At 51.4% G+C, this 68671-nt stretch overlaps 3 protein-coding genes across 3 annotated transcripts; 1 reads left to right on the plus strand and 2 right to left on the minus strand.

The window, feature by feature from the left end:
• IL24 (interleukin 24) lies at nt 7020-10976 on the plus strand. Its single transcript, XM_018060104.1, has 5 exons — nt 7020-7220; nt 8310-8372; nt 9197-9355; nt 9916-9987; nt 10881-10976. The coding sequence occupies exons 1-5, from the start codon at nt 7050-7052 to the stop codon at nt 10962-10964; spliced, it is 549 nt and encodes a 182-aa protein (XP_017915593.1). The 5' UTR covers nt 7020-7049; the 3' UTR covers nt 10965-10976.
• On the minus strand, nt 10491-31951 carry FCMR (Fc fragment of IgM receptor). Its single transcript, XM_018060103.1, has 8 exons — nt 31695-31951; nt 24417-24752; nt 23530-23661; nt 22334-22556; nt 18043-18179; nt 17563-17721; nt 16784-16842; nt 10491-12991 (listed from the first exon to the last, which is right to left on the minus strand). The coding sequence occupies exons 1-8, from the start codon at nt 31729-31731 to the stop codon at nt 12815-12817; spliced, it is 1260 nt and encodes a 419-aa protein (XP_017915592.1). The 5' UTR covers nt 31732-31951; the 3' UTR covers nt 10491-12814.
• On the minus strand, nt 41255-59236 carry PIGR (polymeric immunoglobulin receptor). The gene is made up of 11 exons (XM_005690418.3): nt 59095-59236; nt 52007-52100; nt 50585-50929; nt 49185-49838; nt 47695-48027; nt 46428-46751; nt 45027-45192; nt 44527-44648; nt 43760-43891; nt 43579-43637; nt 41255-42548 (listed from the first exon to the last, which is right to left on the minus strand). The coding sequence occupies exons 2-11, from the start codon at nt 52047-52049 to the stop codon at nt 42450-42452; spliced, it is 2277 nt and encodes a 758-aa protein (XP_005690475.2). The 5' UTR covers nt 52050-52100; nt 59095-59236; the 3' UTR covers nt 41255-42449.

Raw genomic sequence — 68671 nt, forward strand, 5'->3', positions numbered from 1 at the left:
GTCTATAGCTCTTGGGGCTCAGTAGCACCTTAGGTTCCCTTACATATCCTGCAACTATATTTAAACTGCTCTTTCCCACGGATTTCCATTAATCATCAAGCAAAACAGCAATCAAGGATCCTTGTTCTTCCAGCAACTTCTAGAACCTTCTTCTCTTTGGTTCCCTATAGCAGTTATATGGCCATAGAATTAGTGGAGGTCACAGAGGTCTCCAGAAGATGTCCTCCTTTATTTTTGCTGGCAAATTCCTACTCAGGCTTCAAGCCTCAGATCAAATGTCATCTCCACTAGGAAGCTTCTCAACCCTTCCAGCAACATCCAAGATACATCTTGTTAAGACCTCATCTTGATGTTTTCATTGGCTCCATCCTTCTGTTCCTGGTGTCAACACATTCCCATGACTTGGTGTTGCAATTTATCTGTTTGCAAGTGTATTCCCTCTGTTGACTCATTAGAACTGAGAACAATAACTGAGTATTAATTATTTTTTAAAGCAGCTTTAATGAGATATAATTCACACACCACAGAGTTCACTGCTTAAAGGGTACACTTCAATGGGTTTTAGTATACTCACAGAGTGCATCACTATAATCTAATTTTAGAATATTTTCTTTACTCCCCATAGAAACTTTGTATTCATCTTCAGTCACTGCCAATTGCTTCCATCCACCAAATTCCCAACTCTAAGCCCTAGGCAGCCAGTACTCTATTTTCTGTCTCTATAACGTGTCTTTTCTGGACATTTATGTAAATGTTATCATAGTCATTCATTTTTGTATAGCCTTTTCTGATGCTCAGTAGGTGCTCAGGAAGAGCTTATTCAGTAAGTGTGTGAATACATGCAAGACTGAGAAACTGATGAAGGGTGGAACAGACGAAAGAATAGTGACTGAGAGCCAGGAGACCTGTACTCTGGTTATGATTTGGTCATTTATTTATGCGATGTAGGGAAAATTATTTGATCTTTCTGAATCTCAGTTTTCTAATCTGTAGAGGAGAGTTAACAACATCTGTCCTCCTTCTAACATTTTTGTTATAGTGAATAGCAAATGAGAGATTTCACTTAGTATTTTGTACATCTGAGCATGCTGTAGAGGAGAGTTAACAACATCTGTCCTCCTTCTAACATTTTTGTTATAGTGAATAGCAAATGAGAGATTTCACTTAGTATTTTGTACATCTGAGCATGCTGTAGAGCTGTAAGACTGATCTGTGTCTGTTCTCACTCCTATGCTTTGAAATGCCTGTAATAATAAATTATTAATTATATCAGTGATAGAGGACAAGATAGAATGGCAAACTGCCAGTCTAGGGGGGCCAGCCGGTAGACACCGACCTCTCATCTCCACTCCTAGAATGAGAGCAGCTGAAGCAGGGAGAAGAACTGACAAAAGCCCAGAAATCTCGCATCTGTCAGTGCATGTGTTCCCAGCCAAACAGCGAGATACCAATCTATTCTAGAGTGAAGATTGAATCAGTTCACCGGAAGAAAAATGGTGACGTAAGTTCCCTTTATCTCTGGTGCTCAGGAAACCCTACTTCATATTCTCATCGCTTCTTTCCTGCAGGGCATTTCTGTCAGTCACAAAGGGGGGGATATTCAGGTTTAGAGTGAGATTTTTACTGCCTCACCCGGGGAGTGGAGAAGGGACCCTTCTCCACCTGGTTCAGCTCTTTCCTCTCTCTATAGTAAAGTAAATATCGCTCAGTCATGTCCGACTCTTTGCGACCCCATGGACTATAGCCTACCAGGTTCCTCTGTCCATGGGATTTTCCAGGCGAGAATACTGGAGTGGGTTGCCATTTCCTTCCCCAGAAGATCTTCCCAACCCAGGGATGGAACCCAGGTCTCCCGCTTTGTAGGCAGACGCTCTTTACCGTCTGAGTGAGAATCTGTAGGGGATGTGGGGTGGGAGTAGAGTTAAGTGGAAAATTCCGACTGCAGACATGCTATGACATACACGACAACCATACATGCGTGTGTGACGGGAGTGGCCTGAGGGTCACAGAATAAACACCTTCAATCTAATAAAGGGTATCTAGTGGGGAGAGTGGCCTTGTAAATCACAGTTTATCCACAGAGGACCTTTTCTCCCATCCAGTATTATCATGAAGGAAATTTTCCAAGTTTCCAGAGAGTAAGGAGATGAGAGATATTAAGAGAGCCTCTGTCTTCGTCTCGCCTAGCATGGGATAAAAACACACGGCTCTGCACTAAGAGACCAGCCCCACTTTCTCCATCCAGTTTCTCCAAGTCTGAGACTTGGAGCTTCCCTGGGAGCGAGGCGGGGCGGGGGGGCGGGGGGGGGGGTGGTGGTGGCGGTGAGCCAGTGCGCCAGGCCTCGCCCTCTGCCCTCGGGCCATCTGCCGAGTTGCCGCCTTATTTTCCTTCCCCTCTCCTGACCGTCTCAACAGTCCAATGCTTCTCTCACCACAGCCCTTCTCCCCCGAAGGGTATGCTTCTGACCCTTCTCTAGGTCTATGGCAGCTCTTTCCCCTGCAGACGCTGCTCTCCCTTAGTCCAGGATTTCTGGGCCTCAGCACTGTGGGCATTTAGGGGGGCTGTAACCTGGTTCTTTGTGGGGAGGGGCTGTCCCATACACTGTAGGATGTTTGGTAGCATCCCTTGGCCCATGCCACCACCCGTCAGTAGCATCCCACTTCCCACCCCCCATTCCCCGTTGTGACAGCCTGCAATGTCTCGAGACATTGTTAACTATCCCCCTGGGTCGAAATTGCCCCGTGGACAACAGCTGCTCTAATTGCTTCTGCTTCACTTGTAGCTCCTGTTTGTTAAGCATTTACCATGTGGAAGATACCAGATACTTTTGTGTTTTATGTAAACACTTCTCAAATTTTAACGTGCTTAAGAATCGTCTTGGGAGTTTTTAAAGCGCACTTTGTGGTTCAGTAGTTTTGGGGGAAGGGTCCGAGATCTTGCGTTTCTAAGGAACTCCTAGATATTGCTGTTCTGCTGGAGCACAGACCACACTTTGGGCAGCAAGGCTTTGTGTCACTGTTATTGGGGCTTGTGGGGATTCGGTTTTACAAGTGAGGAAGCTGAAACTCAGAGGGCTCCTGGGCTCATCATGTTTTGGACCCAGGTCTGCCTGCAGACATGGCGTGAACTCATAACCAGCGATCTCAGTTGACCTGGAGCCAAGGTCCTTGAGTTCTCTCCATGCCCTCCCTTCCCAGGGAATCATGCCCTCCTGGGGATAAGCTCAGCCAAGTCAGAGACTCAGGCACGTGTTTGCCTGGAATCCCTGTGTTACGTTACTCCTTCCTTAGACAGAAAGAGCTGCTCATGACCCCAGGTGGCTATTCGGGAGCCTGCCTCGCTGTCTCCATGACCTCATGCCTCTGTCCTGGCCTGCCCTGCTAACACCTCATCCCTCCTGCTCTCCTGTGTATCCGTAGACAGTTGTCTAGGATTGCAGATGCCCTGGGGCTCACTTTTCCTCTCAGCTTCCAGCTTTAGCTGTCTAGACTCTCCAGTCCTGTTTGCCCTCCCCCTCATCTATTGTCCCGATATTCTTAGTTTGTCTTCTCTGTCTCATCAAAGCCTCTTGGCATCTTCTTCTCATGGTAGTTAGAGATTACTAGTAGTGACCTAGATCCTGAAAGGAAAAGGGGGTTGTGATGTGGGTCCCTGCCTAGGCCTAGAGGACAAGACTCCAGCCTTCTGGGAGCAAAGGCCTCAAGCATGGTCCTTAATACAGCAGTGGCAGCTGGCCAGCCTGCTGGCTGGGGATTGCAGCACGTATTTGACTTATTAAAGAAAACAAACAGCACTGTGTCTGTGATAGAGAGATGAGAGATTAAGGGTCCGCCAACTGGAGAGACTGGAAAGGGCTGCTCAGTGGTAAAGAATCCACCTGCCAAGCAGAAGACATGGGTTCGATCCCTGGGTGGGGAAGATCCCTTGGAGAAGGAAATGGCTACCCACTCCAGTATTCTTGCCTGGAGAATCCCATGGACAAAGGAGCCTGGAGGGCTGCAGTCCATGGGGCTGCAAAGAGTTGGACACAATTTAGTGATTAAACAGCAGCAGCAGCAGCAGCTCCTCCTAGTGTCCCCTGTTCTTTTTTCTCCAAGGAGAACTAGAGAAAGTCATCCTGCCCCTCACATCACATTTCTATTCCCATGACTTTGCCTGGATCCAGGTTTAAAGAAACTCTTAGAATGTTCACACAAGAAGGTAATTCAGAACAGGGCTCAGCAAGCCCTCTCTGCAAAGGGTCAGATATTAGTAGTAAATATTTGTGATTTTGTGGGCCACATGGCCTCAGTCACAGCTACTTATCCCCGTAACACAGAAGCAGCAAACCACATGTGAACAAATGGGCGTGACTGCGTCCCAGTAAAGATTTATTTGTGGACATTAAAATTTTAATTCACTCACATTCATGTGTCCCAAAATGCTGTTCTTTTAATTTTTTTCAATCATTAAAAAATGAAAGAACTATCTTCAGTCACCAGGCTGAGCCATTCTCAGCTTATTCTCTGCCAGTATTGGCCAGTTCTTCATTCAGAGTCCACTGTTTCCCAGAGTCATGGTCTAATACTTGTGGGAAAGACTGGGTTAAGGAGTGTTAAGCCCACACCAGGCTTCCGGCTCCTACAGGGCACTATAGGTTTCCAAGAGGGGTCAAGCATGTGCCAGCCTTCTCTAATTTACTGACAGTGAAATCCTTAGTGCACAGAGAGTCTTGCAGACAAGCATCCCTCAGGACCAGATTCTGGGGAACATGCATTGGAAACACTGCTCCAGTCTGCCCCTCACCTACACCTTACACCTGAAGGCTGAGCGTCTTGCTAGGAGCACAGACGGCCAGGTCTCTTGATGGCACTGATGCTCCCGTGGTGATGGGATAGAGCTTTTGTTTGCTTGCTTGCTTGTTTTTACTTTATGGATGTAGAAACTGAGGTTCAAGGTAGCTAGATGACCTGCCCCCGTCATGTCGCCAATGGCAGAGCTGGAACTCAGACCCGGCGCTCACTGCACCCAGGGGCTGCTTCCCCCACGGCCCCACCATCTAGAGTGAAGGTTGACTAGCAGTAGCGTCATTATCTGGGAAAGCATGACCAGTTTCCCTTTCTCCACCTCCCTCTGCCTCCCCCGCCCCTCCCCCACGGCCCCCGTGTATATGAAGCTCCACAAAGCCTGGCTTGCCCGCACACCTTCACTTTGGAAACAACTTCCGCAGCTGGAACAAGAGCCTTCCATCCGCCGTTACACCCCTGGTTGGTGCATGGTGTGTGTGTGGACGCCTGCCCAACCTTCTTCCTCTACGACAGGAACCAGCCACCACCAACCAGCAAGCCCTCAAGCATCAATTCCAGGGCCCGAGGTGAGTGATGGGAGATTCCTGAGTACTTGGCTTTGAAGCTTTAGACCGACTGCTGCCCGATTGAGCATAGGGGCTGGGGGGACATAGAGGCCAACTTTGTCACCATTTACGTAAAGGGTGAGATACGCCATGAGGAGGAGCTGCTCTCTTGGGTTTAACATCAGAAAAGTTTAGGCTGGAGGAGAGGAAGGCTAGGAGGATTATGAAGCCCACAGGTGAATTTGCAAGAGACTGAAGAGCCTGTGGCTTTGGAAAGAAGGGACCAGGAAGACTCTGAGGGAGAGGCTGGAGCTCAGAGCTGCATGACAGGACAACGTGTGCTGGCCCCAGGCCCGCTCCTCTGGCTCGCAAGTTGGCAGGCACTGGGGAGACAGACCTTTTCGGGGCTTCCCGCCCAGCTGAGGGGTGGAAGACTGAGTGTCCTCAGGTGTGAGATCAGGGCCTGGAGTAAGAAAGGGAGGGACCGAGCTCTGAGGAAAGAAGAAAGAAAGAGAAGCAAAGGGCCAAGGAGTCATGGAGAAGCAATCTCTGCATACAGTTATGACAGACAGACAAGGGGGTTCCCTGCCTCTAGCTTGCGGCTCTTCACACAGTCATGCAGTGGGAGGCTTTAGAGGTGATTCATGTGGAAACCTGATTCCTCCTCTTGCTCAGTCACCTGAAAAGTTACTTCCTAGTGTCAAGAGTGAGTCGGTCAGCTGAGGTGGCAAAGTGAGTGTGCCTACCAGCTCACCCATCCCTGTGGGCCAGGATTAAACCCGCAGCTCCTCTGGTCAGTGATGAGAGCCAGAGGTGGCCTTCTCCGGGGGGAGGGAAGAAAGACCTTCCCACGTGTGTCCGGTGACTTGAGGGCAGAACTCAGACAGGCGAACGTGTTCTGCCGAGTTTGGGATCCTTGTACGTACGTGTTCTTTGGCACATTATAGCTCCCCGTTTCTTCACTTTTCTTGGTCAAATTCTGACTGGTGGGATGTTGGCTAGAGAGGACTGTAATGGAGCAGAGAAGGTGGGGCAGGGCGTGAGTGTGTGTGTGTGTGTGTGTGTGACACAGAGGGGCGTGGTGAGGAAGGAGGTAGCAGGGATAGCCAGACCAGTGGGTGTAAGACTGAGGGGCAGAAAGGCCCTTGGGGCCGAAAGACCGTTGCCCCACCCAGGGCACCCCGGCAAGGCCACATGTCTGAACTGTTCTAACACCAGGAGTGCACCCTGGTTTCAGGTTTCTGTGTGTCCCTGAGGCTGGCTGCGGCAGAGCCAAGGAGCCTCACTCCAGGGGACCACGCCTGGGGCCGAGGGCCTTGCTCACAGGGGCGCCTCCTTCCCACAGCAGGATGCCCCCTCACAGGGGTGCTCCCTTTCCCCAGCAGGGTGCTCTGTCACAGGGGTGTCCCCTTCCCCCAGCAGGATGCTCCATCACAGGGGTGCCCCCTTCCCCCAGCAGGATGCTCCCTCACAGTCACAGGGGTGCTCCCTTCCCCCAGCAGGATGCTCCCTCACAGGGGCACTCCCCTTCCCCCAGCAGGATGCTCCCTCACAGGGGTGCTCCCTTCCCCCAGCAGGATGCTCCCTCACAGGGGCACTCCCCTTCCCCCAGCAGGATGCTCCGTCACAGGGGTGCCCCCTTCCCCCAGCAGGGTGCTCCCTCACAGGGGCACTCCCCTTCCCCCAGCAGGATCCTCCTGGACCTTCTTGCTACAGATGGGCTCTTCCATGTACGTGGCTGCTCTTCCCTGCCTGAGTCTGATGCTGCTTCTCTGGAGCCCGGGGCCGTGGGTCCAGGGCCAAGAGTTCCAGTTTGGGCCCTGCCAGGTAGACGGCATTGTTCTCCAGAAACTGTGGCAGGCCTTCTGGGCCATGAAGGACATCGTGGTGAGTGAAGTGTTGTTCTGGACCCAGCCGTGGAGGGAGGTGATTCTGGGCAGAGGAAGATATTTGACGATTATGGAGCCCTTTGCAGCTTGCTAATCTTGTTCCTACCTAGGAGCTTAGTGAAGTCAGAGATATCGTGGGTCCACATTTCCTTCTGCACTTGAGAAAACTGAGGCTCAGAAAGATGTGGCCAGTCCATAGGAAAAGAAACACAGCCCACGAGGAATAAAGAAGGAAGCCTGATTCATTTGAGCTTCATCTCTGTCCCAGGGTTACATAAGCCTTCACCCATGGGAAGTCATGGGGAATCCTTTGAGACCCACCAGAGTTTTCACCTACTGCTTTGCCAGCTCCTAGTTTGTTCCCACCTGCTGAGGCCTTGATTCAAGATTGAAAGAATGTTTAATTCTGAGTTGGGAAAGAATGGTTAATGCATCCTGTGACACGTACTCCTTAAAGGACAATCCAGATGCAAGCAGAATGAAGGAGCTTGACAAGGCCGTCTGGGGAGAGAGGAGAGTGCTGGACTGGGACAGGACACCTCTGTGTGATCTTGACCTTGAAAGCAATCCATACAGCAGCCTCTCCCGACTCCTACCCTATCGGTTTCCTTATTTGCACAATGAGGAGGTAGGACAAAGGAGCTTTAAAGCTCCTTCTCTCAAGGATTCTTTGGCTGGAAACCCAAGAAGTGGTGGGCTGCAAGGGAAGCCTCGAGGTACAGCCTCCCTGACTCTCCATGGAAGATGGAGGTAACATTTTGCTCCTAGCGGTTCTTAAACAAAATGGGCATATTTCTTCATGCTTCAAGTGACCAAAGGAATCAAACAAGTCCTTCATCAAAGCTCTTAAGAACATCTAGGATTCCATCTGCCCCTGGGAGGCCAGGATTCGTGATTTTCTGGAGCTGGAACCTTGTACCTCCCCCCCAGGGGCCAGCTCAGCATGGCCCTCCCTGGGTCCCCCTGTGGCCTCTGAGGTTGCACAGATTAGATAGACTGAAGGGTCTGGGCAAGCAGCATGTATTTGCAAGGTTGGCTTCTATGCTGACCTCCAACCTGGAGACATCTGTCCTTTCTGTTCCCCAAGCAAGCTCAGGATAACATCACGAGTGTCCGGCTGCTGCGGAAAGAGGTTCTGCAGAATGTCTCGGTAATCAGAGGCGGGGGAAGGGTGCTGTCTCCTCTGGGTGGCTGGTCTCCTGCGGGTGAGGCTGTGGGGTGCTCCAGGGGAGGCTTATAGAAGACTTCACTTCTGTCCTGGGCTGAGCCTGCACAGGTCAGGGCTGAGTGGTGAGCCGGAGGAGGAACATCCAGGGTATGCGAATACAGGCCCTGAGGAGAGGGCAGGGACTGAGGCTTGTAAACATCTGTTTCCATTTAGCCAGTCTCCATCAATCTGGATTTCTCTTCTGCTCTCATTGGCCCAGAGCCATCTGCTTGCGCCTCTTCCATGCCCCCACTTTCTTCTCACCCATCTAGGCAGTGAGCACAAACCACCAAGCTCTGACCCCTGAGGGATGCCGAGCTCCCCTCTGTGGCGCCTCGGGGGCCCAGGGTGCAATTCCTACATTCACAGACACTAGTTGTCTCTCTCTTCATTTCTCCTTCTAAACCTTTTCCCTGCCAAAGCTCAGCTAACCAAGAGGTGGTGCTTTTCAAGGCCCATCACTGCCCAGAGCTATTAGAGAGGCCATGGGCTGGAGAAGAAAGAAATATAACCTCATGGGAGGTGGGCCTGGGCCTGCCACTGACTGGCTGTGGGACCCCGGATGAGCCCTTCCTTTCTAGGCCTCTGGGTCCTCTGGTCAAACAAAGATGTCCGAAGGCCCTTTAAAACCCAGCGCTTCAGAGCCCCATCTCCTGGAGGAGCCCTGCCTCCACTGTGCTTATCCTGCCTTGTGCGCCACGTGGGTGGTTCATTGGGGTCAGAGTGGGCAGAGGCCTGGGCTTGGCAGTGACCCTGCCACCCACCAGGAGACTGAGAGCTGCCACCTCCTCCACGCCCTGCTGAGGTTCTATGTGAACACCGTCTTCAAAAACTACCATGACAAGGCTGTTGAATTCGGGATCCTGAAGTCATTCTCTACTCTGGCCAACAACTTCTTTGTCATCGTGTCAAAACTGCAAGCCAGTGTGAGTAGGACAAAGCTGGGACGGAGGTCCACAGGAGATGCTGTGTTTTCAGAAGACTCCTCTTCCCTTATCTGGCCCTGGCTTTCATTCCGTGATGCGGAGCGGCAGGTGTCATGGAACAAGGCACAGGCTCTGGACACGGGCAGTGCTGGGTTAAGGCCAGGTCTGTGTCTAACAGACTGGGTGTCCATTTGCAAAGTGGTCAATCTCTCTCTCTTTTTTTTTTTTCAAATAATCAATCATATTAATTTGAAATGCCTTTGAGAGAGAAATTGGGAGACCAAAACAAAACAAAACAAAAACAAAACCCGCTTTGGGCTTTGGTTTTCTTATCTATAAAGTGCTGATAATCACCCCTACCTGGCAAGACTACTGTGAGTATGAAAGGAGGCAGTCTCTGCTGCACGGTGGGAGGTCAGCATTGGCTGCCTTGGGGATGTGAGATTTGGAGCTGCCCTCTTAGGCCTTGGGAGTCCCTCTGGCATTACTAGGAAAGAGTGGGAGAAAGCACCTCTGCTCCTACCTGACACTTGGCACAATTTTCTTTTTCTGTTATCCAGCAGGAAAAGATGTTTTCTACCCGTGAGAGTGCGCGCAGGCGATTTTTGCTGTTCTACCGAGCATTTAAACAGGTAATCAAGGCCGGGAACTGAGAGCTGCCCGTCTGAACTGTCGCACGAGGGTGCCTTGGGGACCTGATGGAGAATTCAATGTAGGGGACTCCATCCAGCTTGCCCCTAAGCCACCTGACTTAGCAGGAGCACAGCCATACTAGAGCTGCATTAGTTACCATATACTTTGCGTAAACACTGCAAATGACATGGCCAATTTTTCTGCCAGTTTTCAAGTTAAAACGCTATTCTATTTCCCTACAAGATGATTTCACTACCAAGGACATTCCAAAATGAGAGCTTTATGGGTACCTGAGGTGGGCAATTGGTGAGTCAAAAGTGAGGGAGAAAGAAGGGAGAATCCCCAACCCAACACACATCTGCAGTATTTTCCAGGATGGTCAAAGGGTCGAGTTTGTGACAAAGAATTATGGGAATTATGTTGTCTTTTCCTAAATTAAGAAAACAAAAAAAATTTCAGTTTCATCCCCAGCTCCCTCCCCAAGACAATCCAATTTTGATCATTTTTTGAGGAACAGATATACCAGTTTATAAACAACTGGTGAAGAGCAATAACATACTAGGGAAAGGGACCACCCAGGTCTCAGTTTCCTCATCTGCACAATGGTCTCAGGTGGATGGAATCCACCCTGCACAGGGATTCTGATGCTTATTGTCAGGGACTCACGATGCTTTTCCCTTGACCCTTATTTGTGGCCACTCACCAACCCATCTGTCCTTGCCTCCCAAGCAGACAACACACATAGAGAAGAAGTGGTGGGTGATGACTTTGTCAGAGGCCATCCTAAAGGGGTCACAGCCCACGATCTACAGTCGTACCAGGTTCAGGGGTCAGAAGGAAACCTGTTCCCGTGGCTAACATGGCAGGGCTTAAATTTTTCCTTTCCCTTTAGTTGGACAGAGAAGCAGCTGTGACCAAAGCCTTTGGAGAAATGGACATTCTCTTGAGATGGATGGAGAAATTCAATCAGCTCTGACGGCCTAGACCAGGATACCCTCCTTCTTCTCTGCATCATTTCAGATGAGGGTCCCTTCCCGTGTTGTCCTCTGGGCACTTCACACCCTTGACCATGGGTCCTGTTCTTGGCCCAACCTTACGACTTCATTCTTTAAGTGACTGCAACAACAGTCATGGAAGGTTCCCTTGGATGCTGTGAATAATCTACAAAGCAGACTCCTATATTTATTACAACTCTATTTAATTCCCATCAGTGTTTTAACTGATGCCATATTTATTTGTCAGACTGAAACCTCTATGAGAGCACCAAGGACAGTGCCCCCGTTTCTCTGTTTTCCCCCACAATCCTCGCGACTCTGTGGGGTTAGTGGATGGGAATGTTCAGGAAATGCTTAATAAATTGGATTTTTTAAAACCTGTCTTTGAATTGCTGAGGAACAATGAGGGATGCTGGGATATGGAGTTGAGTCTGAGGGCATGGAAATCACATGGTCACGACATCTGCAGGAACAGAGCGCTGGGTGAGGTGAGAGCGCTGGTTGGACATGTAAATGAGGAAAGACAGAGCAGAGACGGTGCCCAGCACAAAGCAGATGCCCCCTTAGCGCTGCCTCTCGGTCTGCCCTTCCCGCCTGCTGCCGCCAGTCCCACCCCTCGGGTGCGCTTTCCGATCCTGCTCCTCTGCCTTTGTCTCCCGCCTGGGGGGCCGGAGTCAAGCTGACATTGCGGCTGCTGTCCTCATGCCTGGACGCACAGTCCCACCTGTGAGGGCACTCCCTGCTCATAAGGCAGGCACCTCAGTAGCCTCTGCTTTCTAGCACTGGGCCAGTGCACTGTGAGGCTGAGTTGTGTGTCTGGGAAAGGCCTTCTTCTTAAAAGCAAGACTGGGCATTCTCTCGTCTCCAGCTCTTGCTGAACTTTGTAGTTGATTTCAACCCAAAGATACAATGCCTGCCTAACTCTGCCCTCTTTCAGAACACTTAGGAGGTCGAATACATGTAGGATGTGGGCTGTCTCTTCTTCCATGATGTCAGTGCTCTTGCAGAACAATGGGCCCGCCAGGAATCCCAGATCACTGTCCTTTCCCACCTGGCCATAAGCCACTCGGACTGGAACAGAGTGTATTTCTGAAAGCAGACAGTTGTAATGGCTTTGGATAGGTCAAATAGACCACGGCTAAGATAGTACTAGGCTATAGAAGAAGGATAAATAGATAACAAAAGCTATTCTATTTCTCAAAGAGAGAAAATGCTGGAGTCGGGGTCCTTACGTGGATCAAGGGAGGAAGACCTAAAGAGGTTATCCACGTGTGTCACTAACAAGGATGGTTCTGAAAATTTACAACCCTTCATCACATCCAAATAAACTGCCATCACCAGAGGACTCCAGACAAACAGAAGATCACTAGTAAGTGCTAGCCCTAAGACTGGGGCAAAGAGGTTGCCAGGGGTATTTCATACCAAGGTCCCTTCCTAGCTCAGGGCTGAAGCGTGTCTTCACAGGGCAGTCCAGGTACCTTCTGCCGGTGGGGAACTCAAGCTTTCAAAGCAACAGCTATGCCTCCACTCCAGCCCAAGGCCATGTGGTCTAGAGCCAGGGGAGTAAGGACCCTGTGATCAAAAAGACTCTGCAAGACCATAGCCTGTCACATGGTTTGGAGAGGAGGCAGGTGGCATCAGGGCAAATGCTCTGCATTCCCAGAGGCCACGTGAAAACCACCGGGGGCTCAAAAGTGTGTAAGGAGAGCTGGAGGAGGGGAGACTGATCAGTGCTTGGGGCAAACAGGCAGGGACGAGACTTGAGGTGGGGAGGTAACGAGGCTTCTGAAACAGATGGAGTGGGTGTTGGGAACCAGCAGACAGACAAGACTCATTGACACCAAGGTCTGGGCCCAGGGGCACAGCTGGAGAGGTGAGTCAGGCAGGCAACATTGACGTAGTCATTGGAATCAGTGTCCTCCACCTGGGCAGCAGTTTGGTGGCAGAAGCTTACATATTCACAGTCGATCTTCAGAGATGGGACAGGGAGCCAGGGAATTTCAGGTACCTGGAAACAACCAAAGAAGCATCCCTGGGTTTGGGTAGGGTGACTATAGTATCCACAGTGGGCAATGGTGGGGTGGGGGTTGCAGTCCTCCAGAAGGCAAAACGCAGAGGTGGTTGAGCTCCATCAGGTGGCTCAGCCCTGGGGATTTTCAGGGTGGTGCCTCATGCTCTACATAACTAGAAAACACTTTGATCTAATACGGCAGGAAGTGTTTTAAATGGGGCTCAGACAAAAATCATGTGACTAAGCATGGGTCTGGAGGAGAACCATCCACCAGAGGAGTTTCCCCTCTGGATTAGATGATGTGACTTGTAGGATAAATATGCATCTTCTCAGGGAATTATTCAGAAGGAGGATGAATCATCCTCTGCACCTCCATAGGCCTTTCATTTCCTGGAGAGGCTGTGACGTGATGGGACAGTGCATTCCAGGAAGGAGTGGGTGGTTGAAGGGGAGGAAGGTAGCAGGCTGTGTAGAGCTCCACTTCCCCGGAAAGAAACTTCAGGATCATCTGCCTTTGGGATGGATCAGTTCTCGGAGGGCAGGGCTATGCCATGACCCCAGCATGGCATAACTATTGTGACATCCACCCAGGAAGGCTGCAGCAGGGAGAGTCGCATATTTTTAACACAACCACTGAGAACTAGAAGTTCAGCCCCCTGAACAGAGCAGGCACTGAGTAAGTGCTCACTGAAAGGACCTGTTCCTTTCTGTACTTTACCAGAGAGGAATTGGGCAGCAGCTTGCTTCAAAAATGTATCTCCCACTGCCTGTTATGGTTCATCATTTGAGACTGATCTGGCTTAACCATTTTAAAAAAGTCGCTCCCTGTGAAGGCTTAAAATACTCAAGTCATTTATCATAGGCACTTTGTTGTGAATTTGTTTCATCAAGATTTTTTTATCCCTGATAGCAGGAGTGTGACTTTTAAGCAGAGAGGAAGGGTAAAATTTAAGCAAGGTAAAGGCACCTAGATAGCATAATCAAAAGCAGAGACATTACTTTGCCAACAAAGGTCCGTCTAGTCAAGGCTATGGTTTTTCCAGTGGTCATATATGGATGTGAAAGTTGGACTGTGAAGAAAGCTGAGCACCAAAGAATTGATGCTTTTGAACTGTGGTGTTGGAGAAGACTCTTGAGAGTCCCTTGGACTGCAAGGAGATTCAACCAGTCCATTCTGAAGATCAGCCCTGGGAGTTCTTTGGAAGAAATGATGCTAAAGCTGAAACTCCAGTACTTTGGCCACCTCATGCGAAGAGTTGACTCATTGGAAAAGACTCTGATGCTGGGAGGGATTGGGGGCAGGAGGAGAAGGGGGCGACAGAGGATGAGATGGCTGGATGGCATCACTGACTCGATGGATGTGAGTTTGAGTGAACTCTGGGAGTTGGTGATGGACAGGGAGGCCTGGTGTGCTGTGATTCATGGGGTCGCAAGAGTCAGGCACGACTGAGCGACTGAACTGAACTGAACTGAACTGACAGGCCCACATGAGGCCATGTGTGGTCACAGAACAGTTTCAGAGAAAAGGGCTCAAATGGATATGAATTTGAGGAAACTCCGGGAGATAGTGAAGGACAGGGAAGACTGACATGCTGCAGTCCATAGGGTCACAAAGAGTCAGATATGACTTAGCGACTGAACAACAAAGGGTAGAGTTGATGGGCACTGCGGGGCCTACCCATGCTACTGAGAACTCCTCCAGCAGGGCTCAGCAAGGGCAAGCTCCAGAAGCTGGGCCAGATGGGGGCAGAGCTGTTGCCTGTTCCCAGGCATCACTCTCCCCTTTTTAAGCAAGACGCACAGGGATAGTTTTCAGCTTCCCTTGAACACAGGTGTGACCATGTGATTAAACTGTGCCCAGTGTGAAACTTCAGGCTCCTGGTCTTAAAAAAGCAACATTCTCTTTCTCCCTCTCATGTGCTGGGATGCATACATGGTGCTAGTGATTGAGCATCAACCACGGATGAGGCAAGACTCCGGGGGATGGTGGAGCAACAGTCAGAAGGCCTCTGAGGCCCCGGATGACGCCATGGCTCAGGCCACCTCCTCCTGGCTCCCTGTCTTCACTTTTGAGGAAAACAGGCTTCCATCTTGTGAGCCCTGGGGTTTAGCGTTTGCTGCAGCAGCTTAGCCTACACCCTAATTAAATCAGGGACATTTGCCACACTTAGTTTTCCTGGTTCTGGAAGCAATAATGTTTCTGCTACTGTGGATGCTTTAGAGAATAAAATGTTCTCTTCTTAATTGGGGAAGACAACGAAGGATGAATAGTTTAACATTTTTTCATACACCCGCCAGTGGCCATCAATAGAAAGACGAGAGAGAGAGAGAGAGAGAGAGAGAGAGAGAGAGAGAGAGAGAGAGAGAGAGAGAGAGAGGGAGAAAATGACTTCCCTACTCCACATCTAGATTTCAAGAGGAGTCTTTCTCACTCAAAGTGTTGAATCTTATCTGTACAGTCTATGGAATTCTCTAGGCCAGAATACTGGAGTGGGTAGCCTTTCCCTTCTCCAGGGGATCTTCCCAGCCGAGGGACTGAACCCAGGTCTTCCACATTGAAGGCAGATTCTTTACCAGCTGAGCCACCAGGGAAGTCCATCTGTGTCTCTGCTGCAGCTGCTAAGTCACTTCAGTCATGTCCGACTCTGTGCGACCCCATAGACGGCAGCCCACCAGGCTCCCCCGTCCCTGGGATTCTCCAGGCAAGAACACTGGAGTGGGTTGCCATTTCCTTCTCCAATGTGTGAAAGTGAAAAGCGAAAGTGAAGTCGCTCAGTCATGTCCCACCCTCAGCTACCCCATGGACTGCAGCCTTCCAGGCTCCTCCGTCCATGGGATTTTCCAGGCAAGAGTACTGGAGTGGGGTGCCATTGTCTTCTCCCTGCTGCTGCTGCTGCTGCGGCTAAGTCGCTTCAGTCGTGTCCAACTCTGTGTGACCCCATAGACGGCAGCCCACCAGGCTCCCCCGTCCCTGGGATTCTCCAGGCAGGAGTACTGGAGTTGGGTGCCATTTCCTTCTCCCTCAGTTCAGTTCAGTTCAGTTCAGTTGCTCAGTCGTGTCCGACTTTTTGCGACCCCATGAATCGTAGCACGCCAGGCCTCCCTGTCCATCACCAACTCCCTGCTGCTGCTGCTGCTAAGTCGCTTCAGTCGTGTCCGACTCTGTGCGACCCCAGAGACGGCAACCCACCAGGATCCCCCGTCCCTGGGATTCTCCAGGCAAGAATACTGGAGTGGGCTGCCACTTCCTTCTCCAATGCATGAAAGTGAAAAGTGAAAGTGAGGTCGCTCAGTCGTGTCACCAACTCCCTAGGCCAGGCTTAATTGCCTCCAGTAAACAACCTCCTCTCATCTTAGAGGGCTTACGAGAAAGTACTTCCTCAGATGAAACGGGTAACTTCTACCCTCTTAAGACCTACTGGAAACTGAATCTCTTACACAGGAAAGCCCTTCTCGTATTTGTACAGTCGACATCTAGCATCCTCTGCTTAAGCTCTCATTTATCCCGTGAGAAATGCCTGGCCAGAAGCCAGGTAACTAAGTCTACCACAATTGTTGGGTAGCCGCCTACGGGCACCGTCCAAGGAGGAAATGGATACTCACTTCCCGAGGCAAGGACCCGCAGCAGCTGGGAAAGCCCGCGCCCTCCCACGAAGCCGAAGCTCAGCAAACGGCGCGCGGGGCCACGCCCAGGTCTGGGGCCGCCCTTTCGAGCCGCAGCTGCCAATCAGAGGCGGGGCGGGGCTTACCTGCGGCGGGCGGGGCTTACCCGCGGCGGGCGGGGCTTACCTGCGGCGGGGCGGAGGCTGCGGGAGCTCCGGGGCCTGGGGGCGGTGCCGACCCTCCACCTGAAGGAGACGCGGAGGGCGGCATGAGGGCGGGGCCCAGGGCCCAGCCCCGCCCCCCAGCTCTGCGGGGGGCCCCCGGGCCGTGGGCCCTGGCCCGGCGGTCCGCCGCAGTCCTGGAGGCGCGGGTCTCCCGGCTCGCGCTCTGCGCCGCGCGGTTTCTGCGGCTCCAGCTGGCGCGCCGGCCCCGGCCCGGCCCCCTTCTCCCCCACCCCACCCCGCTCCAACTGCCCCCCAACCCACCCCGCTCCCACCCCACCCCGCTGCCACCCCCCACCCCACCCCGCTGCCACGCATAATGAAGTTTATGCTCCATTCACAAAATCTAGCTCTTCTATCAATGACTAGGAAACCAAGAAGGTCTTTTTGACATAAAACATAAAGCAAAGGACAAATTCACTCAAATAAGCAATTCACTGCCTTTCTTTGAACCTCCATTTCTTTATCTAGAAAATGAAGCCGCAGTTTCTTTGGCTCCAGCTCGCGCGCCAGCCCCGCCCCCGCCTCCGCCTCGTCCCCCAGGACCCCCACCCCTCCAGTCCCGCCCCCCACCCCGCCTCGGCCCCCACACCCCTCCCCACTCCTCCAGCTCCACCCCGCCCCAACCCCCCTCGCCCCCCCCCCCACCCCCAGACCCGCCTCGCGCCCGCGCAAGCCGACCTTCTCCCCCCTGCCTGCCCGCACGCCCAGCCCTGCCCTCCTCCCTCCTGCCCGCAGGCTCACCAGCCGCGTCCACGCCGCGGGGCCGCCGAGGGCAGGCGCTGTAGATGTTGCTCGGCGTGCGTGGCCGCCGGGACACGCGCGGCCGCTGGGACCGGGCCCGCTGGGAGGCGTCCACCGTGGGCATCCTCACGGCCAGTCGGCGGACCCGCCTGGAGAGAGCTTATCAACCAAGCCGCAGGGACAGAAAAAGGAAGGAGGGTGTCAGAGGCCCGCACTCGCCCAGTCTTACAGAAAACTAAAGACGGCCCCCTGCCCGCTGTTTGGGAGCGTCTGACCTGAGGGTGCTCCGCTCGGAAGTGGCTCGGAACCCTCCACTTCAAGTTCGGGCCGCGCTCCTCACCGTCCCCATGTCCAGACAGCCGAACCCCATCCCGAGTCCCCCCAAACTCAGTCTGCTCATCCAAAGGTCCTGAGTGTCCCTGGGGGATCAGAGGGAGTTGGGTGCTCTGGGTGCGCTGTCACTGGGCCCGACCCACTCACCTTTCCGTCTTTGAACGATCCTTTTCGCCAGCAGCCCCAGAAGCGCCAACAGTATGAGACCCAGGATGGTGGGGATCAGGACGAAGACACCTTGGTCTTCCATCCCAGACGCAGCACCCGGGGCCTGGTTGGAGCCGCTGAGCAGGGGAGGAACGGGAAGAGGAAGGAGAGGTCAGGAACGGAGGGGGACTTAAGGCAGCACCCCAAGGGCCAGCTTTTGAAGGCGGTTCACAGGTTTGTCCCTTGGATAGCAGAATTCTCACCCCACCCCCCCTCCCCCAACCCCACCCCTGTCACAAAAGGGCCTGTCTATGGAGTCAGGAAACCTGGATTAAATTTCAAGTTTAGCTTTTTCCTGGCTGTGTGATCTTGAATCAGTTTCCTAACCTCTCTGAGCCTCATTTCCCATTAAATGGTTACAGTAAAACCTGTTTCACGGAACAGTTTAAAGATGAAATAAAAGAGGGGCTATAAAGACCTTAATGTAGCTGACCCAAGCAGCAATCAACAAAGGTCAGTTCCGCTTTCAGCTCTCTCCACCTCAGTTTCTTCACAAGATGACTGCAGATTTTAGATGAGTTAGTTTCTGATAACTATGGAAGAGAAGATGTTGCTCCCTTTGCCTAGAAGGTCTTCCCTCCATTTTCTCCACATGTTGAAATCTTATTTTCCTTATCCATTACATAAGTCCTCATTTTCTTCGCCAGTCGTGGTGAACTAGAATCAACTTTTTCTCTGTCAGCACTTCCTCAGTTCACACCAGTTACAACACTTCTCACAGTCAAGACTAGTATTAGTAAAATAACACCTAGATATCACACGTTTTTAAACTTTTCTACACCTTCAGGACATAGCACAATGCCTGGCATGTAGTGGGGATTTAAAAACATGTTGGTTGAGTTAATTGAATTCTTCTCCACTAGTCGGCTGTTATGGTTTAATAGACTAGGAATCAGAAGTCCTGGTTCTGTTTGTAACCACTTTGCTCTCGTGGGCTCAATTTCCTAATTGTAAGACCCAAATGGTGTCAGAAATGCCTTTCTTCGTTCACGTTTGCCTTTGCTTGTGTGTGTGCCTAACTGCTCAGTTGAGTCTGACTCCTTGCAGCCCTACGGACTGAAGCCTACCAGGCACCTCTGTCCATGGGATTTTCCAGGCAAGAATACTGGAGCAGGTTCCCATTTTCTCCTCCAGGGGATCTTCCTGACTCAGGAATAGAACCTGCATCTCCTGTCTCCTACATTGGCTGGCCAGTTCTTTACCACTGAACCACCTGGGAAGCCCCTTCTATTTGCTTTGGCAACAAATAATTTGCAGGTATTACTGGTTTCCTTTGGAATCTGTTCTAATGCTGCCTCCTAGTGGTCGATAGCAGCACTTTCCTGGGCTGCACCCCATCCATTAGTTGAGAGCTGGCCAACAGAAATGTAGTCAGAGCCGGATACGGAACTTAAAATTTCCTAGTAGCCACGTTGAAAAAGTAAAAGGAAACACGCAAAAGTAATTTTTAAATTATTGATGGTTTAGTAGCTAATTTTATATTCATTTAGTTCTTCCGTGTCGAAACAGGAGCAGTCTCTCAGAGCCATCTATAATAGCATGATTCTATGCTAGTTTAAAACTCAATCCAGTTGTTGGGTTGTGGCCAATTACCTGTGCCTATTACTTCTGGGTTACCGTGGTGGATTTCTGTTCTTTAGGGCTCTTATTGGATACCCCTTAGGAAATTTGTTTTAGATGAGTGTTCAGTCCTGTTCTGTCTATTCATAATAATTCTACATGGGATCCTCTCAGCTGGCCAATTAAAAATACCTGCTCTGAGGCTGGCCATAGATTTAAGTTTTCTCCTAGGGTCATTTAAACTCAATCGGAGTGATGAGCTAAGTCTCAATAAAAAATTAACTTCTCATCTATTAAAAGAAAAACTCCTACAATTATGGGGAGGATCTACATGGTTAACACCACGCTAACTTATATGCAGAGTACATCATGAGAAACGCTGGACTGGAAGAAACACAAGCTGGAATCAAGATTGCTAGGAGAAATATCAATAACCTCAGATATGCAGATGACACCACCCTTATGGCAGAAAGTGAAGAGGAACTAAAAAGCCTCTTGATGAAAGTGAAAGAGGAGAGTGAAAAAGTTGGCTTAAAGCTCAACATTCAGAAAACGAAGATCATGGCATCTGGTCCCATCACTTCATGGGAAATAGATGGGGAAACAGTGGAAACAGTGTCAGACTTTATTTTTGGGGGCTCCAAAATCACTGCAGATGGTGACTGCAGCCATGAAATTAAAAGACGCTTACGCCTTGGAAGAAAAGTTATGACCAACCTAGATAGCATATTCAAAAGCAGAGACATTACTTTGCCGACTAAGGTCCATCTAGTCAAGGCTATGGTTTTCCTAGTGGTCGTGTATGGATGTGAGAGTCGGACTGTGAAGAAGGCTGAATGCCGAAGAATTGATGCTTTAGAACTGTGGTGTTGGAGAAGGCTCTTGAGAGTCCCTTGGATTGCAAGGAGATCCAACCAGTCCATTCTGAAGGAGATCAGCCCTGGGATTTCTTTGGAAGAAATGATGCTAAAGCTGAAACTCCAGTACTTTGGCCACCTCATGTGAAGAGTTGACTCATTGGAAAAGACTCTGATGCTGGGAGGGATTGGGGGCAGGAGGAGAAGGGGATGACTGAGGATGAGATGGCTGGATGGCATCATGGATTCGATGGACGTGTCTGAGTGAACTCCGGGAGTTGGTGATGGACAGGGAGGCCTGGCGTGCTGCGATTCATGGGGTCGCAAAGAGTTGGACACGACTGAGTGACTGAACTGAACTGACTGATGGTCATTTAAGTTTAAAGTCTCCTCTATGTTGGGAATGGTTAAATCATACCAAAAATGATCAACCTGGTAATTATGAGACAAGGCTGGGTGCTTTATGAACTATGCCTGTTATAACCCTCAGAGAGAGTGATTGGTATGGAACTCAGTAGATTTGTGGCACTAATTTATGGCCTTGACATCTACAGGAATGATACGAAGGTGTAGCCTGGGATTCCCATGAATTTAAGGTCATACATGTTAACAAATTACAAGTAACCCCAACCAATCTACCATTGGTATGATCCCAATGGGTCAAAGATCTGTATTCTATTAGTATGACCATTTAGCAGTGTGTGTGTGTGTGTGCCTTCAATGGGGTTGGAGGATGTAATTGACCATATCTAAGTCTTGACAACTTTCATAAGCTTTAAATGATAGTAACCGGGCTACTAGCCTGTTGAATTCTGAGATCTCTATGATGAGAAAGGCAGTGCCACACAACTGCAAGACCCTTGACACCTTACAGCATCTCAGGGAGATATCTGTGCTCTAATTCAAACTGAATGCTGTATTTTTGAACCTGATAAATCCTTTAATGTAACACATTTGAACCACATGAAAAATCAGATTTCTGCTCTCAGTGACCCATTCCTTAGTCTTGACAATCTTAAAAAAAAAAAGAAACTGGTGTGGGAAGCTCATGGATAAAATATTTACTTTTAATTCCACTATGTTATTAACTATACCATTTGTATTTTGCTTGTTTCACAAGATTATTATTTGTTGTATTACCAAGTATATGACTGAGCCTTCAACGGAAATGGTGACTAGACTTGAAGCAGTGGATCAAATGTATAGTTTGATATACGATCAATGATTGTAATAATATAACTCTGGAAGGCAATGGCACCCCACTCCAGTACTCTTGCCTGGAAAATCCCATGGACGGAGGAGCCTGGTGGGCTGCGGTCCATGGGGTCGCTGAGGGTTGGACATGACTGAGCAACTTCACTTTCACTTTTCACTTTCATGCATTGGAGAAGGAAATGGCAACCCACTCCAGTGTTCTTGCCTGGAGAATTCCAGGGACGGGGGAGCCTGGTGGGCTTCCGTCTATGGGGTCGCACAGAGTCGGACACGACTGAAGTGACTTAGCAGCAGCAGCAGCGTCAAAACAGATTTGCATAAATGTTGAATGACTGAAAGATCTTTGTCTCGTCTCTACAAGATCTCCTCCTGGAGCACTCAAGTATGTACTTGTTAATAGGACTGATGAGTTAATGTTATAGCTATAACATTAGTATAGCTATAATAAATATATCTATGCTATATTTCACAGTGACTTCTAGAGACAAAGCCAAGAAGTGTCTCTGTTGGTAGACATTTTAGGGAGATTTCGGTGGATCTCCTAACTCTAGTCTCCTTTGACCAGCTTTAGCCCATCCTGGATGGTGGAGGCATCTTACCTCTGTCTGTGAAGCCTGGTTTGCTGGTTATAGCTGGCCGTCTGGAGCCTGAGAAGCCCCTTCTGAGCTGAGGTTTTTGAGGTTGTGATGGATGGCAGGAAGATGGTGGGCTCAGCAGTTGCTGCCGAAGATGCCCTGGAAACTCGGGGGCGGTGGGTGACTGAGGGGTTGGGGGAAGCCTGGTGTGCTTGAGGAGACTTGGTCCTTTGAGCTGGTGTGGTTACTGCAGGACAGAGCAGGACAAAGTGACCTTCCATATCCACACTTTAGTCTCTGGTAGCCTTGGGTCAACCATTTCTTTCCTGAATACATTCTTTCCTTTTAGGTAGACTGCCTGTGTTCTTGCAATCCACATTGCCTGAAATGCCTTCTGAACAGGCCATCTACACCTAGTCCCTTCTCTCTATATTTGCTTCAAACTCCATTTCCTACAGAAAGTCTTCCCTGACTTCCCAGGCAGAAGAGCTTTCCCTCCTCTTAACCATGGAGAAAACCTCGACTGTAGTTCAGTTCCCACCCTGACTTGTATTATATCTATGTGTTTGTCTATTCTCCCCCATTCCACACCTGTCAGTCACAACCTTGGGTATATAATGAGCTCAGTGACATTATCCCCCTCTCAAGGGCCAGCAGAGTCCTCTAGTGTAACAATATTCAATTAATGTGTCTGCCTCTCAGGGAACATGCGAGGATATGATGGAAACATTGTATGTCAAAATGCATTCAAGACAGAAAAGTGATGGAAGTGTAAAAGTATCATTAGTATAATTATTATTAATCTTATTGTCGCAAAATAGAGCTGTTAAATTACTGTATGCCATCAAATGGAAGATAGCCACATGGGGAGCAGAAGGCAAGAGGACTTCTGGCTGGGAACTGTCTGCCCAGGCTTGGTTTCCTAGTCATTCATAGAAGGGCTAGATTTTGTGAATGGAGCATACACTTCATTGTGCGCGGCCCCACCTGGTGGTGATGTGTAAGTACTGCAACTAGTGCCAAGTGGCTGAGGGATGGGCTTGAAAACCTTGGAATGCAGATCTCAAGGAGGTTCCCTCTTCCAAGACAGGGAAATACACACGTGAGACTCAGCTCTGCTCTCCCAACCACTGCATGAACTGAACACATATCCCCTCATCCACTTTCACAACAACATAGAATTTCCCCCACTTCCCCGGCCCTAGCTTCGGGGAACTGACCTTTGGACATGAATTCTAAAGAACTGGCATGTGGAGGCATCTGGAACCAAGGAGGCATGTGCATTTGTAGAAATCTATTAAACCATGCGGGAGGCTCAGGCATCGGCTCTTCTTCCCAGGATGGCTCGTAAACTACCAAAGGCAAGAGAAGTCCATTGGTGGTTCTCCAGCAACAGCCTGAGGCCCGGGGAGGGACTGCTGGTGTGAGTCGAGGCTGACTCAGCCAGGGTAGATGGCAATAAAGGGATGAGGACATGGTGCCCACGAGAGGAGCAGAAAAGTGACTGGGCTGGGGTCTTCCCTGGGAAAAAAATCCTCTTTCTCCCTAACGCAGTGGGCATTCTCTGCAAGATCAGAGTCCATTGGGAATGAGTACTGTGTATGTCTGAGGAAGTCAGTGGAGAAAGAAGGGAGAAAGGAGGGGATCTGGAGCAATAAGGAAAGGATCGTATAAAGCAACAAATTTGGCCATCAACTGTGGCTTGAAAAATGATTGTCTTTCCTTTATATTTATCCCTGATATTTCTGACGGGACAGTTATGGGGCTGCTTATCTCCTTTTGCTTCCAGTTTCCTCCAGTCTCAGAGCCTCTCCTCAATTTCACGCCCACCCCTCACTTGGCTTGTGACCCGGGAAAGGTGGGCACGGTACCACCCGGGGGCGCACCGATCCTGTCCTTTCTCATGGCTTGGAGAGAAAATTTGGTGGATCATGAAGTTCAATGACTCTATGAGGTTACAGTGCCATGGATCCCAGTTTCCACTGGACTAGCTGGTATGGCAGCAGTGTTAGGGTGTGGGGGCCGCTGCGGCCCCATGCTTGTCCCCGCCTTCCCAAGGGGCAACGGTTCCTGGGGGTCCTGAGCCTCCATCGAGTGGGGCACCTACCGCTGTGAACAGTCAGGGTAATCTGCTGGGTCTTGCCTCGGTCTGTGTTCAGGCCCACCCCACAGGCATAGACCCCACTGTCATTCTTGGTCAGCGCTGTCATCTCCACCAGGAACAGATTCCTGTCCGGATACTGCTCCAGCGTGACTCGGTGCTTGAATTCCTCCCTGACAAATTTGCTGCTGGACACCACGGTGGTGCATCTTCCAGACTCGTCAATGGTCCGGCACAGGTATATCCTCACATACGTTTCAGGAAGTGGGCACTCAATGGTAATGGATCCTCCCAGCATTCCCTCCATCTTTACTTCTGGAAGGACCTTTGGGGCTCCGACTACTGCAGGGAGAGAGAGTTAGTGAGAGGAAGCCCCACCACCAGCCACGTCCCCAACACAGCCCTGTTTCCAACCTGGGCCCCAGCGCAGCCTCATACTCATCCCTGCATCCAGCTCCATCCCCATGAGCAGCCCTGTGCCTCCCTCATGTCTAGCCCTAGCTGCACCCACAGCCTCTTTCCATCCTCAACCCTGTTAACCTCCTTGGTCCAGCTCTATGTCCGTCCCAAGGCTCAGTCTCTCCCTAGCCCAAGCCTTCATGTAGCCCTCCGCCTTATCATCACACCTGAACCTCTATGGACCCAGACACCAACCTCCTGAGAATCTAGTCAAAATGCCCACCCCACTCCAGGGGGGATGCCACGGTGAACCGCCCCCCACAACCAGCATGTGGCCCCTTAGTGATTTCAGTGTGTTGCCGGGAGGCGTGGTGAAATTTACTGCGACAGGTTTTCCTGTCTAGTTTTGTTTCACTTGGATCCATCCCACCAAAATAACTCTTTCACCTCCAGTTTTTTTTTTTTTTAATTCAATCATTAACAGGTATCTATTGAATCACGTTCATGTGACAAGCTAGCTGCCATTCCTCCCTCATAGAATGAGTCACTTATTTAGTGATACAAATCACTGGCCACTACAGCAAAGTGTAATAAATCCCATGGTGTGGATACACAAGGCTCCTTGGAAGCAGCAAGTGGAGTGCCTGATCCAGGCTGCCACGGAGGGGAATTTGAGAAAGGCTTTCTGGGAGAAGGGCTATGTAAGCTGTGGCCTCAAGGATTGGGTATGCAGGGCTAAGAGAATGACGGTCATCCTCACCGAAGGAGGGAATACAGAGGGAAACAGGAGTGTGTTTGAGTGTGTGCACATCTTGTTTGCGCTTTGGGGCTGGTGTGGAGCAGGGAGGAGTGAAAGGTGTAGCTCCTAAGTCGCTGGCATCAATAAGCTTATGCAAGGTGGAGAGAAGGCGGGGCTAAGCTGGAGAAGAGGGTATGATTTTCAACTAAGTGGGTCCAACAAGGGTCCGTATATTTCTGGGAAGATGATGCAGAGGATGGAGTGTGTGTGTTGGGGTGAGGCTGGGGGGACTAGGGTGGAGGAGAAACCTTTCTAGACAGTGAGAATTGGCCCCATAAAGCCTAAGAGAGGAGAGGGGACACAGCATGTTCATGAGGAGGGGAAGGGTGTTCACAAGCTTCCCAAAATTCATCTGCAGAGCACACATTTAGAATCGCTCTGGGGAGTCAGGGGAAGAAGTGGGGCTGCAGGCTTTTAGATGCACTGAGGAGGACATTCTGGGGGGAGGGAAGGATGGGGATACCCGGAGAGAGGAGGAAACAACCGTGAGAGCATGGGACAGGGTGGAGGAGGCTAGAAAAGGGCTAGCAGGGGAGTGTTCGCAGGAGTTCGTTAGTATCTGGATGTGCAGCTGGTTAGCACAGCAGGGAGAAGCAGAGGGCACTGCCAGACACGTGTGAGCGGATGTGAAAGCCCTCATGCGAATCACCCACCTCTGCTTTAAACACCATGGAAACTGAGACGAGGGAGGCAGCCCTGTGACTGGAACATGCCAACGGAAGGGCGACCCATTCAAAAGGCAAAGACCCAACCAAGGGGCTGGCGGAATGCCCCGTAGGTCCAGAGGGACCACACACACCTGTTTGCAAAGCCTGGCACCTGAGAGTGAGCATGCAAATGTTTTCAGATCAGCTCAGCCAGAAAAGGGCATGCTGGCTGCTTTCTCAAGGGTGAGGCGCTGTACAATGGGCAGAGGCAAGATAGAGCAGAGAGGGGTCATGACGCGTGCAGGCACCTCCAGTGGCCTCTCTCTATTCAGTGGGGTACTGCTGGTCACCCTCTGGCTTACGCAGATCCTACGTTACGGACTATACATTTGTACTGCCCAAAACTCGTGTGTTGAAGCTCCTGTATTATAGAGTGGGGCCTTTGGAGGTAGGTGGGGTTAGATGAGGTTATGAGGCTGCAGCCCTCAAAATGAGATCAGTGTCTGTATTCTCTCTATTTACACAGGAGACCACACGAACACAGATGGAGATAGTAGCCTTCTGCAAACCAGGAAGAGGGCCCTTGCAGAAACCAACACCCTGATGTAGGACTTCTAGTTTCCTGAACTGTGAGAAATAAATGTCTATTATGGAAGCCACGCGATCTATGACACTTTGTAACAGCAACCAGCACTGACTGGGACATCCTTAGTGTGCAAACTTTGGATGGATGAAGCACAAGGAAAGCTGCTGGGTACCCTGAGCTCTGGTCCCAGGGAAGCATTAATGGGCAAGGTGAAAATGACCAGATTCTACTCTCCTTGGAGTTCATAATAGCTTCTAACCACAAGCGAACTTCCAAAATAGGAAAAAAAAAGATAGATACAACCTCCAAGTTTAGAACTTAGGCACAGTGTATATAAGACTCCTGTGGGGGAACTTGCTAGGATGCAGATGACCTGGTCCTGCCCTTCAGCAAGGTGATTATATCTGCTTTGAATGGGTGAGTATGTCTGCTGATGAATCTGCATTTTTAGGTAAGCAACCCAGGTGCCCTTGAATTTTTGCAATTTTGAGCCTTATGATTACATTTCCAAATGATTCCAGGGAAGAAAGGGGGGAGTAGAAGTAGATATAAAGGAATCATCCTGTTTAATACTGATGTTTTAGAGAAGCTGTGATGTGTCATTCATCTCTGAATTGGTGATTTGATTTTCAGTGGTGATGGTAGGGGAGAGGGATTTATGTGGCATAAAAAGTCACCCTCAACATGTAATTGGATATAAATATACGTTTGAAATGGGCTTCCCGGGTAGCTCAGCTGGCAAATAATCCAACTGCAATGCAGGAGACGCTGGTTCAATTCCTCGGTTGGGAAGATCCCCTGGAGAAGCGATAGGCTACCCACTCCAGTATTCTTGGGCTTCCCTGGTGGCTCAGCTGGTAATGAATCCACCTGCAATGGGGAAGACCTGAGTTCCATCCCTGGTTTGGGAAAATCCCCTGGAGGAGGGCATGGCAACCCACTCAACCCACTCCAGTATTCTTGCCTGGAGAATCCCCACGGACAGAGGAGCCTGGCAGGCTACAGTCCACGGGGTCGCAAAGAGTCAGACATGTCTGAGTGACTAAGTACAGCACAGCATATATTTGAAACATGGAAAAAAATCTTGTTTTTTAATACAAAATAAGGTTTAGGCCCCAAAGCCTTGGCTGTGGCTGTGCTCTGGGAATAGCCTAGATTCTGCAGGGTGGTGATTTTCTAGGCAGGAGAGGTGATGAGGACCCTATCGACTCCAGTCACAGCAGGATCTCTGGAAGAAGGAAGCTGACCTGAGAGCTTTATGTTTATCAGATGGAGCAGGGCTCTTAAAAAAATAAAAAAGATGAGAAACATCCCAAGTGACTTCCCACTTCTGCACACTCTGACTTGCGTGTGTCCAGGCCTGCTGTCTGCCTTGGTCCTGTTGCTGTGAATGGAGTATCTGTCTTCTCTCAAAAGCCAGTCTTTTGCCCTGGATCCTGAGTCCATCCCATCACCTCCTACAGAGCCTCTCTCCTGCAATCACCCCCTTTCTCTGCCTGCCTCGGTGGTTCCTCTCTTCCAGCATTAACATGGCTCACACACATGCCCTGATGATGCCCACAGTGGAAGACCCCTCGTCGACATCCCCCTCCCCTTCAGCTGCAACCACCCCTCTCCCGTTCTCCTTCTTAAAACCACTGAATCCAATCCCACGTCTCCTAATTCCTTTTCCACCTACGTCTGTCAGAATTTTGTCTCCAATATTCCATTGATACTGCTCCAATCAAGTCACCAAAACTTTCCTTGTTGCCACATCGGTCACTTGTTTGCCTTCTTCTTTTTTTTTTTTTTTCTCATCCTCTTGGCAGCATTTGGTGGGATAGAGCCTTCCTGCCTGGAAATGCTTTCCTGGCTTCCCTGACGTCACTCTCTCAATGGCTGTTCTTTGCCATCTCCTTACTTCTCCTTATCTGTTCACTTCCTTCTCCTCCTCACTTACTTCTTTGCCTCCTTCCTTATGTACGGCTCCTTCTCTACCAGTTTTGGGCCACCCCAGGGCCTGGCACTGGGCTTGTTCTCCTCTCTGTCCCCCTGGGTCTCCCTGCAAGAGCCCATGGGCTCCCATGCCTTTTAGTGCCAACTCTGTCTAGATCTCATCACTGCATGGATCTCCAGCCTTGTCGGTACCTCTGAGCTCCAGACTTGCCTTTTGGATCCCTCCACTTGGACTTCACTCAAACGTCTAAGATATATTTCACACTTACAATGGTAAAAGGGGAAAAAAAAAAACCACCCTCTTGATTCCTTCTCCAAAACCTGTTCCTGTACAAGCTCTTCCTATCTCCGAAAAAATCGTCAACGTCCATCCAAGTGCTGAAGCCCCAGAGTCATTCTCATATTAAAGAATTAAGGTAAGTTTTAGGTGTGTATTTGTGTACTATGTCACAGCATCAAGTGTGTGCATTCTTACTATTACAGGTCAAGGTAAAAACAGCTTGAAAGCCTACATCCTATCCTACTGTGTTGCTTTACTGTGGACCTCCACCTGGGGCCCCAAGTGATGTGGCCTGTAGTTTGTGCCTCATGCGATGGGTTCTGGGACTAGGGCCACCCCTAAATTTGCAGGACCTGGGGCAGGAATACAAATAAGGCCTAAATATCATAGTCTGAATAGTTTAAAGTTAATCACCAAGCTAGTAAACTGTTGTTGTTGTTAAGTTGTTCAATCGTGTCTGACTGTTTGCAACCCCATGGACTGTTGCCCGCCAGGCTCCTCTGTCCCTGGGACTCTCCAACATCTTGACAAATTTATGCCCTCCTTGGATGTCCATTCTCACACACGCTGTGCAGGGGAAAATGGCCTCAAGTTTTCTGCCTCCAGCTTCTGGCCCCTCTCCCTTCAATTCTCATCCCTAGCTCCTGCCCACTCCTCAACAGTCCTAGAATATACTTGGTGAATGACCCAGCTTGCATGTATAAACCCCATCTCCTTCCCAAACATCCACCTGTAGCCATTTTACAGGCCAAGACATAAGTCTAGGATAGAAGACCCAGGGTAGTGTTGCAGAGTCGTCAATGGTGGATTAAGAGTCATTTGGACAGGGAATTTGAGGTCTAGCAGAGGCGGTGTGGATGTGGGCTTGGGGTAAGCATGTCCTTTCAGGTCTTGAACTCCTCACCCCATGGGGACTGGCACCAGTGGAGGACAAAGCCCAGAGTAAGGACCCTTCTGGCTAGAAGAGTCATATTGCCCTCGACAGACTGCTGGACTGCAATTCGGGTGCCCTTCACTTCTAGACATCTCCCACATCCACCCAGTCCCTCTTCCCTCTCAGGCCTAAGTTTGGTTAACCATCCACTGTGCTCACCCATGTCCTACTACCTGTCACAGAGTCTATTTCATTAAAACTTCATTCCTTTGGGCTTTCAGAGACTTCCAACATTTGACTCAAACATTTGCCTTTCTTCAAAACTCCAGCCATCACAAAGAAAGCAAGTATGAATAAACAACGACTCTGACCCCCAAGAAAATTACTGCCGAATCAGTAAAATATTGAGGTTCCAAAGAAGGGGCTCTGGAAAGTGTAGAGAAGGAGGTGGAGGTTGAGATGGGCTTGAAGGGCTGCATCAGTGGTGGAGGTGAGGGGAAGGGTGCTCCTGGCAGAAGGAACAGCAGGAGCAAGGCCGTGGTGGCAGGGAGGTCCAGCACACGTTCAGGGAGGTCCAGCACACGTTCAGGGAGGTCCAGCACACGTGTGCTGGCTGGAGGTTACGAAAGTCCTGGGGAGAATGATAAGCTCAGCGTGTAAAAGCGGAGGCCAAGGAAGGAGTTGGTATTTCAGGAGTTTGGTTCAGTTGGTAGTAGGAGGCATGGAAGGTCTTTGGGAAGGATGATGTTAAGCTCAGAGGCAAGAAGAAGTGAGGTGGACGTGGAGCCACGGGCTGTCAGCTTGCAGAAAGCAGGGAGGCAGGTAGAAGCTGCTCCTGTGCTCCTTTTCTTTGCACTCCTCTGCTCTGCCTCTAGCAGAGGCTGCCGTCTCTTCCTGTCCTGGTAAGCGTGAATCTAGAAACTGCATGAATTGGCCATCAGTTGGGTCAAAGTCTGGTTGGGGGTTAATGGGGAGAGGCACGTAAAAAGCTATTTTGGCATTTTGCAGCTGAGATCACAGATAGTGAAGACAGAGGAGCTGATTTAGGTGATGACCAGTGAGAAATATGAGGTTTGGTGTCAGGCCGGTTGTATTTTTGATCTTGATGAGGTGTGGAAGTGGGGGTGCCCGAGAGACGGCTGTAAATCAAGATATGAAACTCTGGAAATGAAGTGAAAGTGTTTGTTAGCCACTCAGTCGTGTCCGACTCTTTGTGACGCCACGGACTGCAGCCCATCAGGCTTCTCTGTCCACGGGATTCTCCAGGCAAGAATACTGGAGTGAGCTGCCATTTCCTTCTCCAGGGGATCTTCCTGACCCAGGGATTGAACTTAGATCTCCCGTATTGCAGGCAGATTGTTTACCGTTTGAGCTACCTGGGGAAGCAGGCCTACCAAATGGACCAGGGAGTCTTCGATTGGAACTTTGAAAATTCAGGAGATAAGAGAACCAAAGAAAGAAAGTAGAGGTAAGAAGAGAGAATGCTGGAGGCTTTGAACAGCCAGATTAACAGGCTGACACCTGGGAGAGGGGACACCTTCAGCCTTGTGAGTCAACACCTTAGCGGGCAAGGAGGCAAGCTGCAAAATGCCAAAATAGCTTTTACCCACCTCTCCCCATTAACCCACCCTTATCCTGCCCCAGGTACTGGTTTACAGCTAAATTCATCTAGACGCTTCTGAGCCAGAGATACCCAGCTACTCCCCTACATGTGACCAATTCAGTCCTCGAACGGCGTCCAAGGTGTTTCTCCAGAGCACTTACCTGGAAGGAAGTAAAGCGCCCAAAGCCACAGGTCCATGGCTCCTTCCAGAGCAAGGTCCCATCCAAGGGCCCCCGAAGAGGGGGACAGAGGCCCGCTGCTCACCCAGGCGCCGCCCTGTGCCGTCTGATGCTCAAAAGAGATTTCTGGGCCCCCACGAGGAGTGGGGCTTGGAAATGAGGAAATGACAACCTATCTTGTTTGCTTACCAGTTTTAGACGGAAAAAGAAGATACCAGCAAACCGCAGAGGAAGTCAGGAACTGAGAAAACATGCTATGTTGGGTGAGAATGGGTCCCCAGGGTTCAAAGTGCCTCGAGGCAGCTTCTATTAATAAAGACTGCTAGAAACAAACAGGCCTCATATTTCTATGCCTTGGAGGGTCCTCCAATGCTTTGTGGGGTTTATGTGAGCCAGAGTTATTTGCTTTATGCCTGTCTTCAGCATGAAAGAGACTTCTTGCCAATTTTCTCCCTCTGAGGACAGCTGTAGGGACAGAAGCTTGGGTCTGAAGTCAGAAGGTGCTGGTTGTAGCCCTTGAACACATTTGATAAATGCTTTGGGAGACCTGTCCCCCCGATGGCTCAGACGGTAAAGTGTCTCCCTGCAGTGCAGGAGACCTGGGTTCGATCCCTGGGTTGGGAAGATCCCCTGGAGAAGGAAATGGCAACCCACTCCAGTATTCTTGCCTGGAAAATTCCATGGACTGAGGAGCTTGGTAGGCTACAGTCCATGGGGTCGCAGAGAGTCGGACATGACTGAGTGACTTCACTTCACTTTAGGAGACCTGGTGGCTCAGAAGGTAAAGCCTGCAATGTGGGAGACCTGGGTTCGATCCCTGGGTCGGGAAGATCCCCTGGAGAAGGAAATGACAACCCACTCCAGTACTCTTGCCTGGAAAAATCCATGGATGGAGGAGCCTGGTAGGCTACAGTCCACAGGGTCACAAAGAGTCAGACAAGAATGAGCAACTTCGCTTTCTTACACTTTTCTTTCTTTCTTTTGGGAGACCTACTATAGAGGAATATTAAATGTGGATTTTGAGCAACTCGCTGCCTTCCTTTGAGCCTCCATTTCTTTATCTAGAAAATGAAGGTGGGGCTGGATGATCCCTGGCTTGCCCTCCTGCAGACAGGTCACGCAGCGAGCCCGCCTAGTGTCAGAGCCGCCTGGCAGAGCGGTCCCTCAGGACCCGGATGCACCGAGGTTGCGCCCAGGGGTCCAGGTGCTCAGGCTGTCAGCTGCGAGGCATTCTGGGAGGAACTTCGGGCTCCAGTCAGAAGCCTGGGCTGTCAGAAGCTCCAGTCAGAAGGTCCTGGCTTGGGGCTTCCTAGCCTGGGCCCCGGTCCTCTTGTGGATGAAGTGGGGGTGGTGCCCACCTTCCCCTCTTCCCTGGAGTCCCTGAGGCCCTGCAGAAGCCATGGCCGTGCGGGTGTCTTTAGAGCCCCTCATGCGAGACCTGGAAGGGCTCTGGTCAGAGGGTTCCTTGGCTTCATCCCTGGAGGCTGTCCGTAGCTCAGTTCCCAGGGTCCCCACCTCCAGGTGTGGTGACCTCCTGGGCCCCCAGGGGACTCAGATTGTCCCCAAGCCTTTCTGGGAGGTTCCTCCAGACCCCCCCCGGCCCCCACACCTCAGGTCTGTCACAGGCTCATCAGAACAAACAACAACGTCCGCAGTGGAAGTGGAGTGTGAGACTCGCAGCAGGTGCAAAGGAAGTGTGGGCGGCAGGGCTCTGTGCCCCCGCATCCCCGGGCAGCTGCTCGTGTGATTTCCTCCAACCACCCTTGACCAAACTGTGGAGGGCAGCCGCGACGCTCGGGTTAGAGCGGGAGATCGTCCAGGCCGCCCGTCAGCCTCCCTCCTTGGAGGCCTCCTCCCAACCACGTGGCTGCCGCACGGCTGGGCTCCGCCACGTGCTGGGCTCGAGGCCTGGGACAGCTTGGAGGGAGAGAATAAGCGAATGAATGAAGTGTGTGTGGGAGACTGTGGGTGTGGCCCTGAGGGGTGTGACGTATGCGCATGAGCAGTGTGAGACTGCGCTATGTGCCTGGGTGACAGCAAAGAGTGATACGGGAGTGTTTATGTGTGATGCTAGTGTGTGCATGTGTGTGTGATGTGTGGTTGTGAATGTGTGGTGTGTAGTTGTGAGTGTGTGTTGTGTTGTATGTGGTATGTGATTATGTGTGGTGTGTGGTTGTGAATGTGTGGTGTGTAGTTGTGAGTGTGTGTTATGTTGTATGTGGTATGTGATTATGTGTGGTGTGTGGTTGTGAATGTGTGAGTGGGTGGTATGTGGTCGTGTGGGATATGCAATTATGTGTGGTGTATGGTTGTGTGAGTATGTGGTATGTAGTTGTGTGTGGTTGTATGTGGTATGTAGTTGTGTGTGGTATGTGATTATGTTTGGTGTATGGTTGTGAGTGTGACTGTGTAGTATATGGTTGTGTGTGGTATGTGTGTATGTATGTGTGGTTGTGAGTGTGAAAGTGAGTAGTGTGTGGTTGTGAGTTTGTGGTTGTGAATGTGTGTGTGTGGTTGTGTGTGGTGTGAGTGTGTGTGATGTGTGGTTGTGAGTGAGTGGCTCTGAGTGTTTGCATGTGTGGTATGTGGTTGTGTGTGGTTTGTGATTGTGTGTGGTGTGTGGTTGTGGCTGTGTGTGTGGTTGTGTGTATGTGTGGTTGTGAGTGTGAAAGTGAGCAGTGTGGGGTTGTGAATGTGTGAGTGTGTGGTTGTGTGTGGTATGTGATTGTGTATGGTATATGGTTGTGAGTATGTGACTGTGAATGTGTGAGTGTGTGGTTGTGTATGGTATGTGGTTGTGTGTGGTGTATGGTTGTGAGTGTGACTGTGTAGTATATAGTTGTGTGTGGTATGTGTATATGTATGTGTGGTTGTGAGTGTGAAAGTGAGTAGTGTGTGGTTGTGAGTTTGTGGTTGTGAATGTGTGTGTGGTTGTGTGTGGTATGTGATTGTGTGTGGTGTGTGGTTGTGGCTGTGAGTGTGTGAGTATGTGGTTGTGTGTGGTATGTGATTGTGTGTGGTGTGTGGTTGTGAGCGTATGGTTGTGAGTGTGAGTGTGCAGTATATGGCTCTGTGTGTGTGTGTGTGTGGTTGTGAGTGTGAAAGTGAGTAGCATGTGGTTGTGAGCGTATGGTTGTGAGTGTGCAGTATATGGCTGTGTGTGGTGTGTGTGTGTGTGGTTGTGAGCGTAAAAGTGAGCAGTGTGTGGTTGTGAGTTTGTGGTTGTGAATGTGTGTGTGGTTGTGTGTGGTTTGTGATTGTGTGTGGTGTGTGGTTGTGAGCATATGGTTGTGAGTGTGAGTGCAGTATATGGCTGTGTGTGGTTTGTGATTGTGTGTGGTGTGTGGTTGTGAGTGTATGGTTGTGAGTGTGCAGTATATGGCTGTGTGTGGTGTGTGTGTGTGTGGTTGTGAGTGTGAAAGTGAGTAGTGTGTGGTTGTGAGTTTGTGGTTGTGAATGTGTGTGTGGTTGTGTGTGGTTTGTGATTGTGTGTGGTGTGTGGTTGTGAGCATATGGTTGTGAGTGTAAGTGTGCAGTATATGGCTGTGTGTGGTGTGTGTGTGTGTGGTTGTGAGTGTGAAAGTGAGTAGCGTGTGGTTGTGAGTTTGTGGTTGTGAATGTGTGGTTGTGTGTGGTTTGTGATTGTGTGTGGTGTGTGGTTGTGAGCATATGGTTGTGAGTGTGAGTGTGCAGTATATGGCTGTGTGTGGTGTGTGTGTGTGTGTGGTTGTGAGTGTGAAAGTGAGTAGCGTGTGGTTGTGAGTGTATGGTTGTGAGTGTGCAGTATATGGCTGTGTGTGGTGTGTGTGTGTGGTTGTGAGTGTGAAAGTGAGTAGCGTGTGGTTGTGAGCGTATGGTTGTGAGTGTGCAGTATATGGCTGTGTGTGGTATGTGTGTGTGTGTGGTTGTGAGTGTGTGGTTGTGAGTGTGTGAGTGTGTGCGTGCCTGGCTGTGAGTGTGAGTGTGTAGTATATGGCTGTGAGTGTGTGTGGTTGTGAGTGTGAAAGTGAGTAGCATGTGGTTATGAGTGTGTGGTCGTGTGTGAGTGTGTGGGTGCCTGGCTGTGAGTGTGAGTGTGCAGTATATGGCTGTGTGTGGTGTGTGTGTGTGTATGTGTGGTTGTGAGTGTGAAAGTGAGTAGCGTGTGGTTGTGAGTGTGTGGTCGTGAGTGTGTGAGTGCGTGGTTGTGTGGTGTGTGTGTGTGTGGTTGTGAGTGTGAAAGTGAGTAGTGTATGGTTGTGAGTGTGTGGTTGTGAGCGGTTTGTGGTTGTGTGTGGTGTGTGGTTGTGAGTGTGTGGTCATGAGTGTGAGTGTGTAGTATATGGCTGTGTGTGGTGTGTGTGTGGTTGTGAGTGTGAAAGTGAGTAGCGTGTGGTTGTGAGCATATGGTTGTGAGTGTGCAGTATATGGCTGTGTGTGGTATGTGTGTGTGTATGTGTGGCTGTGAGTGTGAAAGTGAGTAGTGTGTGGTTGTGAGTGTGTGGTCGTGAGTGTGTGAGTGTGTGGGTGCCTGGCTGTGAGTGTGAGTGTGCCCTGCGTGTGAGTGCGGGTGTCCATGAAGATGACAGGTCAGCTGGCCTGTGGCTGGGCCTGCCGGGCAGCGTGGGGATGTGTGAGATAAGAGTGTCACCTCATGTGTGGCCCAAACAACGTCACACTGGGTTGTTAAGAGCAAGTCTTAGGGATCTGAGGACAGCTAGGGAGGAGGTGAGTGTTTGGAACCTGAGAGATCAAAGCTCGCAGACCTGGCCGTCCAGTCTGCGCCCTGAGATGCTGCCCCAGGGTCTTGGGGGCTGGGGCCTGGGGAAGGCTGATCCCTGGCTGAACCGCCAAGTGGGAGAAGGTACCCGTCCTCCCCCTCTCTCCCTCTCTTTCTTTGCCCGCCTACACGTTACCTCTCCTTTCGGATTGATGGGGCTGCCGCTCCCCGGAGAACCCCTTGGGAGCTACAGTGCCCTGGGAGGCGGGGAGCTCTGTGGCTTCATGTCCTCTGGGGCCAAGGCTTGGCCAGAAGGGATGAAGCAGATGGAAAAAATTCAGTCTGGTGACTGGCAGGTGGAGAGAATATGTCATATGAGCTGGGTCAGGAACTGTGCTGGGTCCTTGGGTAAATTCACTTGCTCTCCATGATAGCTGAGGTTTTATTATCCCCCCTCTGTTACAGAGAGGGTGGGAAGAGCATTTCTGTAAGCTCTCTGTGAGGGCTGCAGGAGGCAGGCACCTCCTGGGGCTGGAATATAGTAGGAGCAGAGAGGGGACTAGTCCTTGTCATCCAAGGGGAGGCTCTCCTGATAGGTGCTGCTTGCTTATGGCATCACCCAGCTTTGAAACTGATACAATGAACTGACTCATTTGAAAAGATCCTGAAGCTGGGAAAGGTTGAAGGTGGGAGGAGAAGGGGACGCCAGAGGATGAGATGGTGATGAGATGGCATCACCAACTCAATGGACATGAGTTTGAGTGGACTCTGGGAGTTGGTGATGGACAGGGAGGCCTGGCATGCTGCAGTCCATGGGGTCGTGAAGAGCTGGACACGACTGAGCAACTCAACTGAACTGAGCTTTGACCTTCCACAGGCCAGACTCATAAGAGCCATCTCCTGACATTCCCAGACCTAGAGCCCAAATCCTCAGGTGTCCCTTGCCATGACCCAGTACTGCTCTCCCCCAAGACAGACCCGAGAATCCTCTGCTCTCTGGACTCACTAGGCAGCCCGCCAAGGTAGAGGCACCTGCCTTGGGCGTCCTGCAGTTCCCTCTTTCTAAGTTGGACCCCAGGCTTGCCTGCTCCACAGCAATGGGCTTTCGGGAAGGTTAACTTTACAGTAAATGGACCCATGACGTTCTGCTACAAGAAACGGTAGAGTTTTGGTAAACTCTCTTTCCTGAATATGGTCATTTTCCTATTGGTGCTCTCAGGTTAGAACCCACATATGTGGATATTTTGGATGAATTTTAATGTGCTGCGGCTGCTAAGTCACTTCAGTCTTATCTGACTCTGTGCAACCCCATGGACTGTAGCCTACCGGGGCTCCTCTGTCCACGGGATTTTCTGGGCAAAGGTACTGGAGTCAGCAAAAAAGATTTTAGGGTATTTAGCTTCACACATGGGAGAAGGCAATGGCAACCCTCTCTAGTACTCTTGCTTGGAAAATCCCATGGACGGAGGAGCCTGGTAGGCTGCAGTCCATGGGGCCACGAAGAGTCAGACACGACTGAGTGACTTCACTTTCATGCATTGGAGAAGGAAATGGCAACCCACTCCAGTGTTCTTGCCTGGAGAATCCCAGGGATGGTGGAGCCCGGTGGGCTGCTGTCTATGGGGTCGCACAGAGTCGGACACGACTGAAGTGACTTAGCCGCAGCAGCAGCAGCAGCTTCACACATTTAAACAAAGACTTTTGGCTCTAGTAAGGGTGGATTCATGGGGTCGCAGAGAGTTGGACAAGACTGAGCGACTGAACTGAACTGAAGGGTGGATTGCTGCCTGTTTCTTTATCTGCCTTAGGAGAGGGTTACAAGCTTAGAGAACTCCTTAAACTTTACAGCCTATCTTCCTTCCCTTCTGGCTTCAGCCTCCTGGCTAGATGGGGGTCGTTGGTCTCAGTCTTACGTCTTCTCTATGCCAGTCTACTTAGATATGTAGCCTTTCTGAGATGCTTCATTATTTTACTGTATAGGCTCCATAGCAGAATTATTTCACAGAAGTGTGGGGACAGGGGGACTCTACCTGTTTCTCTGCCTTGGGGACCAGCTCCACAGACCACATCATGCAGGTCCTCTCTGCTGTCTTAGGAGAGATGCCCTGTTCTGAGTTTTGGGAAAGACTTGGACAAATTTTATCTACCTATCTATCTATTAAATTATATAGCCACTATCTATAGCTAAGTTGTAAAGCTATATATATATGTATATGTATATATATAGTGCTAATATTAATAAATATTAGCTGTATACACACACACATATACATACATACATATATATATATATAGTTTTGGGCTTCCCTGGTAGCTCAGCTGGTAAAGAATGAAATGGCAATGCAGGAGACCCCGCTTCTATTCCTGGGTTAGGAAGAGCCCCTGGAGAAGGGATAGGCTACCCACGCCAGTCTTCTCTGGCCTCCCTGGCGGCTTAGTAGGTAAAGAATCTGCCTGCAATGAGGGAAACCTGGGTTCGATCCCTGGGTTGAGAAGACTCCCTGGAGGAGGGCATGGCAACACACTCCAGTATTCTTGCCTGGAGAATCCCCATGGACAGAGGAGCCTGGCGGGCTACAATCCACGGGATCACAAAGAGTCAGACACGACTGAGCAACTAAGCACAGAATGTGTATAGTTTTACAAACAGAAATCAACTGCTATAAACAGATTCTCAACCACTATTAGGAGAAGGCGATGGCACGCCCTCCAGTCCTCTTGCCTGGAGAATCCCATGGACGGAGGAGCCTGGTGGGCTGCAGTCCATGGGGTCACTAAGATTCAGACACGACTGAGCAGCTTCACTTTCACTTTTCATTTTCATGCATTGGAGAAGGAGATGGCACCCCACTCCAGTACTCTTGCCTGGAAAATCCCATGGACAGAGGTGCCTGGTAGGCTGCAATCCATAGGGTCGCTAAGAGTCAGACATGACTGAGCGGCTTCACTTTCACTTTTCACTTTCCTGCACTGGAGAAGGAAATGGCAACCCACTCCAGTGTTCTTGCCTGGAGAATCCCAGGGACGGGGGAGCCTGGTGGGCTGCCGTCTATGGGGTCGTACAGAGTCGGACACGACTGAAGCGACTTAGCAGCAGCAACCACTATTAGGACTTTGTAATGCATAATCATTATTATATAACTGAGTTTTTAAAAGAAAAAATTCAAGATGATCCAAGAACCTGAGGAAGATTCTCTTGCCATCAGAAATACTGAAGCAGTTCTCTGAGTGGTTGCTGGACACTGTGGTTTTATGGTTTATCATCATCAATCCCACAGTTGATTGTTTTTCCCCTGTATTGGGCTGTCTAGTGTGCCTCCAAAATTCATGTCCATCTGGAAACTCAGAATATGACCTTAAATATTTAAAAACAGGAATTTTACAGATGTAATTCACTAGAATGAGGTCAAGCCAGATTCCAGTGGGCTCTCAGTCCAATAACTGATGTCTTTGTAAGAAGGTATGTGAAGGCAGAGGAACACACAGGGAGAAGGCCAGGTGATGATGGAGGGAGAGAGTGGAGAGATGCCGCTACAAGCCAAGGATTGCTGGCAACCACCAGAAACCAGGAGAGAGACATGAGCAGATTCTCCTTCAGAGCCCTCAGAAGGAACTGACCCCACTGACACCTAGATGTCAGACTTCTAGACTCCTGAATGGTGAAAAAATATATTACAGTTGTTTTAAGCCACCCAGTTCATGGCATTTCCTAGAGTAGCCCTAGGAAATTAATATCCCATCCAACTTCCCCTGTAATTTGGTGATTTTTGGTAACTTATTAGCGATCCCGTTGAGGCCATAGACCAGCTTCCTTCTTCACAGAAGGAGCAGGTGGGTTGGGGGCAGGACATAGTACTAAAGTTGCTGTTGCCTATTGACAGTGTCAGTTCAGAACAAGAGAAGATTGCAGCTTTAGGGACGTTTCTTGGCTTTTGATTCTAGGGACCGGGATAGGCTGCCTGAGCTCAGCACTGGTGTGCAGGTTATCACATTAACACAGAAGTTGTATCTTAGCCCTCTGCCCCAGACATGACTCTCTGGTGGGTCAGAGATCAGCTTCCTGAGGGTAAAACAGTGATAGCTTATGACACATCGTGCAGTTTTAATTCTCCCGAAATGCTGAGATCTCAGACTGGGGAAGCACATAGCATGGAAAACGTTACGTTCAGGACCAGGTTCTGCCCCACATCAGGTGGGGTAGAAGGTCAGGAGGAACTCTCTCCCACAGGAAACTTTCTACACACAGACACCCTAAGAAAGAGTCTAGTGGTGATGTGAGTGCTTGCAGGATATGACAAGGTTTAGCACCAAAACCTTGGAATGTCCTTAGGCAACAAGGGGATCCTTTATCTAATCTTTGCCCCCCAAGAGACTTTGGGTCAACTGTTCTAAAGCCCAACACATATCATCTGGCTGGCCTCTAGCTGATGGTCTGTGGAGGGAGTTTATTCATTTGGTTACCTGAGTTTTGATTAACAGCCTCTTGATCTTAGCGGAAAACCCAGGGAGGTATGAGATTTAAGGTCAAGTGTTCCACGGATGCCACACCAAGATATTTTTTAATGTCTAAGAGGACTGCTGGTTACACCCGCTTTCAGTCTTAATTATCTTCTATAACACAGAGCTTTGGGGTCTTGACCACTGGTATAGACCCCAAACTATCCTTTTGTTGAAGATAACCTTGGTCCCACTTGCAGGCCACTTGCTAGCCTCTCTCAGCCCAGCGCTGGAGGTAGGGGAAAGCTGGTTTAGACTTGCGTCCTGGGGCGCCTAAAAGAGCAAACTTCTCTGAAAGGGTTGCCTGGGGAACAGACGGTATGGGGACAAATGCAGTCTGAGCCTCCTTGAAGGAAATCATGGTCTTTAATTATTAATTAATTTACATTTTTGATTTGTTAGCAAGTGCCAGCTCATAGACGCTAGTTGAAGTGCAGAGCTTAGAAGGGAAAGAAAAAACTTAAACCTTAGTTCTTTGGCGATCAGCCCATCCCTGGCACCATCAAATCCCCCCTTTTTTCTCCCTTTCCACTCAGAACTCTTCAAATTTGGGGGTTTTTTGAGTGTTTGACCATTCACTTATCCTATTAGGTCTCTGTGAGTGACAGACAGGGAAGGGTATCTTCCCTGAGGTGGGGCCTGTGAAAGACCAGTCTTATTTGCATTTTTCTTCTCCTTCCTATGGCATTTTGTCTCATCTGGAGAGCAGAGGCCCTCCTTAGAGACAGCTGGTGTCAAATCTAGCTTTGACATTAGTACATCTCACTTGCTGCCTGTGAGCAAACCTCTTCACCTCTTAGGACCTCAGCTTTCTCACCTGTAAAATGGTAAGAATGTGTTGATGGTGGCTTGTGTGGATGCCCGTGTTGCATAATCCCTAAGGCCTCAGGGCTGCAGGCCTTTTATGATTTCTCCCAGTGGAGGCAGAGGTGAGGAAACCTGATGAGATGTCAGTGAGTGTGCCCATGAAGAGAAGCTGTGGCCTCCAGGGGCCCCGTGATGTTTCCAGAAGGCTGCTGGCTGGGATTGTGGCCTGTCTCTCCCAGTGCCTAGCAGAGCACCTGGAATCTAGTGAGTAACCAAATGCACATTTTTAATGAGGGAAAGAAGAAGAGAAGATGGAGTGGGGATGGAGAGGTGCAGAGATGGGGTGGAAGGGAGAGCTGCACTGACGTCCCCAAATGAGGGGACAGGGGAGCACTGAACGGCCCCCCTTCTGCGGTTGTCTCCCCACCCATCCGGTCCCTTTTCTTTCTGAGAGGCCCCTCTGCGATCTTAATTCTCCTCCACACCTTTAGTTTTCTCGTTCGAATAAGCTGCAGGTGGGAACTCCTTGTATCACCTCACCCCCAATAGGAACAAGTAAGCCAGGCTTGGATGCCACCAAGAAGGGGCCAGCACACCCTCTGAGGACAGGTAGGAGACGCCTAGGCGGGGTGTGGGTGCAGGCAGCGGAGCCCCCCGAGCTGAGGGCCCTGAGGATCAGCGTGATTCGGAGCGTGATTGCCACGTGCGGAGGGAAGGGGCTCCCAGGGCTCCATCTAGGCTTCTGTTGGGCCATCCTGGGTTGCGGTGGAGGCCAGGTTTTTGGCCTGGAGGAGGAAGGTGGTGAAGGCCTCGTCGGCTTCCTCCTTGGACGACTGGGGGGGTGACAGGAGAGGAGTCAGTATTGGAGGCCGTGGCTCAGGAACAGTGGGGGTCGAGGGGAGGGGACGCGCTAAGGGTCCTAAATTCACGATCTTGTCATAAGCAGCTCGAGGCTGTGTCCGCCCACCTGCTTCATCCCAGCCGCCATGCTCACCTAGAGGGACTGATCGTGAGAAACGGAAAGCTGCAGCTTCTAAAAATACCGCCCTCGGTCTCACTACCTCCTTCCAACACGTGGAGCAGAACCATCTCTGTGGCCCCGAGCCCGTCCCCGGAAGCCCTGCCCACAGTCGTGGCCAAGGTGACCCAGGCTGGCATTAGCCACAGAGGTTCACAGCTTCTTCCTCTACCAGCTCAGAGGCACACCACCAGCCTGGAGGGGACCGCTGTCTCCCGGACCGACATGTTCCCCTCACTGTTCCAGATGCTGGGGTCTTTACTACGGCCAGGGGGTGTGGATGTGATAATAAGCATCAGTGATAATAAGCATTAGTGCCTCGGGATCAGGGAAACACAAGGAGAGGGTAACCTGCGACCTGAGGGTAGGTAGGATTTCAACTGACATGGATCTTAGTTGGGGTGGGAAGGGGCCCCCTGTGAGCAAAAGTCTTCCAGGCCCAGTGAAAATGCCAGTCCCCAAAAATCCTCCAGCGAGGGTGCTGAGCTAAGTCTGTGAGTCCCACAGCCCGGGAAAAGCACCTCCCTGATCCCCAGGGAATGCCATTTGGCCTGCCCCACCATGGCCAGAATCTTTAATGCAGTCACTGTCCTCACCAACCCCCCCAGTTCCCTCCCCACGCCCCTGCACCACCTCCCTCCCTCCTCCTGTTGATAGCCCATCAGTGCAGCTCACCTCCTGCCTGGATTTCAGCCACATCAACCCTGGAGCCAGGCAGATGCACCCCTTCCCTGTCCTGGCACCAGCCCCCATTGGAGATGACTTCTCCCGGTGTCTAACTGCAGGCCTTACTGCCTTTCCTTGTCACCCTCACGCGATGCCCTCTTCTCCCTCCTTGCCCTCACCCTCTTTGCCTTCTTGGGTTCTTTGCTCTCCACGGTGTCCTCGGTAGCAGTGGCAAACTCTGTGTGAAGAGCAGGAGAGGAGGGGATCAGCCCTCCCTGGCCCCCCATTCCCACTCCAGAGGCAGAGTTGGGGCTCATGCTTGTTCCCTGGGGCCTGGGCAGTCCTCAGGGAGGGGCGTACCGTCCTTCCCTCCGAGAGACGTCTCTTGGGCCTCTGGAGAGGCTCCCATGTTGTCGCGTCCTTCAAAATCTCTGGAGTTCTCAAAGTCCGACATGCTGATATCTGTCCGGTAGCTCCTGATTGAAATCCGGTCTGTCGGGGAGAGAGGGGGGTTGGTGCAGGGCTGGGGGCGGAAGGTCCCCGAGGGATCCCTGCAGGAGGGCTGGAGCGGGACAGGGTCTCTGACGGCTGTCTCTGATGAGGACCCAGAATGAAAATGACCCGAGCCTCCCCGCCAGGCCCTGTCCACAGACAACCTAGACCCAGCAGCCCCTGGCCTCTGCTCATCACTCTGGGACCTTCCAGGACACAGGATCTTGTTTTGCCCTCTCACCAGCCCTTTTAGGTGATTATCCTCATCTCTGTCTTGAGCCGTATGGACACCAGACGTATGAAGGGGACGCCCAGCGCCACCCAGCTGACTGGTCCTCACACGCAGGCTGGAAGCCCAGGTTTCCGGGACCCTGCCATCCTCTTCCCGGAGCCCCTCCCTGTGAGCTTAGACCCGCTAGCGACTGAAGATGCACTTCCAGAGACGGCATTTGGACGGCAGCACCGAATGGAAGTTTCGGGCATGTGTGCATTGATCATTCCCCGCCTCACTTTGCCTGGACCCTTCCTCCGAGCGGATGAGAGGGGATGGACCCTGGCAGTCCCCTCAGGGCTGTGGGGCCAGGACTGAGGGCTGGAGGCTGCAGGCGGCAGGCAGGCAGCGCCCTGGGACTCACCGACATTCTTCCTGTGCCGAGCTCGGAGCACCCCGATCGCCACGACCCCTGCGGCCAGGACCAGGGCCAGGGGCACCAGGGTGGAGACCAGCACTTTGGAGCTCCCGCTGTGTCCTGCAGGTCTGGGGGAAGGGTTAACTTAGTCCCTGAAGGGGACACTGGGGGTCCCAGGAGGGGCTGGCAGGTTGGCTCCAGCCAACCAGATTTATCCACTCCCTCCTCCGGATACAGTACCCCAAGCTCCGTCCTTCTAAGAAGCCCTCCCAGACAGGACAAAAGTGAGTACTGGGTCTTCCCTGCATCCCAGGACTGGGAGATGGAGCTGAAGGGTGGGCCACGCCCTGGCCTCAGGAGAAGGGCAGAGACCACAGGCCAAGGCGGTGTGGGTGCACCCACTGTCAAGAGGCAGACAGGCTCTCTTCCTGGGACCTGGTGACCCAACCCCAGGTCCTTGGCCTCTCGAATGTTCTCCAGGTGGGGGTCCCCAGACCCCTCCTCACCGGCCGGGATCTGCGGGTGCTCCGGGCCCACCAGCAGCGTCCTTCACGGCGATTTCCTCTACAAAAAGCCTGGGGTCCAGAAGGGCTTTGTTCTGGATCTCCCCGGCCCTTGACTCTATTGCCCCCCCTGCAGGGGCAGCGTTCACTTGCTTGGCGTCTTGGGACCCTGGGGAGAGCAGAGAGGGGCTTGAATTTAGGGAGTCTGCGGAGCGGGGCTTCATTAGGAATCCTAGGGTTGTGGGGAGATCTCATGCCTTTTCGGACAGGGTCTCAGAGAACAGTAGAAGCAGGGGAGCTGCGCTCTTCTGCAGCCTGTCACAGACAACCTCTGTCCTATTCATACCGACTTCGCTTCCATTGTAAGGCTGTGGGCTTAGATCCGGCTGTGCACAAGGGCTGACCGGGAGAGTCTTCACAGGGTTTGCCCAGGGCCTCTTGACTACAGTGAAATGGCAACCTACTCCAGGATTCTTGCCTGGAAAATCCCATGGACGGAGGAGCCTGGTGGGCTATAGTCCATGGGGTTGCAAAGAGTCGGGGGCAGCTTGGCAAGGGGTCCCTCAGTGAGCCTGACAACTGGAAGCTGCCATAACCTCATTTCTAGAGGCGCTAAACATACCCCTTGGGCTTCCCTGGTGGCTCAACAGTAAAGAATCTGCCTGCCAACGCAGGAGACACCTGTTCGGGATCCCTGATCTCTGGTGCCTGCTTCCCAGGTGGCGCTAGCAGTAAAGAACCCGCCTGCCAGTGCAGAAGACATAAGAGATCCAAGTTCGATCCCTGCGTTGGGAAGATCCCCTGGAGGAGGGCATGGCAACCCACTCCGTATTCTTTCCTGGAGAATCCCGTGGACAGAGGAGCCTGGCGGGCGACAGTCCATGGGGTCACAACGAGTTGAACACGACTTAACCACTGAGCATGACTCCACACAAAAATACCCCTCATTAGGGATAAGACATTTCATGGGATATTTTTAGAAGCGGTTTGAAATGCAGCCTTACTGGAAGAGATTGCCCAGATTTTCCTTACCAGACCTTGTGCATGAAGGTTATCTGGCTCTCTGGAGCCGACTTTGGCAGAGTATGGTGTAACAGTGACTTGGACATGTCTACATGTAGAAGACCTCTCCATATAGAACAGGCTTCATGGTGGCCTGAAAGGGTGACTGTGGGATTTGTCCTGAGACTGAGATTAATTGACAAATGCACTATTTTTGATGAGTTTGTATGTCTGTTTGGGATGCCCTTTTTGGAAGGACAAATGAGACCAGAAAGGGGCATAAGGCCTCCCCTGGCCCCTGCCTCTCACAGTCAAACCTGGGGCCACGCTTGATGGAGATGTTCTTAGGCAGTTTTCTCTGGAGTCCCCTGGGGCACGTGGGCCTGGCCCTCGGAGACTCACCTTTCGCCCTGCTCTCCACCGCCACGTAGACAGCCGCCGTCTCCCCGTATCGGGGGCCCTCCTTCACTCCACACCAGTACCAGCCTTCATCCTCCTTGGTGACTGTGTCCAGGTTCAGGGAGACGATCTGGCTGTTCTGGTCGCAGCTCACGAAGGCCTGGCTGGGGCCGTCGTTCTGGGTGGGCAGGGGGCTGCAGCCTTCGTTGCTCCACTTACACCAGTACTTCTCAAAGGAGTAGAACTTGCAGGGGAAGTGGCAGGAGAGCTTGAAGGCTTCTCCCAGCCAAGCCGTGACGTTCTTGGGTACCTTGAGGCTTGGTTCTCCTGGAGCAGGGAGGGAGAAACAGGTGCAGAGGTTGGCCCTGGTTATGCTGCAGGCATGTGACTGGGGGCCGGGGTGGGGGTGCTCTGTCCACAGTCCGGTTCCTTTTTGGACTGCATGCTAAATAAATACACTGTACTGAACAAAAAGCACTTACAATTATGTGACCATGTAATAGATTATTGGTGACCACTATGAGTCATTCCAGTCTATCAGACCACGGGCCTTGCCAAGGGCTTCTGTGTGTTTCCTTGCTGTTATCTGTTCTCTTGGACTCAGTACTACGGTGCTGGAGAAGACTCTTGAGAGTCCTTTAGACAGCAAGATGAAACCAGTCAATCCTAAAGGAAGTCAACTCTGAATACTCATTGGAAGGACTGATGCTAAAGCTGAAGCTCCAGTACTTTGGCCACCTGATGCAAAGAGCTGACTCATTGGAAAAGACCCTGATGTTGGGAAAGATTGAGGGCAGGAGGAGAAGGGGACGACACAGGATGAGATGGTTGGTTGGCATCATTGTCTCAATGGACATGAGTTTGAGCAAGCTCCTGGAGTTGCTGATGGACAGGGAAGCCTGGTGTGCAGTAGTCCATGGGGTCACAATGAACTGGACGTGACTTAGCAACTGAACAACAGCAATGACTCAGTACAAAGAGCTGAACTCTGCTTCAGCTGATGCCATACAGACTGTCAAAGAAGCTGATGCTCTTGATCACAGGAGTTGCTATGTGTGGTGGTTTGAAGAGCGTGGGGGCAGGAAAGGGTGTTTGTTGCTGGTATGAACAGGTGGGGGGAGGGTGCTGGTTACAGGATGAACGGGTGGGCTCTCTCCAGCAGCTTGGAGGCGGGGGAGGTGGGAGGCAGAGTGGCTGGGGGTGATGCTGTGGTTGACTGGAGGGGTCCCGGAGCTGCCTCCCTTCCCTCTTGCCCAAGTTCAACTCTTACCTTCGACAACCTTGAGCTGCACTGTGGACGTCCAGCTCGTGTCGCCGTCAGTCACGCACCAGTAGAAGCCGGCGTCCTGGTCCATAAGCTGGTTGAGGATGACGGTGTAGGTGCCGTTGCCCGGCTCAGCGAGCAGCGCCAGCCTGCCCTTGTACTGCTCCTTCACCAGCCCCTTGCTCTGCACCAGCCGTGGGCAGCGGCCGTTTTGATCCTTTTCCCAGCGACACCAGTACTTCGCGCTGTTGGCATCCTTCGGGTTGTAGGGGCAAGATACGGTCACAGAGCCTCCCTTCACACCTTTCACCACGGAGGGGCTTGCGGGGATTGCCGTCTCTGGAAGCACAAAGATGGGATGGGAGAACTCAGCATGGGCTGGGCAGCCTCCTCCCGGTGGGCTCAGCCAGGGTGGAGAGTGAGGTGTAGAGCAATCCCCTTACCAACCTCAGAAAGTGAAAAAGCCTTTCCGAATGTCACGGAGCCTGGTGCAGGAGCCTTCTCCCCATCTCCAGGGACCTCCCCCACTACTCCTTCCTAACCTTATTCTGAGCAGAGAACAGAAGCCATTTAAAGAGTGACCATCAGCCTTTCGCCTTGGGCTTCTTATAAAATCTCCCTCTGGGTAGTTTTTATCTTTTTATTATTAGCTCGTCCCACAAGATGGCCAGGTGGGTTTTTTCCTCCAAATTAAGAAAATATATTTAGAACAGTTTGATTTAAAATATATACTATGTAGCACAGATAAATTTAATTATTGAGGGCCACAAAGGCCACGTCCAAGAGAAGCAGGGTCTATCTTCAAGAAACTAAAGCTGAGGCTCTGGGAGAGTCCCAGGCAACCGAAGAAGCTGAGGGAGGTGGTGAGGACTGAGCTGGAAGGAGAAAGAAGGACAGGGAATGGGAGCCCCTTATGGGAAAGCCTCAAGCGTAGTGACCACGAACTTCAAGTACTGGTTCAGTTTCTCAAGACAGTAACTCACTACAGAGTGCTCGCAGGGTGGGAAGGGGCAAGGATTCAACCAGATCACGCTGAATAACAAGTAGCACTAAGAGATGTTGGAGGGGAGATTTTAGAAGCCGGGGCGTTGACTTGGGAAAGCTATGAGACCAACACAAGCCAAGGCTTCTTCCACCGGAATGTGATGGATGAGCTGCCATCCTGCTCCGGGGTCAGGGAGACTCCACGTAGAGTGCCTTCCACGGCTCTCTGAAACCCAGACAGTCGGGATCTTCACTCCCCTCATTCCTAAGGATCAGGGGCGGCCATCAAAGGCCTTTGGTAACAGAGAAGAAGATTTAAGAGATTGCACAAGGCAGAGGCCATCGTGCACAGCCTTGGGAATCTCGTGCTGCCCCCAGAGCATCTGGTCCAGGGCGCGTCAGTGAGCAGATACGGTCAACGGACGGAAGCTGTCAGATAGACCCAGAGGGGCCGAGCGGGGCTCTCACCTGCAGACTGCCCATCTCTCCCCTTTCTGCCTCTCAGGTCTCACCTTCATTGACGAAGAGTTCCCAGGCCTGCACAGGCCAGCCTTCCTCGGGCTGACCCTCAGGCTGGGCCCCGCACACGTAGCGCCCCGCGTCCTCTTTCCTCAGGCTGGCAATGTGCACACTGAAGACGCCGTTGTCCTTGGGCAGGAACAGGATCCTGCCCTGGAAGTCCTGAGCCTTCTTCCCCAAGGTGTTGATGACCACATTGCAAGCTTCCCCATTCTTCTGCTGGCACAGAAATTTGGCCGTATCTGCCACCTCGGGGCCCAGGGAACAGTCAAAGGTCACCGAGCTCCTCAAGTCTCTGTAAACCAGCTCAGGCTCGGGCTCCAGCACCTGGAGGTAAACGTTGCTCTTATCGGCTTTAGCATCATCCCCAGCCTGGCAGACATACATCCCAGCATCCTTGAGCAGGACTCTGTTGATGACAACGCTGAACACTAATGTGTTGGTACCCGCGATATTGAGACGTATTCTATCTTCATAGTTTTCATTCTTATACCCGGTGGAGTCAATGATTAGGAAACAGCCCTGGCCTGTCTTCTTGCACAAGGACTTTCTCATCTGAGAATTCGCACTTGTGAAAGGGCAGTTGATGGTCACGGTCCTGCCCACGTCTACAGGGTAGATGTGGGCATCACTTGCCTGGGCAGGATCTGCAGGGTGAAGGGTGGGGAACAAGTTGTGGTTTTCTTTCTTGCATCATAGGATGCTGAGCTGCCTTCCACACGGTTCACTTCCTCAATGTTTCTGATGAGGGCTGGGTACGCTTATCACCCGGAGGGCCCTCTTTCCCGGAGAGACAGCATCAGAATCTGTCTTCCAAAGCCCAGCTTTTCTGCTGCCCCCTCTAGGAAGCCTTCCCAAGCTGACACTCATCTTTCCCTGCTCTGTTCCCTCTCGATACTTGGGCCCATGTTATTTGTTACACCCAATCTTATGGTCTTTCGACAAAAACTGATCATTTAATTTACGCAGAGACTTCCGAGGGACTACTGGAGATCAGGTAAGAGATACATGTTAAAAGAAGTCTGGTGGCCGAGGTCTTGATGTGAAGGGTGCTCTAACAGCAGAGCTTAAGGATGCCTACGAATCTCCCCCTGGTCCTGGACCTCTGGTCCCACCTGCAACAAATATGAGGAGAGAACTTGTTCTCCTCATGCTCTTCTAAGCTAGAGCTTCAGTAAAACCAGAACTGTGTCAGGCCCTTAAGACCTAGAGAGGCCCATCCGCCCTCCCCATATCCAAGTAGATCCCATCTGTCTCATTCCCACCTTCTACTGTGCAAATGGAAGGCTCCGGATGGACACACAGCCTTCCCCATGCCAGGACACCCTGCCCTCTCGGGAAATCCTTCTTCCCTCTCGCTCTCCCCAGAAATCTAAGGAGCCTGAGCCCTTACCTTGGCTGACCTCCAGGCTCACATCGAAGTTAAGGCCACGGCTGCTAATGCCCAGGCCACACTTGTAGCGCCCTGAGTCGTTCCGGGTGAGATGGCTGATGTCCACCACAAACGTGCCACTCTCCGGGAAGTTGGTGAGGTTGGCTCTGCCCACGTAGTCATCGGAGACGTAGCCCTCTGAGGAGATGAGGGTCGTGCAGCGGCCCTTGGCTCCCTGCCGGCACCAGTACTTGCGTGTGTGCCGGTTGACAGAGGTGGCCGGGTAGTAGCACGTGATGGACACTGAGCGGCCTTCCACACTGGTCACCTCTTCGGGACCGAAGATGGGACTCTTCATGGAGACCACTGTGGGGGCAGAGACAGGGGCTTTCTGAGGCTGCCGGAGGGAAAGCCTCCTGAGGGGGTCTAGACAGTCCATGCCGAGGTCATGAACTTTTCCTCCTGAGACATGTGTCTTCTGTAGGTTAGTTACCAGGTGCTGCAGCTAGGCAATTGCTACATTGCACAATTATTAAGCAATTCTAAGATTTTAATCATAATTCATTAATGATAAGCACATTAAGAAAACAAATGGCAAACTTAGTGATCTCCTTGCTTGTATACATATATTTATAATATTTCTTGCATATATACATATTTATATATATTTAAATAGGTATAATATATTTATATATTATATATAATTATATATATTTATATTTATATATTTATATATATACTATCGGAGAAGGCAATGGCAGCCCACTCCAGTACTCTTGCCTGGAAAATCCCATGGACGGAGGAGCCTGGTGGGCTGCAGTCCATGGGATCGCTAAGAGTTGGACATGACTGAGTGACTTCACTTTCACTTTTCACTTTTATGCATTGGAGAAGGAAATGGCAACGCACTCCAGTGTTCTTGCCTGGAGAATCCCAGGGATGGGGGAGCCTGGTGGGCTGCTGTCTCTGGGGTCGCACAGGGTCGGACACGGCTGAAGCGACTTAGCAGCAGCATACATATACTATACATATGTATATTATATATACATATGTTAAAAACCATCCTTGTGGAGTGCTGCATTGTTTCATTTGTATCTGCTATTTCCCTATATTTCTAAACTATTTTGTAGATTCTTTTCTTCCTTTTTTTTTTCCAGGTAAAAATGTCAACAGGCACAAATATAAGTCATTTCTCCCAAACCCCAAAGCAACTCAAGAGTGAGGCTCGGTTTAAGGTCAAGCTCTCGTTTTCCTTGTTCCCAGTGAAGACCCTTGGCCACACGCGAAAGCGTGCCATTTCTAGCCCTGACGCGCAGGCGCTGGCTCACCCATCCTCCTTGCAGTGTCTGTGGTCGCTCCCCGAGGGGGTGCCAGCCTTGCCTGGACGTTATCCCTGGGCCCCAGGGGACTAGGATGGAGCGGGCCGGGGCCTGGCTGACGCACCTGGGAAGACGGCCAGCAGGCAGGCGAGGAACAGGCGCGACATCGCTGGGGGCTCCCGTGGGTCTCTGCCGCCAGCCACCGTCCTGCGAGGTTGCTGAAAGACAGCGGCAGGAGGGGATGAAACGCCTTTGTCGTCCAAGACTAGCTGAGCTTCTGGCCCCTGTAATACCTGTTCGATTCTGCGTCTCCAGTAACGGACATAAAACCTGTCAAAGAGTGAATGGCCCCACCTTTCCCATCACAGCTCAAAGTTCCGTCGTCCCACAATGCCTTTTGTTCTTTAGCAGGGATAGGTAGACTTTTCGTCTTCTCAGCTAAGTTGCTAGTTCCTTTGGGATAGGGACACACACGCGTCATTTCCTCTGTTTCCCCACCCGCGTGGGGTTGGGGGTAGGCACCGTTCTTGGCTAGACCTTAAGATAGCAGCAACAGCTCCCCAGATCATTGGTTATTACCAAGAAGTGTCTCTACCTCTCTGCTCCAGCTGCCCTCCCTACATCCCTGGGAGGTGGAGGGGGCTGGCACAATTTATGGCCTGTCACGCGAGTAAATAGAGGTGCAGAGAGGCAGCGCGGTCACAGCCACTGCCAACGGTCTGCGCAGCTCGTTCCATGACGTACCCGTGAAACAACGCTCCTCCAGTATCTCATTTAAGCTTGCTATCACTCCTAAGAGGCGGGCATCCTTATCTACACTTGACGTAGGAGGAAATGAAAGCTTAAAGGTTAAGGGCTTTCCTCAAGGCCACACAGGGATTAAATGTGGGGATCGGTAGGGTGGGGGTGGAGGTGGTGGGGAAGACTGAACCCTGCTTTATCTGACCCCCAGAGTCCAGGCTCTGAGTCTGTCTCACTGCCCATATTCCATCTCAAACTGAGTGAGGTGCTTATCCTTCGTGCTTATTCTTGTTATCTGTGGAGCGCTCTTTGCTTTTCAAACGTTGTCATTTACACCACTTCACTGGAGCTCTAGAAGTTCCCTTTAAATGAGATAGGACAGATATAATTACAACCACTTCCTGGATAAGAAAAAGCAAGATCGTGAGATGCTGAGTGACATGCCCAGGATTTCCCAGAGCCTCCGTTATGGGATCAGGGTTAAACATGTAGGCGTGACCACCTCCTGCTTGCTGAGGCTGACGGACAAAGATGGAAAATCCGAGGTGAGGCCACTCAGAGGGTGTCGCACGTGTGGACCTTGTCACTTCTGGGGACACAGCCCAGGGCTGGAGAAGGTTGAGAGCCCCAGGGCCCGGCCTGACCCCTGCTGTCTTCTGGACCCTGACCGCAGCCTAGAGGAGGATGGAGGTGAAGAGGAAGTCCCCACTCCCCCATGGGCCTTGCCAGGCTTTCAGTTTTGGAGCAGACTTGACGTTGAGAGGGGGAAAGGAGAAAGGTGTGTTAACACGTTCTGGGCAGTGATGAGCACCCATAAAGATAAGGAGGCTCGAGGCAGCAGGGAGCGCGGGCACCCATCTCCCAGGCCCCCCTTCCTGCCTTGGCCTTGCTCCTGCTCCCAGAGACACCCTTCGCTAGCTTGAGCCAAAGGCAATAAAGCTGTTTATCTGGGTTCCTTCTTTTCTGTGAGGGAATTTCCCAGCAAAGCACCTCTTTATTTCCTCGTGGAGATAAAGGTATTCTGTTTATCCAGTTCTTTGGAAGAGTTGGGGGAGCGGGTTTGGGGAGGTAGGGACAAATATGGGTGTCGGGTGGCAGCTTGAGCCTCTCTTGATTCCGGTTAATTGCCCTGGACTTTTCATACCAGGCCAATGATTAACCTCTGGCGTGCAGCCTTAGCCAAATGCCAGCGTCAGCTCCAGCTCGGATGTGCTCAGGACGAAGCTGGCTGCAGGACCACCCGGGTGGACGTGGGACTGACTCCCATGTGGGAGCAGGGGTCAGAGGGCTGGGAAGTCTCTCTCCTCTCCTTGGGATAGGCTCACTGCAGAGTCCCACCACCTGCCATTTGCACTGGGCTTGGGTGCAGTGGCCGGTGGGAGGACACCGTGCCATCTGCTTTAAGGAGCCCCAACTAATAGGGGATCTCTGGTTCTCACCTCTGTTCTCCCCTGACATCAGCAAACTTCCTGATATTTCTCTGGACTGCAGTGGGTCTTCCCATAGGCTGAGTTGGAGGAGACAGTTCCTAGTCTGGACTGGTAACAGCCACTTGCCCTGGCTTGCTGCAGGCAGGGGCCACATTTTCCAAAGCAGTGGTCCTGACTTCCTCCCCAGGCGCCTCTCATTTGTGACATGCTTGGCTAGCAGTGAAGGTCCATGTAGGGGAGGATGCTCACATGTGTCCAGTTACCCTTTGCATAACCTCCCACCAGGGATGAGATCACCAGGCATGCAGAGCTAGAGGGCAAGTTTTGTGGAAGCTGACCTTGGTAGGAAGCGCACAGTCCAGTCCCCGCTTAGACTGGACTCTCCCCACACCCCCACGTTCTCAGGAGCAGAAAGTCTCTGCTCAAAACTTCACTTAAAGCGCAGTTTCTCTGCTCTCAGCTGAAAGACCCTGGGCTTTGCAAATCATTAGAAATCCCTTCCTCTCAAAGTCTTAAAACCATATTTGTTCCCAAACCTGGGAGATTTGGGTGTCAGGGAGGCCCCAGTTCCATGGGGCTGGAGCTGGATTCGAAGGATTTGCTTTAGGAAGGAAAGAGAGAGCATATTATTTACTGGGCACAGAATGCTCTGCTACCTTCTTTGCTTTGTGACCTTTATCCACCATCACAGCAACCCGAGGGATAGAGAATATCTTCCTGGGCAGATAGGAAATCTAAGGGTTGGAGAGATTCTGGCCCCAAGACTTATAACAGAATGGGATCAAATTGGTACCCTATTATCACTCCTTGGATGCTCAGAGGGACCTATTCTCCCAGATATACGTAGGCTAGTATATCATGCATGAAGGCACCTTTCCTGGCTCTTAAAATAGGAGTTGTATTTTCAGTAGTCAGGCTGGGATATTCTAGATCATTCTCATTTTACCAAGGTACTGCCCCTCATATATTCACAATATATGTCTGCACAATTGCAGGTTGGGGCTAGGTATAGGCCCTGCTGAAGAATAGAGTCAACCGTCTTATAAAATTACTCTGGCTAGCTTGCCTTCAGTCGGAGTGGCTGATCTTTAGCTCTCGTGGTTGGGAGTCACATGTTTGTTCGTCTCGTTTCAGGCTTCCTTCTCTATCAGAGGGAGAGGGTCTTCTGGACCAGGGCCTGGCTTGGCCTTCAATAGCTCTGGGCTTGTCACTGGCTTGGCTCACAGCAGAGGGACAGTTAAGGCTCTCACGGTCCTCGGGGCTTTGGAGGGAAGAGAGAGCAGGCACCATGGGGGGCTCGAAGCCATGTTGGCAGTTTCTGACTTCCTGTGAGTGTGAACTTGGGGCAGCAGGGAGCTTGGGGCTCAGAGAAGCAGGGTGCAGCTGGCCTGGCTGGGGCAGGGGCTCTCCTTGGCCTGGACTGATGGCCAGGAGAGGCGCTGCTCAAGTCCGTGTGGACCTATCACTCTCTTCCCCTGTGGATGCAGAGGCTGAGCGCACACGAGGGTGAGCCTGGAAACCACGGCACTGCTAGGGGAGGGAGCGCAGTCCATGGAGTTTGGAGGGCCTCAGGCTTGTAATGAGAGGCAGGGTTGTAAGAGAGGTTGTATAGTTTACGTAAGCCCTGGAATATGTGAGGATCTTCAAGCACAGACAATGTTGGAGAAAAGTCACTGAAGCTCCAGAGAGCAGGGAGATGGAGAGAGAAGCCACAGGTTCCAAAGAAGGTATGAGCTAGGAAGATTCAAGACTTTCTGGCCCCATCCCTGTCAAAAGTAGGCATGTAAAACTTCAGCAGAAACTCAACGCATGGAATCCAGGCTTCACGAAGCTCTGGGAATAAGGCTTGTAGATTTTCAGATGGCCTTTCAACAGAGACTGGGAAGCCCTGTTGCTGACTCTATCCCATCCTAACTCGGTCTGTGGGTGTTTATCTCACCTACTCTACCAGATGGCAAGCTCCTGGAAGGCAGGGCCAACTGAGATCCATCTCCCCATCTCCAGGAGGCCTTGCTCTCCGGGGAGTGTCTGGCTGTTCTGAACAGGACCAGCTGTTCAGAAAAGACTGATCAGATTGGGAATGGTTATGGCCTCATTCTTTCTCTGAGAAGGACAAAGTCAGGGCTGATTTCTCTCACTTTGCCCAATGCCTTCTTTGTTCTGGGTGCTCACGGGACAGTAGCTCGAGGGAGGGTGGAAGAGACTCAGAGGTCCTGAGTTCTGCTCTGTCATAGCCTACCAGAAGAGCTCTCCCACTTGGGCAAAATGTGCTGGCTCAACTCTCCCATCTGTAAAATGGGTATTGTCGCCCCTGACTCGTCTAGTTGGGGGGCTACCCTGGGATGGGGGACGATGGTTAATACATATAGAGGCACTCCCTATAGTGTAAAGTGCTCTTCCACTGTAAGAGGCTGCAATTACTTGTTAGCACAGGAGGCTGAGGGGCTTATGCGCTTGACTCTCACGAGTGCTGTGCACTTAGAGAGTAGCGCAGCGTAGGGACTCCTCAGGTCGGCTGTTGGCTCTCTCACTTGAGGACTGCGTGATTTGGGGCAGACTATTTAAATCCATTGAGCCCCACTGTTCATCTGTAAACTGGAGACAATTGCATCTAGTCTAGTGAGTCACCATAAGGATTAAATGAGGCGACATATGTAAAGTCTTAAGTAGGGTATCTGGCTTAAAAATAACAGTTCTTTCCCCACATCCTCTTTAAAATCAACAGTCTTCTCTTTTTCCTGTCTCAGAGTGAGAGAACAGACATCTGTTTGCTGAGCATCCTTCGAAGACTGGGGGTGATGAGCTGTTCAGATTGGACTATCACGCCGGAAAGAGCAGATGTGTGCCAGGGACTAGGTTACAAGTGAGGGATCCTGATTTTAGCTGGCACAATGGAGTCACTTTCAGGCGCTTTACATGTGTTAACTCATTTAGTCCTCACAGTTACCTTGGATGGTAGGGTACAATGGGTAAACTCATTTCACAAATGAGACAGTGGCCGTCCAGAGAAGTAAGACGCTTGCCCAAAGTCACACAACAGGTAAGTGACTGGGATGGGGCTCAGACTCAGGCACTCTGGATCAAGCATACAAGGTTTCGGGTTACTGCGCTGTCCAGCAGAGGGTCTTACAGTGGAGAGGAAGCAGTCAGAAGGGGCAGGAGCAGGAAATCCAGTCTTAGAGGAAAACTTAGTCCAATTCCCTCCTCTCTGCTTTTCACAGGAAAGGTGGTTCCTGTGAAAAGACTGTGTTTGAACTCAGGGGGTAGGTGCCAACAGAATTTCTTCCTGAAAATTAATAATGGCTGCTATTTATTCAGCACTTACCATATGTACGGCAGGTTACATTTGTTTCCTGTAACCAGACACACGGCCTCCAAAACTTCTCTCCAGTCCATCACACTGTGTCAATGCCAGGGTCTTTGGGATCCCAGCCCCCGCCCACCCAGAGACGGGGCAAGACGTAGGTGCGGGGGTCTCTGCTGAGCACATGCGTGTGCTACTTTTTAAAAAGTTGTGTATCGTGTTTTTTTAGGTGATGTCAAAATATCCCCATGACCATACCAAAATGACTGTATCCAAATGTTGTCATTTATACCTGCTGGGTGGCCTTATGCCACTCACATTAATTCACAGCCTCAGTTTCCTCAACTGTGACACAGGTTTATGACTCCTACCCCACCTCGCACTGGGTTTGTTTCAGGTGGGAAGAAGATGAAGCTGTGAAAGCCAAGGAAAAGCGTGTTTTCTACCTGGAAGCTGCTGCTATTACGCTGTTTGTAAAATAAAGCCATAGAGTCCAGAGGCCCTAAGAGACAGGCAGAGACGACAGAGCCAGCTGCTCTCCTGGCTCCTGGTTCGTTGCTCTGTCGGCCACATCACCACACCCAAGGGCAGGGCGAGGAATGATGGATGGAGAGTTTCAAAACCGGCTCTGAGCATAGACAGCCACCTTCTGCACTAACCCACGAATTGACACACCCCAACTCCAGATGTTCAGGGGCTTGTAATTCCCCTAGTGAAGGGGAGAGTGCCAGCGAAGGCTGTGGTGCGAAACAGCGCCGGCCGCGTAGGTGACCTGGGGCAGTGGCACGCAGTGGGGCTGGTGAGGGATGCAGCTGGCAGAGCAGCTGCGCTTGTGCTGAGGGTCCCCTGGCTGGCCTGGGGCACTGTCAGGGTAAGAGAGCTGGTGTCTGAGGTCTCCTGGCTGCAGAGGCAACAGGAGCCTGAGGAGTGAAGAATGCTGCCTGTGCCTGGCAGGGGGCTCTGCCCGCCTAACTCACTTTCCTGGGAAGGACTTCATCTTTCCCAGCTTCTCAGGTACAGGATGAAACGGTGATGCACACTATTCCTTGGGGTGGCAGGGATCTGTGAGAGCAAAGTGGGGTTGAAGTTGGAAAGGATCTCAGGGTGTCTTCGAAACCCAGAAAAATGGACCGCGTGTGCCTCCACCAGAAAGCTGAAAGGAGAAATATTCAAGGACGAGAAGGGTACCCGCCTTGTACCAGGACCTGCATAGGCATTATCCTATCTGGGTTGGTCTGGTGCTCAATAGTCCTGGAATAACTGAACTGAATTGGAAAACACCAAAACAACTGTTATTTTGCTCTAGAGTTTTCAAAGCGATTTCACACATCTTTTTTCATTTGAATCTCACATCAACCATAAGTGATCGGCCTTATTTTTATGCCCATTTTGCACATTAGGAAACAGAGGCTGAGAGAGCAATTAGGTGACTTGCCTAAGGTCACAGGTAAATTATGGAGGAATTAGGAGGGAACTCAGAGACCAAATTTTGAGCGGAATGCCATGTGCCAAGACCAGACATCCCTTCTTCCCACCTGCTGAGCGTTCACCCCGGACCTTGCTTTGTCTCTCTGGGATGCACCCAGGCTTGTGCCCATCAGCTCCCCCACGACACGCTTGGGCAGGCGGGCAGTGGCCACGTTCCCCTCATCCCCTTCTTTGGGGACTGGGGTTGTGCGTGCAGAGGGCCCTTCCCAGATGGCATCCTTTCGGGGACCCCAGAGCAGCCCCACTTACTTTGAGCTCCTTCCTCCTATCCCGTCAGCTTCGGGAGCACCGCTTGCTGACCAGTCCGCAGCCCTGGCGTTTCTAGAAGCCTCCGACGGGACACTGGATGCTGCTGCCAAAACTGAAACTGTGTGGTGCTTGACCCACACCTGGGCTCTTAAAGGGACACTCTCCCATGGGCATGGCGGCTGGCCAGCGGCACGTGACTCCCACAGAGCCCTTGCTTTCCTTTCCTTTCCGCCTTCCTGCCTGGCTCCACTTGCTTCCCCTTGACCTTGGGGAGACTCTGTTACTTGGGAGTCCCCCATCATTGCACCTGCAGGATGGGAGACAGGGTATCAAGCATGGAGAGCCTGTTCTGTTTGCTTTCCAGCTGCAAGATCTTAGGCAAGTCCCCTTCATGATTTCTTTTTTAGCTGAAAAATAGACAGAGTGATATCAAACCTGCAGGCTGAGGCTAGCACCAGATAGCGCAGAGTTGATACGCGTTTGAAGGGGTACAAGTGGCAGGAATAGCCTCACATCTCCACGCACCTGGGGACCCACTCCCTGGATTAAGTCCACTCTCTCTGGGTCTCCTGCAGAGCCCCTTTCATCAGTCCCAGAGCCCCCAGGACTTGGGGGACCATGTTTTTCCCCTCTCACATGCTAGAGGAGCTGGAGGCTCTGGCTACCCTGGGGTTCCGGGAATGACGGAGCTCAGGGTCTTGTTGGGACCTGGGCTTGGCGCCTCACTCGGCAAAGTGAGCGCTGACCGTCTGAACGGTGGTAGAAGCCTCCCTCCCTGACTCGGTTAGTCTTTGGTGGTTTCCCTGACCTGACCTGGTTAGGACTCCCAGGAGTTCCCCAAACGATCTTCGTCCGAGTCATACAAGTGGAGCCCCCTCCCCAACACCCATGTGCTCCCCCCAGCCCTCACACGCCCACCCCTTACACGCCCACCCCTTGCAGGAATCCCACCCAGTCCTACCTGTGCAGGGCCGGCCCAGGCTCTTTCTACAGCGTCCTGCAGGCCGGACCCCAGAAGGGGAAGAAGGAAAGGAGAAATAGAGTCCCGGAAGAAACACAAGGCAGGCAGAACCCGGGTCTTATTTTAGCTACCCACTCAGTCACAGTGGGCTATCAGCCTGAGGTCATGGGTTTGGATGGTGGGAAAATAAACCTTGTTTTCTATTATGCAGCTTTTTTTTTCAGACCTTAAAGCCATAATCTGACTGATGTTGGAAAAAAGTTACCTAGTCACTTATAGGTAAATTTGGTCCGATTCAGTGATATCTCATTCACTTTCCTCCTGATTTAAAACTCAGCCTTGTTCTGGGTTGGCTTTCCTTTCTGTCCCCCTGTCTCTGCTCTGGTGTTTCTGTGAACCCTGGGGGAGCCAGTCTTGGTGAGGGGGCGGCTTGCACGAGTGTGACTGTCAAGACGGAGGGAAGGAGCCCCCTGCGTTGGCTCTGAGTGGGCCTCACGCCCTAGAAGGGAATAGCCCCGTCCGCTGCGGTGTGACCCCTCCTGCCGGCTGGTGGCCTTTTCGTTGGCCCATCTTGAAAGGTCTGTTGCCAACCCTGGGTCTCCTTGTCTCTGCGTCTGGGCTTCTGCAGGTAGGACCTCCAGTGTGTGCAGGGCAAGCGTGGCTCACTCATATTTTCCTGGTACTTTCAGATCCCGTGCTGCAGAGCCTCATTTTCCCCAACACCCTTGTAGCTTTCTGCGCTCACCTGCCCCACGTAACTGGGGCTTCAGTGGACACTGGTAAGATGCCGACCCCAGGGCTCCATACAGGACAAGCAAGGCGCAGGCTCCCTTGTCTGGCATCCCCAAACCCTTGGGGGTCTCTCCATCAGTGTCAGTCTCCTCTCCAGCGGCAGCCCTGGACTAAGCCCCGCGGTGATGGGGGATCTCAGGCACAGAGACGCAGGGGTAGCTGAGCCATCTTTCTTCCGTGCTCAGCCGTCCCCTTCCCTAGCCCCAGGGCCAGTATGAAGTGGGAGAGTGTGAGGGGAGGTGGAGAAGGTTTGGGGACACTGAGGGGAAAATTCTAGTTCTGCCAGGTTATACGGCTCCTTTCAAAGGTTTTCCTTCTTATTTCTCTCTTCTCTGGAATTCGATCATCAAGCTATTTGTGGGTTTTGTTTTCTTATTCTCATTTACCCACTTTCCCCAAAGCAGGGCTACCTTGTGTCTAGTGGTCTGGAGTCTGGCTTAAGGGGGACCCACTGAGTCCTAGGACACAACCTTGATGAGTTACGGGCCTGTGGGGAGGGAGGGAAGCACGTCCAGGAAACAGCTGCTTCTCAGGCTACCTGGGGGGCCCAGGTCTCCTCTCCCAGCCCTGCAGTCTGTGATGACGGGACATTTCCCGGATCACGTTCTGGTGTGTTCCCAGGAGTCCCCCAGACCATCTTAGCTGACAGTGCCCGTGCCCCCACACATACCCCAAGTCCACGTTGCCTACTGACCCAGCTTAGGGAAAGAAGCAAATGAGAAGCAGAACCAGGGAAGAGTTATGAAGTCAGAACCCTGCGTCCTATTTTGGGCTCAGCCACGTGCTAGCGGTGTGACTGCAGTCCCCCAGCTTCCCATCTTTCGCTGCGGTTTCCCCACCGGGACCCCAGTGGCCCCAAGACATAGGCCATGCCTCCCACTCCTGGGGGAGGAGAGTGGCCCCTCGACTCAAGAGTGATGACGGTAAAAGCAGGAGTTACACCTCCAAGATGGACAGCGCTTGATCTGTTTAAGAGCTCCCCCTCCCTCTTAAAATAATAATCAGAGAGGAAAATAATAATGAGAAAGTCTCATTTGCCTTTCACGACTCTGGGACTCGGCACGAATCAGTTGGGGAGCCCTGGCCTGGGGTCAGCGAGCCTGTACCCGGCTCTAACTTACTGAGCGACCTTCGCCAAACCACTTCCCCCTTCAGGAATGCAGGTGTTTCATCTGTTAAACTGGGGCACTGGACCAACTGACCTCCAAGGCTTTCCCAGCTCTAGGACTCTGTGTTTTGATTGAGCATCGCATCATTAGCTTCAATGCAATGCAACGAATGACCACAACCATGGTGTCCTAAAACAGCTGAAAAGTGTTCTTTCTCGGAAGGCAAACGTCGGAGATCAGGGTGTGGGCTCAGGGCTCCCTCGGGGGCTCAGGGGAAGAACCAGGCCCTTGTTTCTTCCAGCTCCTGGTGGCTGCTGGCATTCCTTGACCCTCTTTGCCTTGTAGCCACACCACTCTGAGCTGTGTCCTTGGCTCACATTGTCTTCTGTGTGTCTCAAATGTTTCTCTGCCTCTCTTATAAGGACGCTTGTGATAGCCTTTGGGGTCTGTCTAGATAATCCAGGATGATCTCATCTCAAGATCCTGAACTGAATTACATCTGCAAAGACTCTTTTCTCAAAGAAGGTAACACTTATAGATTCTAGAGATCAGAGGTGGACCTGTCTTTGGAAGGCCATTGTTCAGCCTATCACAAACTTCTGCTGTGTCCGTGACCAGCTGTTCCATCAGTCTACCGCAAAACTATGCCCCACAGCAAGTTCGAGGTCCAGGGAAATTTGAGACATGCAGGGGTGTGCATCCCTATTCCCCAAGGGCTTCTTGTCTAACTGAAGAGTCATCAGCCCCGCACGCCAGCCAGGCAGCCTTGGGAAATCTCCCACACTCCAGACCTGGAACTCTCCGGGTTCACATCCAAGTCCTGTCACCCCTAGCAGGGGGCTCCTTGACAAGTTATTTAGTGTCTCTGGGCCTTGGTTTTCTCATTTATAAAATGGGGCTAATTATCCTTACCCCATTACTATAGTGTGGAGATTAAGTATAATATGGACAGTGGCTGGCATCTAGAAGGTGTTGATGGTTCAGCATGGGGACAGCATAGGCTGTTGGAAAGGACTGATTTCCTCGCTGACCCGTGAGGAACCAAGGGCAGGGAAGTGGGAAGACTTGGCCAGGTTTGCACAATGAGCTGATGGCATGAATGGGTCGAGAACCGAGGTCTCCCAACGTTGAGCACTTTCCTCCACTTCCCAAAGCCTTTACTCCTCTGGATGAATCTTTTGAAGTCTGTTTTCCCAGGCAGCCAAGGGCTCCCATTTGCACTGAATTGATCCCGCCAAGGCTGGAGAAGGCCAGGTCCACAGGCCCCCAGTCACTACCAGTGTGAAGCTCCCAGACCCTGGGCTGACCCAGCCACCAACAGAGAAGGGGAGGCCTACGCTATCTGGTCCTTCCCCAGATCTCCACTGCCCTTTCAGCATTGCTCACTGGGGACAGTCCTCACGAATGCGGCTTTGCGGGACAAGTGGGACAAGAGTGGAGAGAGGAAGTGCCTACCACTGCTGTTTGCTGCCAGCTCTCTGCTCCCATGTGCAGGTCTTTAGCTGATCAATGTTTAACTCTTGTCTGCAGTCAATGTTTAATCCCAGGCCAGCCAGCCCTGAAATCGAGCATTTCTTGGTAAGCATTTATAGAGCATTTTAGTAACAATCGCTGGAAAAGAGAATTTTGACAGTGACTGCAAAAGCTAAATACCAAGCCCCTCTCCCCCCAAACCCTGTTTTTTAAGGAAGTGGACCATTTGGGATTATTTATGCCCAGGTTGCCTGCCTTGCCATCGGCAAATAATGATCTAGTATTTCCTGGCCCAGCTGTCATCCACAGGCAGGAGCACAGCGTTGGCTCTTGCTGTTTTAATTTCACCTTTGGGGCTTGAGAGAGGGCCTGGGACGTGGATGACTGCACTTTTGCTCAGCTTGGCAGTGTGGTCCCTGTGTGGTCACTGCCTGGAGCCCCAGACTGGAACAGTCCAGTTGGCCTGGCTTAGCTCGGGTCAGATTTTGGAGAAGTCTCTGAACCCAGACTTATGTTCAGAGGTTTTCTGGTGAACCTCCTCGTCAGGAAGTAAGTAGGAGGAAGCTTCCTTATAAATGTCTGCCTGGCTGGTGGGTGATTTCATAGGGGCTCCACAGGGCCCTTCTTAGGGGGCTCGGAGCAGAGTGTCTATGACCTGGCAGCTTCGTGTCCATGCCAAGAACAGCCACAATGAGGGAAAAGTCACAGTGCCATGCTGGGTGGCAGGTGTGAGGGGAGTGTGAGGGGAGGAGGGGTGCTACCAAATTCAAGGTTCAGGTCACTGGATGTGCCGCAGAGAGCCACTGGCTGGCCACGTGTGTGCACCGGGGCCTCAGATCTTTCCTTCCATCTCCATGAACTCACTGAGTCACCTCCTCCCTGACAACCTGCCTCCCTGTCACTGCCCAGATGTCCAGCCCCTCACTGTTTTCCTAGCTCCATTGATTCCTAATTAGAAAGTGAAAATGACATTTCTTCTAGGCCTTCTGGAGTGGGGCAGGAGCGGGGGTTGTCTGTACTCGATCGTTGTGACTGGTGGGGGTGTGATGGCAGAGACAGCGGTGGGCACGCCTGAGCCCGAGGAGGCTAGAAGTGTCGAACCCGAACGTGAAAGATCCTGGAAGCGGAAAGTCGGCTTCGGTCACCAGGCTCCCTCAGTTTCCCCTAGGCCAGTTCCGGGACCCCAGAGAGCTTTTATTCTCTGATTCTGCGAGGCAGGAACAAATGAGCAAGTCTTTTCTGAAGTTACCAAACCACTCTCTTGCCCTCTACTGCCTGCATCCCCTGGCCAGGGAGGGGCGGAAGAAGGAAGATTTTCAGAGCAGACATCCAAAGTCAATAGGTGGAGTGTCAGGTGGCAGGGCCCAGCCCCTCTCATAAGCCACCGGGGTCCTCCTGAAAACTTGCTGTTTCCTTGTTCCTGGTCTGAGCTTGGCCTTTAGCCCAAGCTTTGCCTGGCGGCAGCCATTAAAAACACATCCTCTGAGATCCCCTGCAGCCCGTGCCCATCTGAGCCTCAACATTCCCATCTGTACAATGGTATACAATCTGCTTCTTTCCAGTGACGTATACTGTAGTTGGTTTTCAGCTGTCTGTGCTACACGGGTGGGGGAGAGTTGTATTTCCTAACCAGTCTGTCCTTCCCATGCCAGGATTTAAAGAAGCAAACTCCCCAGGGCCCCCTTCCTGAGCTCTTGTCTGAAGTACAACATCGTCAAATTATGGGACAACTTGGAAAATGCTTTCAGTCACGTCATCATGGCTCTCTTCCTTCTAAGATATTCAGGGTTGGGGAACCAGGAATCTGTAACGTTAGGAAAAGAAGTGGCTCTTGTTAACTGAAGCTTTATGCTCAGAGCAAAACTGGTAGGTCTACATCAAGGCGACAAACAGGCAAAGGATGGGAACTTGGTCAGAGACTGGAAGAGGCAGAAAAGAAAACCCGAGATGCTAATCAGGGAATGTTTCGGCCAAACAGGACCAGGAGGCAATCAGCGGCCCCCTGACTCAGCGCTTCAGTACTCGTGATGTCTACGGGCCTCTAGGAGTGTGGCATCGGGTCCATTCCAGCAGCTGGCACCTCTCTGCTGCCCATCTGGGTTTCAGTTGCCCCCTTGGACGGTGGGCCGTGGGGTGATGGCTCAGCCCCTTGTTGACAGTGAGGGGAGCCGTTTGGTCTGGTAGGCCCAGCGCCTGTAAGTCACGCTGTGTCACTTCAAGAAAAATGGAGGGCTTGGTGGCCCTGGACTTGGCAAGCAGCACCACCCACAGGGAGTACTTCCTTTAGTACGGGCTCTCCATTCTCCATTCAACCTTTGTCAAGCTCTTAGCCCTGGATTATCCGCACCAATGGAAAATAATCACATAATACATGTCTAAAATGATACTTGACTGAAGCGAGGTGTAAGTCCTTTCGTGGAAATACCTCCCTCTCTGTATCTGATGGGAGCTGATTCTGTACTTCCCAGACCCCACTGGCTCCTGGAGGAGAGGAAGAAACCCCCCAAACCCTTGTGGAGAGTGTGAGAAGTTGGCTGCCAAGTCAAGCGCTTGTCCTGAGTTAACTGTGACAGATGGACACCCCTGCAAGCGTTAGGATCTGAGCTCGATTTTTGCAAATGCCAGTAAGGACCTCAGGACTGGTCAGTGAAGTTTTCGCTCTTAGTTCCAGCTCTCTGAACTTTTCCACTTCACTTAGCCAGGACAGGAATAGGTCAGCTCAGTGACTGAAGAGAACAAATTACTGGAAATGATTATGAGACTTTTTACACACAGGCCTAAAAGAGGAAAACAAAGACTTCTCTAGAATCTTAAACAGGGAAGCGTGTGACCAAAATAGGCAGGCTGTAAGTCCAAGCATGGCGGTGCAGTGCCATGACCAAGGATTTCGTTTGTGGCTGCCTTGTGTTCAGTGGCTCCTGGCCTCTTTCCGTCTCCTCAGTCTTCTCATCTGTAAAATGGGGATTATCTTGCCTACTTTATAGAAATGTTGCATCAGGTGAATGTAGAATGTGAAAACACCCAGGAGTGTGCCTGCTTGGTAGAGATACTCAGTGAACAGCAGCAGCATTGTTATGCAGCAAGATGAGACTGGGAGGGTTGCTCCCCAACCCAGAGAACATGCTTGATCTTAGGAAAGGGAGTGCTTCCCTGTGTCTTGGATATTTCCCATGGACACTTGGCTGATTTCAGCTTCAGAGACAGAAGTCCCCCTGCTCTTCGTCCCAGAGATGTGGGTATAAAGCTAGCTGGGGATAAGAGATTAAAACCGGAGTGTTGACAGTTCCCAGCAGTGGCCATGGCCTTCTTAGCCACCTTTGCCTCTGGCCCTTTAAATCCAGGCCCCTGCCCCTCTCCAGGCATCCGTTAGCCCATAAAGGAGTGCGTTAAGCCCATAAAGGAGTGCTTGAAGCCTTAGGGGTTCCCCCGCTTCCTTCCTGGCCAAGATTTCACTCAGATCTTATCTCTGTTCAGCTCCAAAGACTTTGCTCTTGGCTCTGCTCCATCCCTTTGAGCTTGTACTTGCTTTCCCCACTGGTGGACCTCAGCTTTCCCTGGAACACTCTGGTTTGGCAGCCTCTCCTACTTCTGGAAGCTGCTCCTGACCCCTGTCCAACTCCCTGGACAACACCCTGGCCGGCAGGTGCCCTCCCTACCCCCAGGCAGGTGGTCAGGCAGAATGCCCAACCACTGCAACCCAGACAGGGGCTTACAGGGGCTCAGAAGGAGGAAGGTGCCAGCCAAGGGTGGCCAAGGGAAGCTGTTGAGGAGGTTGGAGTCAGATCCTTCCTATCAGAGTGGGAAGTGGAGAGCCTCAGTTGGTTTTACGGTTTAATGCAGGGATTGGCATTAAGGCTGTAAATTAATTACCACTCTTGAGCCAGATTCAGCCTGTGGCCTGCTTCTGTAAATAGTTTTGTTGGAACACAGCCAAAAGTTATTCACTTCAGGATGGTTTTTGGCCACTTCTGGGCTGCCAGGGCAGAGTGGAGCAGTTGCAACAGAGGCTTTACAGCCTGCAAAGTCTGAAGTATTTGTTCTCTGGCCCTTTATAGAAAAGGTTTGTGACCTCTGATTCAGTGCATCAGGCTTCCCCAAACAAGGAGTGATTTGAGGAGCCCAGTCCTGTGAGGTCACTTCAAGCTAAACACGATAGTCCAAAACCTGGGGTAACACGTACAATGTCCCCTGACCCTCCCACCAGGGCTATTCACAATGCACCTTGGTGTATTAAGTGTGAAGTCACTCAGTCGTGTTCAACTCTTTGCGACCCCGTGGACTGTAGCCCACCAGGCTCCTCTGTCCATGGGATTCTCTAGGCAAGAATACTGGAGTGGGTTGCCATTTCCTTCTCAAGGGGATCTTCCCGACCCAGGGATCGAACCCAGGTCTCCTGCATTACAGGCAGACGCTTTAACCTCTGAAAGTCTTCCAAAACTCCTGCGTAAAACCTGCTTTTGGCTTAAGCCATGTTTCCCAAATTTCTTTGATCTACCAAACCTTTTCCTCAGAATAGCTTGTAACAGTCCTCAGAAGCTAGTGTTTTGTGGATGCCTCTGGGAAACACTGCGGAGTGGTCCTATACAGTCTGGACTTGCTCCCATTCCTGCATGCAGTGAGCTGAGGGACTGTGGCTGAACTCTATACCCCTGAGGGCCTGTTTCCACATCGGCTGGATGGGATGATGGTGGCTCTTCTGTCTCTCTTACAGGTGTTTGAGGCAGGCCCCTGCGATCATGTGCATGAAAATGGTCTAGAGCCAGGGGTGTGGTGTCTTTGATTCTCGATGACGAGTTTTGCTCTGATCTGGTGTTTAGCAAAGGTGAAGTGAGGAAAGCACTAGGTCAAGGTCACGAGTTCCCTTTCCTAGTCCTCATCCTGCTATTCCTAACTGGGTTAGCTGAGAGCCTTTCAGCAAGCAGTTTTGCTGCCGCAGGGTCTCAGGTATCCCACCCTGGGCAGTGGGTTTTAGACTGGTCGATCTCTGGGGATCTATTAGTGCTGAAGTTCTGTAATCCATTTGGTTAGGTGCAGGCAACTTCACTGCTTATCCAAAACAGTGAGCCTTTCTCTCCCAAACCATGAAGAGCATATCATATTTATGCTCTCTGGACAGCGTCTGGGTTCAGCCCCAGCTTTGCAGAGGCAGCAAGGTAGGATTTGTGGTGCTGCTGGCTGCTTAGGAGGCAGGGCTGAGCCTTCTGGGAATATCTCCCTGACAATTCCTGACTTGATGCTGGAG

The sequence above is a fragment of the Capra hircus genome, chromosome 16 (genome assembly GCF_001704415.2).
Source record: "Capra hircus breed San Clemente chromosome 16, ASM170441v1, whole genome shotgun sequence".
Lineage (NCBI taxonomy): Eukaryota > Metazoa > Chordata > Mammalia > Artiodactyla > Bovidae > Capra > Capra hircus.

What these genes read in the sequence shown, in the direction of transcription:
- IL24 (XM_018060104.1), top strand. Translation starts at nt 7,050, where the DNA reads ATGGGCTCTTCCATGTACGTGGCTGCTCTTCCCTGCCTGAGTCTGATG. An exon ending in GGGCCATGAAGGACATCGTG is followed by an intron (nt 7,221 to 8,309) that starts GTGAGTGAAGTG and finishes CTGTTCCCCAAG; the next exon opens with CAAGCTCAGGATAACATCAC. An exon ending in AGGTTCTGCAGAATGTCTCG is followed by an intron (nt 8,373 to 9,196) that starts GTAATCAGAGGC and finishes GCCACCCACCAG; the next exon opens with GAGACTGAGAGCTGCCACCT.
- FCMR (XM_018060103.1), bottom strand. Translation starts at nt 31,731, where the DNA reads ATGGACCTGTGGCTTTGGGCGCTTTACTTCCTTCCAG. An exon ending in GGCGCTTTACTTCCTTCCAG is followed by an intron (nt 24,753 to 31,694) that starts GTAAGTGCTCTG and finishes CTCTCCCTGCAG; the next exon opens with TAGTCGGAGCCCCAAAGGTC. An exon ending in CCGCGGCGTGGACGCGGCTG is followed by an intron (nt 16,843 to 17,562) that starts GTGAGCCTGCGG and finishes CGTCTCCTTCAG; the next exon opens with GTGGAGGGTCGGCACCGCCC.
- PIGR (XM_005690418.3), bottom strand. Translation starts at nt 52,049, where the DNA reads ATGTCGCGCCTGTTCCTCGCCTGCCTGCTGGCCGTCTTCCCAG. An exon ending in CCTGCTGGCCGTCTTCCCAG is followed by an intron (nt 50,930 to 52,006) that starts GTGCGTCAGCCA and finishes CTGCCCCCACAG; the next exon opens with TGGTCTCCATGAAGAGTCCC. An exon ending in TCGGCACAGGAAGAATGTCG is followed by an intron (nt 43,892 to 44,526) that starts GTGAGTCCCAGG and finishes TCTCCCCGACAG; the next exon opens with ACCGGATTTCAATCAGGAGC.